Raw genomic sequence first — 71396 nt, 5'->3', positions numbered from 1 at the left:
TGGACTAAAATATTAAATTACAAAATTAACCAAATATCACAAATTCAATTATAAAAATACCATAAAGATCAAATAAAGAAATCACATAATTGTAGGGAGAAAAACCAAATCAAATTGATGAAGGAGATGTGTTCCCAAATTGAGAAATCTAACCATTATCACTTCCTAACTACAACCACCTTCAAAGCTTCTAATACACAATTATATCCGAGTATTTAATTATGAACTCATTAGGAAAAGAAGAAGAAGAAAAGAAGAAGGAAGAAGAAAAAAAACAGAAGATATATACATGCTCATACATGAACCTTCAACTGATATTTAAAAGCTCGAACAAAAGAATTCACCACCTTTATGGCTACCAACAACCGAAACCCATACCAACTAAAATTTCTGACTCAAACGAGAAGAGGGAGAGAGAGAGAGAGAGAGAGAGAGAGAGAATCAAAAGTATAGATCAGTATATATATAACTATCAGAGACGACGCACAGTAAAATGATGTCAGAGTGGTAGCAGTAAGGTAACCACATCTCTCATTGCAGGCCTTTCTCTTTTGGCCTCGTTGGCGCACATACAAGCGATTCTAAAGTATTCATGGACCTTCTCTTCGTCCAAAGTTTCTCTCGCAACCTTGGAGTCAACCATGTCCATATGCCGATTATTGGCCAACATTTTTCTGGCCCACTCCGCCAACCCCACCTCTCTGCCGTCCATTTTGACCGGCCAATTGGGTCTGCGTTGGGTGGCAATCTCCAGCATCAGAATCCCGAAGCTGTAGACGTCGGCCATGAAAGTGGCGGCAGTGTTGCCTTCCCGGTACTCCGGCGGCATGTAGCCCATGGTGCCGGCTACTTGGGTGGAGACGTGGGTGTGGGAATCCTGGATGCATCTGGCGAGGCCGAAGTCAGCGATGTGAACCTCGAAGTTGGAGTCCAAGAGGATATTGCTGGCTTTGATGTCTCTGTGGATTATTGGGGCTTGAAGGCCGTGCAAGTAGGCTAGCCCATTGGCTATTCCTCTCACCACTTTTACCCTCATCTCCCATGACAACGACGACCGCGGGAAGGAGGAGGTTGTGTCGTGAATCCATTGGTCAAGGCTCCCCCTTTCCACGTACTCGTATATAAGGACCCTGTCGGGACCGGAGACGCAGTATCCGAGCATCTTGACGATGTTGGGGTGACGGAGTCGGCCGAGAGTTTCCATCTCGGCGCGGAATTCACGGAAGCCTTGAAAGGCGTCTGGGTCGAGCTTCTTGATGGCGACGGTGACGCCGTTGGAGAGCTGGGCGCGGTAGACGAGGCCGAAGCTGCCGTCGCCGATGATGAGGTCGGAGGAGAAGTTGTTTGTGGCGACAGAAAGCTCTGCCATGGAGATCTGGTGGAGGGAAGGGTCAAAGGAGGCGCTCTCTGAGGTGGAGACGGATCTGAGATCAAGAGATCGGGGCTGGACAGCGCTGTGGCGTTGAGTAGACTTCTTGGGGACCTTCTTGCAGACGAGGAGGAGGAAGAAGAAGACGAGGGTCACGAAGAAGAAGCTCGCGGCGGCAGCGAAGATTGATTGAAGAGTTGCATTCATGGCGTCCTTGGGAGAGGTAAGCCGAGAGAGGGAGGATTAAGAAAGAAGAAGAAGAAGAAGAAGCCGCCATTAACGGGAATTTTGTTCCATCAAAAGGATGGGAAGGGGAGTGGAGTCGTCGGGAGGACGAGTCAACGTTTGGACTTGGAAGGCTTAGAGTGGTAACGTGGCAGAGAATGAGATTTTGGGAGTGTAATGGTGGGGGGGTACTTTTAGTCGTCATTACCAGTCAATACTAGTAGCCTGACCGACTAAATGTTTTTATTTTATTATTATTTTTTTTCTAAAAAAGGGAAAAACTAATCTAATATACCTTAAAATGTCAAAGTCAACTTGGTAAAACTAAAAGCGAGTATAATAAACATTATTAGTATGGCTTTTAATCGCGTTAAAAAGATAGTTTTACCAAAGACAACGAAAATGGTCGAGACAAAAAAAAAAAAAAAGCGCCGCAAAGGACGAAGACAGCAAGTGGATTACCAGGCAATTTTCAGGGGTGGGACCCACACGGCATTGTTGCCCCATGTACCCAACCCCTTGACTCCGACTCTCCATCGCCAACTGTAACTCAGCAACTCAGGCAAACCGCTTCTTTGTTTAACAAAAAACATCGTTCCAATAAATAAACCTGGTTCAAAATTCAAATGGCGAAAATGTCCAACGAGCAAAAAGGACCATATAACATACCAAGCATCGCAATTGGCAACACTGCGTCATACAAAAGCTTACTTGCTTATTCTGTCCCAGGAGGCAAATTGATATTGGTTTATATCATGTGAATCTCATATATCCCTTAACTGCTGACTTAAGTTTTCAGCTACCTTTAAAGTTATATGGGAATTTAGCAGAAATCACGTAACACATGCACACGCAGACAACTCCCGCATTCAAAATCATTTCATCCACGTAAAGCTAAATTACCTACTATGGATTTTAAATCCATAACTATTGCTTAGTTGACCTGAAAGTAGAAGCTCTTCATGGTGCCAGAATCCTTGACTTCTTAATAGAGGTGGGACGAGCACAACAGAGATAATCTGGTACAAATTGGCACTAAAAGTTCAAAATTTTAAACTGTTTTTGAGTTCTATTGGTTTTATGTACAACAGTTCCATATTTCTTGCTCTTTAGTTATTCCTGTAATGGCAGATGGAAAAGTCTCTCTAAGTAGGTTAACCTACCTATCTGAAAGTCAATTGATCGAGGTTTTAGAGATAAAGAAGAAATCTCAAATAAACAGGTTTTGGAACTTACCACTCACACTCCTCATCTTCAATAAATAGAAGTATCATGTTCGCCATTACACGAGACATGGTCTTCAATATTCCAAGTACTTTAGTTCATGGTCATTTTGTCCACAAGTGTTGGCTTTATCTTGCACCTTTATAGGAGTGCAGGCAATATTCTTGATAATAGAGGAGTAAAGATCAAATTCTGTTTTCAGTTTCATACAGCAGGCTTCTATCCACTTCTCAGCTACGCTTGTGGCAACACTGTCTTGGCTATCTCTTTCATGCTCTTCAATGGCAGGTCGAATTTCGTCATACAAGGAAGCAAGATGGGCAGCAGCTTCGTTCTTCATTTCCTGCACAGTAGCTCATAATTAAAAAAAAAAAAAAAATCAAAGGTCTGTGCCTCATCCATTAAGCTCCATCCAAACGTGCAGACAAAGGTTTCAGCCTGGGAAAGCCAGAACAAATTTTGCCTTCAGGCAAGGATAAGATAGGTTATAGTAAACCAAACTCACAACCTGCCAACCTGAATATTTGTTTTATCAAAATATAAACATGTACATAATAACAGTATTATGAATGAAACCCTTGCTTTTGTGATAATTTAACCTCAGCAGACTAGACTCGCTTTATTCAAACCTGTTCTAACTTTTTAAGCAAATTCAGCCAGAAAAACAAAAGAAGTTAGTATAAGATTGACAATTAGTATCAATATACCTCTTGGGTTTGGTTTAGGTAAGTTTATATTTATGGATGATGTGTTTGGCTTAGCTTATATCCCAATCAACAAAACCCAACTCACTTAACTGGTACAGATAATTACATGAATGGAAAATTTGATGTTTTAGGATAAAGGAACATGCAGATATCATCATTGGCTTCCATCAGTTGCATGGGGAAAGCACTACCATAATGTGTTGAAACGCATTTGTCTAGTTAGTTGTATGAAACCACAGGCACCCTGAAAATTACATCATAATATCATGGTTGCTAACGGAAAAATATATACTACCTACAAATATTTTGGAGCATCATTCTCCCTTTACAAGTACAAAGGAAACTGCTTTCCAAGGAAAGCAACCTCTCATTTCCAATTAGAAAGTGGATACCTGGAATCATGCTGTTCTGAAAAGATACTACTCTTACCTCATTTTTGGAGACTTCCTCTTCTGCTTCCTTACATGCTAAGAGTTGAGCAACATATTTGGCATCAACATGTTTTTGTACAAGGTTTTTCGACTTCCTGTTAAACGGCTTTGATCTTTTTTTGGGAATAGGCCCTGATCCAATGTGATAGTTCCGGCATGCACTATTACTTCGGATACGAGATATCATTGCGTTCTTTTGAGGAAAGGCCTGATGTGCATCCTGAGAATAGATTTTCATCTCTTCAGTAGCTTCAGTTTTCACTGTATAAAGAAGAAGCCCATCCACTGGAGGAGCCGAATCAAGTGGCTGGACAACAAGAGCAGTAGAGTCCAACTCATGTTCCGATTGCACACTTGCATCCATTGTCAAAGAGTACTCATTTTTTCCATTTGTATCAGATCCAGGATTTATGTTGTCAACAGTTCTGGGGGCCTTCAATGAGGGTTCATCTTCTGCAGAATCATATAGAGGAATTTTCTCAACTGAATACCTGTAATCAAAGATAGAAAAGAAATCATCTTCCACAGAGTCCTTCCTGTCAGTAACTAACATTATGCAGGTTTCATTTCCTTTTCATGTGGATATGATGGATATGGCAGAGCCTACCCCTGTTACTAGTAAAAGTAAAACTTAAAAGATTAAAATACACGAACACGATTAAAAAGTATGAAATCAGATTTCGAAATAGGGCAACTTCACATAGCAAAAGACCAATGAAATATTCAAGTTAAATAAATACAAAAAAGAAACCAATTCTAAACTATTACCTGTCATCATCATCCTCCCATAGATAAGTATCCTCCTGGAATAACAGTTACACATAAGAAAGGAACTACTAGACAGTATTGACAAAAGCAAAGGGAAAAACAACAAATATTATAAGAAGCCATATCTACACACTAACCAAAGAGTACAATTAACATAAAACCAGTATTACCACTAAGATTATCAAACAAGAACATTGCATTAACTGATAGAAATTGAAAGTTGAAACTATATCTGCCAATACCACACAAGATAGGAAATTGATCTTTCGTAAACAAGCCATTTTCTTGTTAGAATTCACATAAAATATTATTTCTTGTTAGAATTAACATCAAAAATAAAAAAATAAAGAATAACCGTCCATTTGTATGATCATTATCAATGAATTCAGTAATCAACTATTTTAACCGAAACTCCAAATTTCCAGTTTCTCCTAATAAGGATAAAGCTAATTCTGCTATTTTCAGTGTTTCATATTTTTAATTATTTTTTAAGTTCATCTCAACTTTTATAAGCCTCATATAACCTAAAGACTGAATCACCACAGGGGGAAAGTACACACCATTGGAACAAGCCCTTGGGTTTCACCTCCATTGGACCCTAATTTTCAATTATACATCCTTGATGCTTGAATAATACTGATAACAAAAGATTAATTGTAAGTTGTTCATTATCTCTTTTCTGACTGCCTCAGATTCAGAAACCAAATAGTCAAATGAACAGGCTGATGCCTAAAGATTCAAAAAACTAATGTTACGATCTCGAGAAGATCCAGCAGTTGACTGGATAATCTGATTCCAGATCCTGCTTCTTTCTTTTGTTATGATTCTTTGAGCGACCTATTGTAAATAATTTTCAATCTCATCAAAGGGAGTTTGGCACCTTGAACCTCATTAGAGAGAGCTCCGATCTCAGTATTGGTGATTATAATTCAACTTGCTTTCTTTTATTAATTATCAGGTCCTTTAAATAAGACTAGTTTTGTTACAATATAGGAAACCTATAGTTTAGGCTTCTCATAGCATAAATCTAATTAAGAGATAAATTTCGAATTAAAATAAAAATTTCTAACTAAGAGATAAGTTTCCCAAAACAGAATAACCTAACCCTTATCATTCCAGCTAGTTATTTGCTACATCTGCGATAAAATCAACCCACAAAGGAGTCTATAACAACTAATTAATTGGTTCAGTTGATATGACAAGCCTGATCATTGAAGGATATTGATGACAATTAAAATTAATCTTAAGTCATTCATTTTCCTCGCACTAGTAAGATATCTCTCTTCTGACTGCAATGGAAACCCAATAATCAAAGGAACAGGGCGATGCCTAAGGATGCCAAATAATTTTTTTTTTTGAGATACAAGGATTGCAAAATAATTAAAAAGTTCAGTTGCTACATGAGGCTTTACATTAACAAATGTAGCTCCTTTATCTACTCTACTTGCACCCCAAAAACTTTTTCAAGATAATCACATGATCCAAAGATCAATTTTTCACCAAAGCACGAGAATCACCTTTGTTTACTCAATAATTAAACTGCATATAAGAACAAAAAAAAATCCCAGTTGCAACTAAGAATTAATTCAGAACCCCGTGCCTTTAGTAAGTCAATACGTTGAACAGGCGTGATATTTCAATTAACCAACACTAGGGCAAACATTAATTTTCTATCTCAAGTGCAATTGTGCAGGGTGGAAGGATGAACCAAGTGTTCAAATTTCCATGAAAGAATTGACAAGCGAAACACTAAATTGACATCCCAGTATAAAGTAAACTCACGCTTAGACCAGAATCAAAATCTTAACCCTTGTTTCAGTAAGGTTGCACATGACATAATACTATTCCACCTCGTCTGGAATTTACCTGAAAGCCACGAGATTTTGCCCCAAGAAATCCAGAACAGTTGGTTGCACCGCATAGGCAGCGAACTTTGTCACCACCATACCATTCAAAGTTATAATCATATCCCAGTTCACTGCCAACAGAAATATCTCGCCTTGCAAATATTCCAACCCGTATTTCTCCCAGAACAGTCCACTTTCTTGTCTCACAATTTGGTTGACTGTGGACTTAGAGAAAGAATATAGTCAATGTAACTGTGGAAAACTGCTATAGTGCAAGGAACAAAACGTAATATACAACTAAAATGTTTCATTTTTCCTTTGTCCTTGCTAAGGGCTCACCATGAATGATTTATGAACCGAGCAAGGCTTCCTTTTCTAGTGGCATCAATGGACTCAGAGCCATTCAAGGAAATAATAAATGCATCCTTCAGACCTGAACCAAACCACAAAAAATATAGGAAAGAGATCGAGACAAATGTGAAGTAAATCCATTAGGGATAAATTTATACTCTACCCTGTTTTTCATAAGCTTGAGACCTTCGCTTTGCTTCTTTTGATGATATTACTTCTCCGCAATATTCGATAATAAACTGTCCTGTCTGCATTATAATATTTTTTTTATAGAAAATATAAGTAATATTAGGAAAAGAAAGAGAAAGATAAAATCACGAGAAATAAGGTACCCCCACAAAAATCAAAAGAGAATCTAAAAAAAACGAAAGTACACAAATGAAAAGAGGTCATCCTGTGAAGACCAAATAATAGCATCCCAATTCCAATGAATCTTAATGAGAGCACAGTCAGAATTACGTTCATCAGTTTTGACCCACAAAGTAACCAAAAGTGATAATCTGTCAGGGTTATAACATAACCACCCTCAAATAAAATAATAACAAAAAAAAGCAATGACCGATGCTATTTAATGAAACACCAATAAATATTTCATTGCAATATACAATTAGCAGAATTACAAGATTAATTACCTTAGCAAAGAAAGGAACAGCAATAACTGTGTTAAATAAGCCGGCAATAAAATAATACTTTTCATTGCACAGACATCTTAAACCAACACAATATTACAACCAAACTTTTAAGTAACAGAAACTTAAATTGTCAACATTAATAAAAAAATTACGAATATGTTGGCAACCATTACCTTTATCTCTTCGGCAGCCAGCAGCCCCCACCCACGCCCCTCTGTTTTAAACAACTTTGTTTTAGCATATTCACATCTCTGAAATTTCTGTTAGGAGCAAAAAATATTAAATATTAATATGATATTAATTATTTTTAACATAATTTTGTATATTAAACACAGAACTTCTCAAATTCATCCAAATTTCAATTAACGAAAATCATATAGATGCCAAGACAAAAGCTCTTTCAATCATATCTGGTGCAAAATACTTCATTTGCGTCCACAGTATCATAAAGAAATGATTGAAGAAAAACTACTGAAGAATATTGTTATTATAAAAAGCAAATTCCAAGAAAAGACAAATTTTCCTTTATATGAAAACTGAAGTTAGTTCGAAGGGAACAGAGATGATTTACAAGATATGATGTCAAAGGCACCAGTTTATAAATACTTATGCCTTTAAAAGGACAGCTGAAACATGGTAAGAGCGAGAGTAATATGAGACCATAATAATTGTTCACCGAAAAAGATAAAAAGTCAAGGAGTCACTACAGAAGCCACCATCAAATTACCTGATTCTTGCAATAAACGCCACAAGGGCAATATCCAGGAGTGCATTCAGTGCTGGTTAATACATTCAAGCACCTTTCCCCACATGCACTATCAAGATCACCAAAATCAAATTTGCACTCACAGATAGCAATATCTTCTTCCTTCTGCTTCTTGTGTCTAAGAACAAAAATAGAGGCAGCAATAAAACAGGCATTTAGGCATTCCCATTCCATCCCTTAAAAAGAAGTAATGCGTTCCCTAAAACTATTTCATAAAATTATGGGTCTTGCATTAAAACTTAGAAGGTTATTTATATACAGATAAAGTGGTAAAAAAAGCATTCTCAAGAAAGTGTTTTTTAAAAAAAAAATAAAAGTGTGAGATGTATTGATAATAGGCACCAAGGGGATGCCATTCATGTGCAAAAGATTTACAGGCCAATAAGTATATCTACTATAGAACCAAAATCAATGATAGTATCAAGGTTGTAACCAAGTAGAACAAATCTAAAATGATGAAGCCATTTGTCCTTGATAGCGACAAAATTCAATTTATTCCCTCAAATGTTTTACTGTTCCTTTCTTTCCAAACAATCCAAAAAATAACTAGGGATATGATTTTATGATTGGCTTTTCTCCTACAAAGGCCCCTCCCAGGCAGTTAGTTCACCACTGACAGTCCCAGCAGTGACCCAGGATAAATTCATGATGCTGAAAAACAGAGACCAGAGAGAGTGAGAATAGGGGCACCAAAGGAAAAGGTGGTTGCAAGTTTCCAAAGCAGATTTACAAAAATAGCATCTATTGACCACGGTGATACCTCTCCTTTGGAGATTGTCCAGAGTTAGAATGCGTTCTTTAACAGCTTCCCAAGCAAAGAAGGAGATTCTGGGTGGGGCCTTTGATTTCCAAATAATATTTGCCGGAAATTTCCGACTGGCAGAGCTAGTGTGACTACCCAGTCAGAAGTAAAGAGGTTTTACAGAAAAAGCTCCATTTTTACTCAATTTCCAAACTAATTTGTCTCTGTTTAATCTAATGCTTGACAGAATCTGTGCCATAGACAGGTATTCCTCCATCTCCCAATCTTGCAAATTTCTGTTTAAAGCCAAATTCCAGTCGCCAAATGAGTCAGATCCTAGAATACTGTCAATGAGTGTGTTTTTCTCTCTGGCTATAGCAAATATGTTGGGAAATCTGTGCTGAAATGTTTCCTAGCCATTCCAAATGTCTTTCCAAAATCTCACCTTACAACCATTACCAATTAAACACCTCGAGTACTGAATTACAGTAGCCCCAGACTGCTTTATGCTCTTCCACAAGCTAAAACCATGTGGACTATGATCCAATAAATTGGAATTATGTAAATCTTCCTCATACCATTTGTGAATAATAACATTCCTCCAAAGGCTGTTTTTATCGTTCCAAAACCACCAAGTCCATTTACCTAGTAAAGCTTGATTAAGAGTGGTGACAGATCTGATCCCCAATCCACCAAAAACATTAGGGTGCTTGAGATCTTCCCATTTGACAAAGTGGATTTTCCTGTTGTTGACCTCATCTCCACAAAAGGAAGCGATTTTGTAATGGCTACCAATTTCTTAGCAACCTTTTTGAGGATGTGAAGCACAGATAAATAATAGATCGAAAGATTCAATAGAGTGCTTTTTATGAGCGTTAATTTACCCCCCTTGAAGAGAAAATTTCTTTTCCAACCAGCAAATTTGTTTTCCACAGTATCAATGATTGGGTCCCAACTTTTCCGGTCTTCGTATCTAGCACCAAGGGGCACGCCCAAATATTTGATGGGTAATTGAGCAATTTTACAATTTAAAACCCGAGCCAAGGTCTGCCCATTACCAACAGTGCCAAGCTCCACAAGTTCTGATTTATGCAAGTTAACCCTAAGGCCAGATACTGCTTGAAAGCAAAGAAGAATACAACTTAGAGTAAGAAGTGAATTAATATCTGGTTGACAAAACATTAGGGTGTCATCGACAAAAAAAAGATAAGTGATTTCCAACTGTGCTGAAATTTCCCACTTCAATGCCCCTCAATAATTGTAAATTTTTAGCTTTTTCGATGAGTTTGTTTACTTCTTCCATAACAATGATGAATAATAAAGGGGAGAGAAGGTCACCTTGTTTCAAACCCCTCGTAGCCGGAAAAAACGTGGAAGGGTCACCATTTACCATTAGTGCGAAACTTGTTATGGAAATACAAATGCGGATCCATCTTCTCCATTTCTCACCAAAATCCATGCTATCCAACATGTAATCAATAAATTTCCAAGAGACATGATCAAAGGCCTTTTCCATGTCCATAATTTGCATAGGACACCCCTCTTTTTATTTCTGTAAACATCATCCACCATTTCCTTTGCTGTAAGAATGGCATCTGTGATTTGTCTACCTGAAATAAAAACCAATTGGCTTTCCCCAATGATCTTGTAAAAGCAGTTTGAGAGTCTCTTAGCTAGGCTTTAGAAAGGAGCTTGTAAATGCATCCTACAAGGCTTATATGACGAAAGCCTTTGATGTTATTAGCTCCAGTTTTTTTGGGGATCATGACAATAAAATGTAGAATTCAAAGATCTAGCCATGGAGACATTTCTGTAGAAGTCTTCGAAAAATTCTAAAATATCAGCTTTGAGAACCTCCTAATAATGTTGCAGAAATTTAAAATTGAAGTCGTCCGGACCCAGGACTTTATCCTCATTACAATCTTTGAGGCAACCATGGATTTCGTATTCATTAAAGTCAGCTTCGAGTTGCAGTCTGTCCAAGGAGATTTTAAGCATGCAAACTGCAGACCATGTAATTTAGGTCTGTTTTCTAACTCTTCTGTCTACAGCTCTTTGAAATAAGACATGGCACTTTCCCTCATATTTTCATTACCTTTGACGCAGTTTCCATCAACAGTGATCTCTCAAGAAAGTGTTTACAATGAGAATGGGAGTAGAAAGTTCACTAATTCTGCAGGTGCAGCCCATGTACATGATCCTTTGGCAGGATGTTAAGAGTAACCGCACTTTCATCAATACATATATTATATTCTGAATTTATTTCAAATATATATATATATTCATATTCTCAATAGCTCACTCTTTAATGCATTAAAACAATTGAAATACCATAGTTCAATGAGACAATGCAGGAATAGCAATAAAATTAACTTTTCTTGCAAATAGTTTAAAGTAGAGGAGATTTAGGTGAGAAATAGAACAATAAAGATAAAGAAGAGGAAATAAATGTCAACGTCAAGAAAAATACGGAGAAATAGACTAAAACAATAATGAGAAGAACAAATATAGGAACATAACCAGAAAAACGAACACAAAGAGATATAAGGGAATAAAACACTTAAAAAGAAGTTATTAATTCATCATCTTTTGTTCTTTGTTGGTAGCTAATAATAGCCTGCATATAGGCATTAATGACAACGAATATTCAAACTGACAAAAAAGAAAGTCCAAGAGATTTTCATTTCTATAATACTTAATCTACTTAAGTAAGAAACTAAAATATTATAATATCTAAACAAACCTGAATAACCTAAATGACTTAAAAATACAAAATAACAATCATTTTTACAAAAAACCTTCACTCATTGAAAATTTGTTCCAAAATAATATCTTTTCTTTCTGCATCCTAATACATTCCAAGTGAAGAAGCAATTATAGTTGGCTCATATAAACAGTCAGTTGAATAGTCATTGCCAGAAACTTTCTACTCACTGCAATCAATATTTTTAGTCAACAAAAGAAAGTACAGGCAGAATATAGTATGCAACATCCAAGCTTGAAGATTTATCTGCTCATAAACCCAAGATTTATCTCTAGCATTGAGCAAAAGAATGCAGTTTTTCATCTATGTATCCCTTCAGAAATATGATACTCTAGCAATGAACCGTTAAAATAATCAACCTAAACAACATTTTTAATCATCCAAAGTCACGTCAATTGAGATGATGGTGCCATCTTACTCAAAACCTTTCTCAAGTTCAGAAGCAGATAGAGCCACACATTTTGGTGAGTTCATCAAAAGCAGAGCAGCAGTTAGAACTCAGAAGCTGATAATAGCAGGCAGCAGACTGTCGATAATGTACTTAAAATCCCCAGACAATCTTAATTTAAAAAATTTGGCAAAACACTGCTACACGGAAAATCTGATTGGATGGAGAGAAGGCCAATTACAAGGGAAAGAATGCAAGATTTTATAAACTGCTGCAAATAATGTCATTTCATGAAGAACCAGATGCTAGTCCACAGCAGAGTCAAGTGGACGGTACTGAATGGGTACCATATCATAAACAGATAAATAACATTAACTGATGAAGTCAAAGTAGAGCATCCAAATTAGTCCACAGCATAATGTATTACTTCTATGCATAATGTACTTAAACCGTAATTGCTTTTGAAGTCAAAAAGTTGCTTCACAAATTAAAACACAAAGAATATCTTACTTTCGACATGAGAAGTCGTTTTGATATATATGCTCATATTGTGGCAGATCTTCACTCTCTTGATCCTTCAAACAAAAGATTTCCCTCAGTGCCTTATTGATGATATGCATGCCTCACAGGAAAGGCAGATAAAGAAAAACAAACATAGATATAGATCCATATGTGCATATATATACACATATATACATGTACAGGATATATATATATATATGAACATGGCCATTGTATGTGACTAGCTTTTCTGTTCCTTTCCTTTGTCAATCATCTGTATTCCTTGTCTCCTTCCTCTTTTTCCTTTATTAATGTTACTACCCCATGATATTTTGATGACTTCATAGTTGCCTAGATTGCTTAAACCCCCTGCAATCTATGTACTGAAATTTTGTTCGAGATATGGGTTTTGCCTGAGTTTGTTAGTTCTCAACCCAGATCTCTAATATTATGGAACCAGATTTAAGAAGAATCAGAGCAAGTCAAGAAATTGGGTAAAGTAGGATTGCAAAGATTGTAAGAGATAAAAGATAGGAAAAGGGAGTGAAGACTTTAAGTTCTAACAAACTTTCCTTCAAATTGAGTTTAGTCAAGAGTGTGTAGATGTCAAGGTGAAGAACAAAGGTCCATTAGACGAAGTTTTCTTTCTTGAAACTAAAACTAAAACCTAAAAAAGAACATAAATATAGAATTCTTACAAGAATTAGAGATTTATTTCTTTATTTGAATAGTAGGTACAATCGTCGCGACACTCCTATTGTAATATGCCCTTAAGTTTGTTGAAGAGGATGCGATAAGTTATAACCAGAAAATAATGTCATTGAATTATTTAGAAATATTAATAGAGGTAATATCATTTATAGACCAGAGTAGTTGATTAGCTTTTAGAATCAATTAAGACATTTTTTGGGGAATTAAATGCAAATTGGGTCTAGAATATTAGGCCCGCAAAATGTATTTTAGTTAGAGGTGAGTTTTGCCAAACTTTTGTATTTTTATCTACACTTTTGTATATTTTCATCATAATTTTTTTGTTAACTATGATGTCTTTTTAGTATTTTTAGTTCAAATAACGAGATATATATTTTGGAAGGCAAATGAAGCAAGAATAACAGGAAACAAGGTTCAGAGTCAGCATTTGTGCATTGTTGCGAGAAGGCAGAAGCAAAGCAACCAGAGTTATAAAAAATTGCAATGCAATTGGTGAAAATGTGTTGCAATGAGAGAGTCATAAAAAGTTGCATAGTAGCAAATGAAACTGCGTAGAACAACTAGACATTGTTTTGCAATAGTGTAGAAGTCTCAATTTGGTGTTGCAGTGAGAATTCATGGCATTACAATGTGATTATATGGAAAAGACTAATCCTAAGTTTTTCTGGAGCACTAGGTAAGATGCTATATAAAAGATAGGAGAGGGGCTATAAGTATGTATAGAATCCATAAATTTACTTTTAGATCTAGATAACCACTTTTTAGAGTTCTTTTCCTGAAGTTAAAAAGATTTCGTTAAGAAAGAGGTGAAGACCAAAAAATCATGTGCAAGACTCTCCACCAGGACTAAGTTTTTTATCTTTTCTTTGTATTTACAGAAATACTTAAGATTTATTTTCTATTGAATTTATGTACTCAATCAACAGTATGAAGTAGTCGTCTTAGATTTGTTTGCATGATGATTGTGTTTTATCGTATTTAAGGTTTGTTTGCATGATGATTGTGTTTTATCATATTTAAGGCTTAAAATTATTTTATCTATGGAACCTGCATATGATCAGAATGCAAAGTTATGTATGATAAAATAAGTAGGTAATAAAATGTTTATTGGATGGGTAAATTATCAAAATAAACTAAAAAAATAAAACATGAGTTAAATAGAAATAACCAATGGGATCTTAAGATATTCATGTGGCTTATTTAGATTGTAACTAAAGGGAACTTTAACTGTAAGGAATTCAGAAAACTTAATGCATTAAATTGGGATTTAACATAGAGGAGACCTGAAAAAAATAGATAATTGATCGTTAGTTCTTAGTTTGGTAGTTAATTAGTACTATAACTAGGATAACTATATGTCAGCAATTATATCATCACATGAAATATACGACTTTGTCCATGTCACAATGAGAGTGATACGAGGTGAAAGACTGGTAATGTGTCAGCCAAAATAAAATAATAATAATAATAATAATAAAACAAAAAATAATTTAGGCATGCAAATTACACAATTAGTAGCAATGTCCGAAGTTAGGAGCCTAACACATTCCTACATCGTTTTATCTTGACTTTAAACTCTCTAGGATTAGACCGATGGATATTTAGTGTCTGATCCCGCTTTCAATAGGATAGTAGCGACTCTAAATACTTTAAACTTTATATTCTTTTGCGGAGTTTTTGCCCCAAGTCACTGATGTGACAGCTTGACGACTCTACTGGGAACTAATCGAATTTTTCGATCAATGATGATGGATGTATGTTAAGATTAGTGATCATTTGCAAGCTATTTTGAAATTTGATGCATGAGGATCATTGATGGGATTTTGACAGAAACCAAAGGTATTGCATGTTTAGAGTATACCTAGTCTTTCAGATCCAATGTGAGAGCCATGCGCAAGCTCGCATTGGTAGCACATGTGAATTCTCCGCTTCAAGGTGAGTGCAGTATATGTACACTCACATTATGTTATTATATACGGAAATACATGTTACCATCGCTTATTAAACTCGGAATGAACCATAAAAAAGAATTGATTAATCTTTGAGTCGAGAAACGGGTTTTGCATATAAATCAAAAAAGTGTCATTTCGACTCAATTCTTTGATAAACAAATAGGAGTGAAATCATTTTTTGAACAAATTTGCTTCTTGGAGCAATTTTTGTAAAATCGTGAAGAGCAACGTAAAATTTTCTTAATTTATAAACAGCATATGCTTTTGGTAGCATTGTCCCTTAATGCAAATAATGTCATCACTTAGATTCATTGGCTCTATGCATGTTGATTTAAGAAACTCTAAAATTTGTTTGCATATTCATCACTAAAATTGACAACTGTTGATAGGGAGTACTAAGGAATTCAAATTCTTTCTATAGTAAAAATTTATGAGGTCAAGAATCAGAAGAATGATGAAGAACTGAAGTTACATGGGATACATGAAAATGATTTGTAATTTCTGAAATGGTGATTTGTATTGAATATAATATTTATAGAATTTTTATTCTATTGATAGGAAATTCTTATTTTATTAAATTTCTAATTCTATAGTATTAACATTCTCATAGAATCCTAATTATATAATATCAAAAAAATTGAAATAATTAAATAATAAACTATCATAATCAACACCCCATCTCAAGTTGGTGCAGCGATATCACACATGCCCAACTTGCAGATTAAGTTACAAACTGAAACCAAATCTGTCAAACAGCAATTCAGCTCGAGGTCGACTCAAAAATGGCTCGAGATCGACTCAAAAACGGCTCAAACTTACCTCAAAACGGCTTGGTTCGGCTCAAAACAGTTTAGCCCGGTAGCGACTCGACTCAGATATGTCTGGTAGTGGCTCGGCTCGGCAGAGGCTCGGCTCGACTCAGATTTGTTTAGAGTGGTGATAAAAGTAGATTTGGATAAAATGGTACCAACCCAGCATATTATGCTATTTTAGAATTTTAAAAAAATTCTAAAATTAGAACTCTAAAATAGTTTTGTTTAATTCTGATACCATGTTGATTTTTGAATAAAAAATAATAATTTTATTTATCACTCTTTAGGTTATTATACTTAGAGTATTTATAAAATTTTTATTTTACTAATAGGAAAATTCTTATTCTATTATCTTTCTAATTATACAAAATTATTATTTTTATAGAATCCTAATTATATAATATTAAATAAACTAAAATAATTAAATAATAAACTATCATAGTCAACAACAACATAATAAAAATATATTTTTTGTAAAAATATCTGATTTTGAAATGTTGACCAAAAAATGGGTTATTCTTACCAAAATTGGGAGTTTTTTTCTTTAGAAAAAGAAACAAAAACCTAGAAAAACAAAAAAATAAAAATAAAAATAAAATATTTGCAACTCAAATGCATAAGAATATTAGCTCAGCCTAAGGTAGAAGGTAAGTCGAGCAAAGGCATGACAAATTTTCCAGACTTCTAAGTGAGACAATTTTTGCAATCTCAGGATTATGTGCGATATGACAAAGTTTTGGTAGTATTTTTTCCCTAAGATTATCATTTTTTAAAATAAAAATAGAATGATAAGATTCACTCACAAGCACCAACAGGCGCAAACCCAAACACAAAAGTATCTACATATTGATCAATATGTCAATGTTGTCCTCAAAATCCTTCGTAAATGAACAAGATGACCTAGAATAAAAAAACCTAGGGTTTGCCATCTATATTTAACTCTATTAGAGCCATCTTCTACCCCCTCAAATGCTCTCTTGTTTTTCTCTTTCCATACCACCCAAATAATAGCAAGGGAATGAGTATCCCTTCACTCCAATAATACCCTTCCATGCTTTTTAATTTCTTTTCTCACCAAACCAGTCATCACCCAATTGAAGTCCAGCAGTCCATAAGCTAGGGTCCACAATTTATACACAAACGGACACCATAAAATGATGTGATTACATGACTCCACATCTTTTTTGCATAAAAAAGACTCATTCACCAATATTTTTGCCCCCCTAATCAGTATGTCAAGAGTAAGAATATATCATCGACTTGCCTCCTACATAAAGAAAGCAACTCTAAATGTAGTGTTACCCTTCTAGATTTACCAACAAGGAAAACTGGTGGCCATGAGATCACTTTTTTAAAAAAAGTGTAATATGTATCATTAATTATATGCACCGAGAGAGTGTAAACTCATGTATAAAAGAATTTATATATTAGTTCGCGTGTCAATTAGTTCTCATAAATTTTTCATGGAATATAGATATTGATTCATAATCAAAACTCCAAAAGTTTGGAACCTATCAAGACCCTCCACCACCCCTTTAAAAATTCTCCTATTCTTTTCTCACAACCCAAAAAATTGCCAATAGAATGAGCTCCAAATGCTTTTTCCGATTCGTAATGTCCTTCTAAGCCCAAGCCTCCTTTTTAACAATGTCAGTCATGACCCAGTTGTATCACATAATCCCAAAAGCCATACACCATAAACTATATGCGATGCGACACCGGAACAGTATATGATCGTAAATCTCCTTTGTTCTCTTACGTAAACAACACCAATTAACCATGATTTTTCCTTTTCACATTACCTTATCAATAATCAAAATGCACCCACGAACTGCTTCCCAAGCAGAAAAAGCTATCTTTGGGGGTGCATTAACTCTCTATATTTGTCTGAACGGGAAATTGCCCTCGATTTGCTCTTCTTTGGTCAAATTTTAGAAAGTCCTCAAGATGAATCTTCCAATTCTACTATACTGGTTGATCATGATCCTCACTAAGCGAAATTGAAGTTAAAGAGCTCAATAGAAATTCATATTTGTTTATTTCCCAATCATTAAGATTTCATACTATCTCCACATGCCATTGTCTACGATCCTCACCTACAACAAAAGCCTTTTTAACATAAATGTCCTTATACTGCCCAATAGCAAAAATCCATGGAAATCTAACTCTCATAGCCCCTCCATCAAGTCAAATGCCAGACCAGAAACTAATTCTCTCCCTATCTCCAATTCTCCCCTTAATAAATTTTTGAAATTTTTCCTTTCTTGTGCAAATTCTCTTCCACATCCCTTTCTCATATGGTCTTGGCCGACATTCTTGAATACCACCCTCTATCTATTGTACCAAACTTCGCCTCAATAATTCTCCTCCATAAAATGCCCATTTCTTTCATAAAGCACCATATCCACTTCCCTTGTGAGAGACTGATTCATTTCAACAATAGATCTCACTCCCAATCTATCCTGATTAAGTGGTCTTTTGATTCTATCTCAAGCCACCAAATGATACTTCCTTCTCTCCATCAAATCACCTCACAAGAATCTGCACTAAATTATTTCCAATTTCTTGTCAACACTTTTCGGGATTGATAGTAGGGATATAAAGCATATGAGAAGAGTGGACAGTGTGCTTTTGATGAGTATTAACCGACTAGTCTCTCCCACTGCACCACAGCCATGTCATCCCATGTTAGTGTAACCATCACCGCATCACTCTCCACCAAAACCATTAGAAGGATCCAAACGGAACCCTCATCTTCAATCTCGGCCATGTCACGGCAACCATAGATGTGTCATCATCTCTCCCCTTTTCCCTGCCCAATCCTTCATCCTCCAATCACTACTAGTCTACCCCCTCCTCTTTTGTCCTTTCCGCATCAAAATCAGTGTATGCATCCACCTTCACTGCCAATCGAGAGATTTCCTACTAAATCCCCGATACAAGTTGTGGGTTTGTGCGTTTTTTCCGGGACACGGATCTCTAAATCGATTTTAACCCGAGACCTAATTTTCTAATCTCTCCCAGGCTCAGTCTGCTCGATAAATTTCCCCTTCTCGGCCCATTACCATCCCATCATTCTTTTTGTAAATGAACTCTTCCTGTCATGGCTTATTCTGGTTCAAATTTGACACCAAAATGATGTATGACCCCTACGTTTTGTACTACACAAAACGATAGATGTTCCCATGCATTTTGGGCTATTTTTGGCCATATATGTAATTTTCAAACAAAACTACGATAATTCTAGTCTTTACTTGGGCTTTTGTAAAAAGACATACAAACAAAACTAGAGCAGTTATCATGTTAAAATTTTTCTAGCCAAAATAAAATAATAATAATAATAAATAAAATAAAAAATAATTTAGACTTACAAATCACACATTAGTAGGAATGTCCCAAGTTAGGTGCCTTACACTTTCCTATAACATTTCATCTTGACCTTGGAACCTCTAGGATTAGGTAGGTGGACATTTAACATTTGTCCCACTTCCAATAAGATCAGTAGCAACTCCAGATATTTCAAATATCATTTTTTTTGGGGAGTTTTTGCATCATGTCACTGGTATGATAGTAAGTATTGATATCTTGTTTAGAGCTATCAAATAGATTTGAATCCTAAAATTTTTCTAAAGGAAAAGAATATGAACCAATAGATCAAGAATGCATTACTAAGCTATTATGTACCATCAAATTATGAACCTAATAAATGGTTCACTCGAACTTCGAACAAACGGCTATGCCTATCCCCTGAATGAAATAACAAATTTAGAGATGATTTTATGCTGGTCTTAGAAGATGATGAACCTTAACTATGGTTCGAATGATCACATATTTAAGGCCCAACCAAAATTACGCAATGGACATAATTAGCTGTCCATATCTTTGAGATTGAATGGATAGTTATGCCCTTTGAAGTGCTCTTAATGACAGCATAGAGGACTTTGTGGACTGAGATGATGAATAGTTATGCACTCTTATATTTGTCTATACCACGTGTAAAGAACACTAGCATCTCCTGTATACTGACATGTAGCTCTTCCAAGTGATGCTCATAATGCCACTTGCTAGCAAGTGAAAGAATGATCAGTTACTTTCACAGTCACAAATGGAGGAAAAGAAGTTTTGAGAAAAGAAAATCTTAGCTGAACATTAAAGTTGAGAAAAAAAATTCAAGGACTTTCAGCAATGAAGGTCATATTAATCCAATCGCACATCATAAAGAAGTGCATTCTTTCTTCTTTTCGAAATGCATTTTTTTCTTTTCTTCTTTTCCTTCCCTTGTACCCTCCCATCATTCCTAAATAAATCCTTCAATTTTTTTCCGTCAGTTACATGAATAAGTAATAAGTGCATCCATAAACCTAAAGACCACAGATCAAACCAACAGATAAAGCCTGAGAGTAAATAATCATAAACAGAGTTTAGAAAAAAAACTGACTTGTGGGAATTAAACTATCAATATAAACCAAAAATTGAAATAATGCTAGACTGAAATCATACAAGATCAGAAGCAAATTGCATGTTGTTGGCCCACTCTAAGTTAATGCAAAGCTAAAATCCACTTCAGCATCAAAAGCAACAGGCTGAAAAATCTGCCACAACGAAATTAACCAAATAAACTTAGCATTCAATTGCTTCACACAAAAATATGAAGTAAAATATAAAAGGAACTGCAATTTCGCAGATAGTTTACTTCCTTAATCCACAATCACATTCAAAAAATCAATTAACAAATCAATTTATAAGGAAAGAGGGCCTGGTAACAGTGTTTCTCAGGCAAATCTATTGTTTCAAAGAAAATTTATGTGTCAATTAGGAAAGGAAGCCAAATGGAAAACTATAGAATAGGAAACAGAAATTTATGTACAGAGAAATTAGGAAAATAAAAGGTAATAACAGAAGTGGTTAAAACAGTTAGGAAAATCCATATGAATACTTGTACTCTAAAGAGAAAAGACATCGAGAATGAAATGAAATTATGTCTACTTGGATTCTATCTCTCTCTCTACTGTTCTCTCTCTTTCTTTCTCCCTCCCTCTCTTTGCAACAACTCTATGATTGAATGCAAACCTTCTCAGGTTGAATAGCCTACAGTCCACACAAGTTATTCATGTAATGGCGGTATCAGAGCAACTTTCCTAGCAAAAGGTTGTATCCAAGAATACAAGATCCCATGAAAGCAAGAAAATGGAAGAAATTCGAGACAAATGAGCAATTTGGAGAAGAAAATTAGCCTAGAACAAGACTAGATGAATCAAGAATTGAGTGAAATGAAGCAGCTCCTGCTTAGTATAGCTAAGCAATCACCTCCGAATAATAACTCGGAATCAATGCTTCAAGAAAGGTGAAAATTTTGGAGCTCAGTCACATAAACAGAAAGAACTAGAAGTAACGATGCACAAACCCATATTAGATTTTCCAAAATTCGTTGGAGAAAACTTGAACGGGTGGATTAACTGAGCTAGAAGATCTTTAAACTATGAGGGTTCACCAGCAAAATGGAAGGTGAAAGTGGCACCGGCGTATCTGATGAAACATTGGAGTGGCATCAAACCTTTTTGAAGGTGCAAGGAGAATAGGATTGGCCTGTGTGGGAAGAATATGTTCACCTATTGAACATTACGTTTTGAGATAGAGTGTTTTATGAGCCACTCACTAAGCTAATAAGATTGCAGCAAGAAGGGTCCCTGAAGGACTATTTTAAGGTGTTTGACGTTCTGTTGAGCAAGGTAACCCTACCGACCGAATATCAATTTCTTTTGTTCATCTTTGGCCTTTGACCAGACATCCAATATTTAGTTCGTTCTCAAAGACCTGTAAATGTGTATATCATGCTTAACCTGGCTCAGTACAAGGAGAGGTAGTGCATAATCTCTATGAACAATTCAATCAATATTGTTATTACTCTACCCCGAAACCAAGCAAAGAACCTACCTGGTGGACACCAAAATATAAACCAAAGTCAAATTACCTTCCATATAAGCTTCAGTTAGCCACAGATGTACCACCCAACCAACCTACCTTGAATCCTCCCTCAAAGACTGATTTCGCATCAAATCAACCCACTGTTTCCAACAATGTTCCCGCAAATATCGATTTAAAATCCAATCCTAGACCTGGTTTATTGCCTAAGCCAGATACAAGAACCACAAAACCTACCTAGAAGGAGTTGGAAGATAGGAGGTTGAAGGGATTGTGTTATTTCTGTGATAAGAAATATGTGTTGGGACAAAGATGCAGAAATCAGAAGTTGCTTATGATCACAGTGCAAGAAGAAATGGGAGTAGAAGATGTTGAACTAATGGATAAGACGGAGGAGGAACAATTAGAGTAAGACCCCGATCTCTATATTTGCCATAAAAGATTACCAGAAATTCCACTGATATAAGCAGCACCATGAGAGTAACAGGTTTGATATAGAAAAGGCCAATCGACATACTGATTGACTCGAGAAGCAGCCAACAATTTTTTGAATGTGACGGTGGCAAAGGTGCTAGTTGTTCCTGAAGATTTTGAGAGTAGGAAAAAACTCCCCTTTTTTCATCTTACTACATCAATGATTTGTGTCTCATTTTATAGGCAAAACAGAAGGAAAAAACAAATTAACAACCTTTCCTACTAAATTACAGCTAGTATTCTGTTATGGTGTCTGGTTGTCTAACAAAAATAAATAACAGAAAGCAGTAAAAAATTCCCCTTTTTTCATCTTATTACATCAATTATTTGTTTCTCATTTTATAGGCAAAACAGAAGAAAAAAATAAATTAACAACCTTTCCTACTAAATGACAGCTAGTATTCTGTTACGGTGTTTGGTTGTCTAACAAAAATAAATAACAGAAAGTAGTAACAGTAAATATAACTTATTCCTAATATTTCTACACTCCCCCTCAATCTAGGTTACGTAAATGTTGGGTAAGTCTAGATTGGATATCAATTCGTTGAAAGGTCCTTTGGGAAGTGCATTTGTTAAAATATCTGCAGTTTGCTGACTAATAATAACATGATGTATTGTAATAGTTTGATCTTCAATCTTCTCTCTGATGAAGTGTCGATCTATCTCCACATGTTTAGTTCGATCATAATTTACAGAATTTTTAGCTATGGTGATTGTTGATTGATTATCGCACCATACTTTCATGGGAGTAGTAACCGAGAATTTTATTTCTATTAGAATCCTTTTTAACCAAACCCCCTTATATATTCCATGAGCAAGTGACCGAAGTTCAGCTTTTGCATTACTTCGTAACACAACAGATTGTTTCTTACTCTACTAAGTGACTAAGTTCTCAAAATATAAGTACAATATCCAGATGTAGATCTTCTGTCAGTTACAGAACCCGCCCAGTCGACATCTGTGTAGATTTCAATATTTTTGTTCATTGTTTTCTGGAAAAATAGTTCTTGTCCTAGAGTCTTCTTAAGGTACCTTAGGATCCAATACACTATATTCATATGATCATCAGTAGGTTTGTTCATGAATTGACTTGCAATACTAACAGCAAAACTGATGTCAGGTCTAGTATGAGCGAGATAAATAAGTTTGTCCACAAATTTCTGATATCTTTCTTTATTAACTGGCTTGCCATTGGTTTTAAATCCAACTTTTGTAGTCGTGTCCATGGGTGTTTCTGCTGATTTACACCCAAGTATCCCTATTTCTTTCAGTAGGTCAAGAACATATTTTCGTTGTGACACCTATATTCTCTTTTTAGAACGATCAAATTCCATTCCCAGAAAATACTTGAGTGCTCCAAAATCTTTTATCTCAAACTCCGTGGCAAGAAATATTTTGAGTTTCTGAATTTCCTCTATGTTATCATTTGTAAAAATAATATCGTCAACATAAACAATTAGAATCGCTTACTTACCATAGGCATTGTTCTTAACAAACAAAGTATGATCAAACTGACACTGCTCATAGCCCATATATTTGACAGCTTTGGTGAATCTGTCAAACCAAGCTCTCGGAGATTGTTTTATACCATAGAGTGTCTTTCTCAATTTGCACACCTTATGAGATTTATATGTCATCTCAAGGCTCGGAGGGACTTCCATATATTTCTCTTCTTCTAAATCACCATTGAGAAATGCATTCTTTACATCAAATTAACAGAGAGACCAATCAAGATTAGAAGCAAGAGAAAGTAATACCCGAATAGTGTTGTGCTTAGCCACTGGGGCGAATGTCTTCTGATAGTCTACCCCGTAGAACTGAGTGAAGCCTTTAGCCACTAGACAAGCTTTATACCAATTCACACTTCCATCTGGATTGTGTTTTGTAGCGAAAACTCATTTGCACTCCACTTTATGTTTTCTAGGTGGAAGTTTTGTCAGTTCCCAAGTATTGTTCTTTTCTAGAGCCCTGATCTCTTCTTGAATAGCACCTCTCTACTCTGGTAGTGCAAGGGCTTCATGAATTGTTTTAAATTCAGTGGAGCTGCCATCAAGCTTACTTACATATGCATGATACTTTGAAGACAGATTGCTGAATGAAACATAATCCTGTATAGGGTGTCTAGTACAAGATCGAGTTCTTTTTCGCAAGGCAATAGATAACTCAATATCATGGTCTGTAATGGTAATAGTATCAGAAATTGTGTGTAAAAACTCATTACCTGATGTGTCCTTACTGCTCGGAACTAGAATAGACTCATGGCAATGTGTAGTTGGTTCAGAATCTTTATCAGCTGGAGTTTTGTTTCTCCTAATATAGACACGTAACTCTTTGTTGATAGCAGCAGGTACAGGTTTAGGTTCAGACTCTTTGATACTAGTTTATAGGAAATTTGATGAGAACTCGAAAATTGTGTGGGGAAGAGAGGTGAGAAGTGGTATACTTATATTCCATACTTGATATTCCTGATTAATATTGTCCCCCCTGAATATCAGTAGTAGAATAAAATGACTGATTTTCAAAGAAAGTAACATCCATAGTGTTGTAGAAACGACGGGTCCTGAGACAAAAACATTTGTATCTTTTTTATTTGGTGAATATCAAACAAAAACACATTTAATGGCCCTTGGGTCAAGTTTACCTCTGAGGTGAGTACGAACATGGATATAGGTTGAATAATCGAAAACTTTGTAGGGAAGGGTATGAAGGATATGAGATTGTGGAAAGGCCTTTAAGAGTGTATCATATAGGGTGTTCGAAATGCGAGAGTTCGGGATGGCATGTGGTTTATCAAGTATGCAGCGATGAGAACAGCCTCTCCCCAAAAAAAAATTGGAATGTGGGTAGTAAGCATGATTGATTACTTCAAGAATGCGTCTATTTTTTCGTTCAGCTATGCCATTTTATTGTGGGGTATTAACACAGGAATTTTGATGAATAATACCGTGGTCAGAAAAATATTGTCTCAAAATAGTTTTAAAGTATTCACACCTATTATCTGATCTCAATACTTGAATTTTAGTGTGAAATTGATTTTGAATCATAGTGTGAAATTTTTGAAAAATTTGGCCAACTTCAGATTTTTCTTTCATGAGAAATATTCAAGTGATTCTAGAGTGGTCATCAACAAAAAATACATACCATTTTGTCCCGGTTATATTAGTAACTCGAGAGAGACCCTATAGATCACTATGAATTAATGAAAAATATTTTGTGAGTTTGTAAACTGAATTAGGAAATAAATTTCGAATATGTTTGGACAATTGACATACTTCACATTGAAAGGAAATTGGATTTTTATTTCGAAACAAAGTAGGAAATAGCTTTTTCAAATACAAGAAATTAAAATGTTCTAAACGGTAATGCCATAACATGATGGGGCATTTCCTATTTAAATTGTTTACAGATTCAGAATTAGTACATACTGCATGATGAGTTTGTCTACTAAGAGAAGAGTTGTCAACTCACAGTAGATAAAGACCTGAATCCATACTAGCATCGTCAATCGTCTTTCCTGAGTTCAAGTCCTAAAATTCATACAGTTTAAAGTTAAATATAGCTACACAATTCAAATCTTGTGATAGTGACAGGAGATTACAATCCAAATTTGGAATGTATAGCACAGAATACAAAATTAACTTGGGTGACAGTGCAACTATTTCTATTCCTTCGACTTGGGAACTGGAGACATTAGCAATTTTAACTGAGAATTTACCTCTGCACTTATTATACTCCTTAAATAGTGAGATATCTCCGGTCATATGGTCGAAAACATCCGAATCAATAATCTACATGCCCCTTTTTGAGGAATAAGTTGAGAGACCAGAAAAATTACCTTTGTGAGCTGCGGAAGCATTACCAAGAACCATATTGGGAGAAAACATTTTCTGGATAAGGCTGATCTGTTCAGGACTAAATAAAGGACTTTCAGTAAGAAAGGCTGCACAGCTGATTCCTCCTCAATTGAGACAAAATTGCCCCGATGAGTCTCCTGCTTTGGTGTCTTCTTTTCAGCTGGATTCCCGTAAAGCTTTCAGCATCTTCCACGAATGTGCCCAGGTCTTTTACAGTATTCGCACCATGGTCGTCCCTTCCGCTCAGTCACCCGATTTGTGAGAGCTACACCAGTCTCGGGTGAGAGAGAACTATTTTTAGCAAGGTTAGGGCTGAGTTGCGATTCACCCATCATCACCTTCTTCCTGCTTTCTTCGCGTCGCACCTCAGAGAACACCTCTCTGATGTTCGGGAGAGGTTTGTTCCAAGAATGCGTCCTCTTACCTCGTTGAGGTATTTATTCAATCCGAAGAGAAATTTGACTATTCGTTTCTGTTACACGATGCTTCGGAATCTCCTATCATCCTCGGGACAGCTCCAAGCATGTTCCTCAAAAGCATCAAGCTGCTGCCATTTTCGGATAAGAAAATTGTAATATTGACTTACTGTCTTTTCTCCTTGGCGCAGGTCGTGAAGACTTGCTTCAACTTCGAAGATGGCGAAAGTGTTGTCACGAGTGGAGTAAAACTCACGGGCTGCGACTTAGATATCGTGCGCAGTCTCATAAAGGAGAAAATTTTCTCCAATCTCGATGGTCATTGAGTTCACCAACCAAGACATAACAAGATTGTTCTCTACTTTCCATGTCCGAGCATTTGTATCATTCGCGGGAGGTGGTGAAAACTCTTCAGTGAGATATTCATCCCGGCCTTTCCCTCGAATGAACATTAACACTAAGGACGACCATTGTAGATAGTTACTACCATTTAGTCGATGGTCAGTAACAAAAGAAGGAACCGGATCAATGAGAGCATGGCTATCAGGCACCGGAAGATAGGAGCCCAAAAGGACTTCAGGAGGAGAAGAAGTTTGTTCATCCATTGCCTACTGAATGCAAGAGGGATGCTGAAGAATTTGGATCAGCTATGCTCTAATAACATGAAGATTTTGAGAGTAGGAAAAAACTCTCTTTTTTTCATCTTATTACATCAATGATTTGTGTCTCATTTTATAAGCAAAACAGAAGGAAAAAACAAATTAACAACCTTCCCTACTAAATAACAGCTAGCATTCTGTTACGGTACCTGGTTGTCTAACAAAAATAAATAACAGAAAGCAATAACAATAAATATAACTTATTCCAAATATTTCTACAGTTCCATTATCTAACACAAGTCAAAGTGGAGGTAACAGGTGCTCACACATTGGATTGCTCGCAATCCTGTGAGAACTTGAGTTGGTCCATGTAAGGAGAATCATTCCAAGCCTCATTTCTAGTAATTTCATTGGGAGGAACGGAGGCTGTTCTAAGAATCAAATGGCTTGCAGAATTTGAAGATATAGTTTGGAATTTCAAGCACTTGACAATATTATTCAGAAAGAAAGAAAGATTAGTGTAGTTACAAGGAGAAACAGAAGGAATAGTTAAAGAAGTGTCCCTAATAAAGATGATGAAATTGCTAAGAAGAAGCCAAACAGATCAGTTTTGATCTATATGCAAGCATGAACCTGTTCCAGACCAGTAATTAGTAACAAAGGAAGACAACTTTGCAAGTCAATTGCAGCCAGTACTTGACCAATTCGAAGATGTTTTGGGAGATCTAAAGACATTGCTACAGGGAAAAAGAAAGTCATGATCATAGAATAATTTTGTCAAACCCCACAAAAACAGTAAACATCAAACTCTACAAGTAGTCCAAAGAGCAGAAAGATGAAGTTCAGAATATGATAGCTGAACCTATTGGAAGCAGGGGTGATATGGAATAGCCACATCCCTTTTTCTTCGTCCATTGTTCTAGTAAAGAAGAAAGATGGCTCTTGGAGAATGTGTGGAGGCTATGGAGAGACTACTAAGTGGACTATCAAAGATAAATTCCTCATTCCAATCATGAAAGAGTTACTAAATGAGTTTAGAGGTTCAATAGTGTTTTCTACCTTTCCAATCATAGATAAGTTGCTAGATGAGTTGGGAGGCTAAATAGTGTTTTCTAAGCTATGCCTAAAGTCAGATTACCATCCAATTAGAATGGTGGAAAAAGATATATAGAAGGCAGCATTTCAAACTCATGAAGGGCATTATGAATTTTTAGTCCATGTCCTTGGGGCTGACAAATGCGCCCTCAACTTTCCAAGCCCATATGACTGATATTTAAACCTTTTCTCTGCAAATTTTTAATACTATTCTTAGATGACATCATGGTATATACTCATTTTACATCAGATGATAAAAATCACTGGTATCAAACATTGTTGCAGCTTAAGAAGAATCAACTAAAACCAAGTGAAGCAAATGTATTTTTGGTACAACTAAGGTGGAGTATCTCAGACGCATAATCACCAAAGGAGTGTCCACTGATCCAAAGAAGATTGCAGCAGTAGAGGATTGGCCTCAGCCCACCAACCCGAAGCACCTGAGAGGTTTTCCGAGACTCCACGACTGTTAGAAAAGATTTATCCGAGATTATGGATCCACTGCAAGGCTACTGACTAACATGCTTAAGGAGTGACAATTTTGGTGATCTAAAGAAGCTCAACGAGTATTTGTCAAGCTAGAAAAGCACTAGTTACAGCTCCAGTGTTGGCACTACCAAACTTTGAGGAACTATTTGTGGTGGAGATGGATGCTTCTGAAGAATGATTAGGAACAGCTTGATGCAAAAAAAGACACCCTATTGCATTCATTAGTCAAATGTTTTCCCCTAGAAATCAATTCCTACCTATTTATGAAAAAGAACTAATGGTCTTGCAGTCAACAAATGGCAGCATTACCACCTAGGGAGAAAATTCATTATCAAAACCAACCACCACAACATTAAGTATCTCCTAGAGCAAGAATGGCCATGAACAGTCAACTCAAGTGGTTACTTAAGCTCATGGGATTTAACTAGGAGATTCAATACAAAAAAACCAATGGAGAATTCAACAGCAGATGCCCTCTCAAGGCAGCCAACCACCACATTAATGCTTATGGCAGTCTCTATAATAACACCAATGCGGCTGGAAGAAGTTAAACAAAACTGGGACCAAGATATTAACTTCAGAGAACAACCTCTAGAAGATCCCACCGGAGATACCCCTTTCACTTAGAACCAAGGATTATTGAAAAGAAAAGGAAATTTGGTTGTAGGAGCTAAGGCTGATTTAAGAGCAAGAATTCCCAAGGAAACATATGAAGGACCTGCAGGACATTCAGAGGTTCAAGCCACTAACAAAAATTTATCCCTTCTCTTTTCTTGGAAATGAACGGAAAAAGATGTGAGAAACTCTTTATGTGGCTGCCATGTTTTTCAACAATGCAAGGGAGATCTAGCTGCATATCCACACTTGTTGCAGCCCTTACCTATTTCACGCACAACTTTGACAAGTATTTAGATGGATTTTATCGAAGGGCTGCCTAAGTCGCAAGGAAGAGGTATCATTTGGGTAGTCATCAATCGCCTAACAAAGTATTTCCATTTTCAGGCACTATCTCATCCATTTACAGCTCAAACAATTGCGTTTTACGGACTACATGGTCTTCCAGAGACCATTGTGAGTGATTGAGATCCTCTCTTCTTTAGTACCTTCTGGCTACAGCTTTTTCAATTTCAGGGAGACTCACTATAAGCTTTCCCTCAAACAGATAGTCAAACAGAAGCTATAAACAAGTGCGTTGACACATATCTAAGTTGCATGTGCCACGACTCTCCCTCCCACTGGTTGAAGTGGCTTCCATTGGCTAAATTTTGGTATAAAACCAATTTTCATTCAGCCATTCAGATGTCCTCTTTTGAAGCATTATATGGTTATCCACCCTCCATTTATATTACATATATTCCTGGTGATTCTAAGATTCCAGCTTTAGATCAATTCTTAACATAAAGGAAGGACAATCTCAGACTCTCAAAATTTCATCTAGAAAGGGCTCAAAACCGAATGAAACAACTTGCAGATTCCAACATTCAGAAAGATCTTTTCAGGTTGGAGATCATGTTTAGTTCGATTTCGACCATAAGACAAACTTCAGTATCGGTCAGAGGCAAGCAGAAGCTCGATACCTCATACAAGCGTCCCTTTGCAATACTCCAAAAGGTCAGACAAGTTGCTTACAAATTACAACTCCCTGCTGGCAGCAAAGTTCTCTCCACCTTTCACGTCTCTCAGCTTCAAGAAAACACCTGTTCAGATTACATTGCAGATGCACCCTATTCAGAAGATTTCTCAATGCATCTTTGACATACAACTCGTCAAACAACACAATAAGCCTATTATTCAGCTTCTAGTTCAATGGGAAGACGAGAGACCATTCCCAAGCTACATGGGAAAATGCTTCTGACTTCCAATGCAACTTTCCAGATTTTTCCTTTGAGGACAGAGGATCTTGGGGGGTGGACGGGAGGGTGGAATTAAATGAAATTCTGTCCAGTTGAACTCTCTCTCTCTCTCTCTCTCTCTCTCTCTCTCTCTCTCTCTCTCTCTCTCTCTCTCTCTCTCTCTCTCTCTCTCTCTCTCTCTCCTTTCTCTCTGATTCTCTCTCCTTCTTTTTCCATCCCTCCCTTTAAAACAACTCTACGATTGAATGCGACCCTTCTCAGTTGAAATAGCCCACAGTCCACACAAGTTACTCACGTATCAGAAGAACAACCAAACAAAAACTAAACAGGCATTAACTAAGCTCCATTAATCTCCAACAACAAAACAAAACACGTACAATATAATATGATTTATTCGTCAAACCATTCGTATAGTTACAAGGAGAAATTAAAAATTTGCATCAGGTTTTGGGACTGAAGAATTTGATAATTCCAAATTTCAGATCTGCAGAACCCTCAAAATTGAACGTAAAATATATATATATAGAGAGAGAGAGAGAACAAAAAAAGAGGTGTATACGTATGTGTAATGCTTACAAATTCAAACAAGATCAGAAATCAGTTTCCCTTGGTATGTGTGGCAGAGCCGCCGTATACGATTCACCAGTGCTGATAGGAACTCCGGTGGTCGCTCACGGTCACGGAGGACGACAGCGTAAAAGAGACGCAGGTGAAAAGAGTAATGCAAACGACACCGTTGAGTGAAGTCTGCTCTCAGCGTAAAAGAGACGCAGGTGAAAAAGTCATGCAAACGACACCGTTGAGTGAAGTCTGCTCTTTATACTCTTCGTGTTGATAATATACGACCAAAACGACATCGGTTTGTTTTGGCGTCCAACGGGCACTAGACTACTGGAGTGTATAATTTTAGGCCCGCGATCACTTAATTAAATATATTATTTTAAAATATATAGTCTATTTATGTATTTAATATAAATATTTCAAAATTATTAACTTTGAAAAAAATTAAGTATAATAATTTCACTACTCTTTATGTGCAGAAGTGCATAGATATCTTTTTTCTTTTTGTTAAGTGTACTTATTAATATTAATTAAAATATAAATTCAATATAGTTATTATTTTTATTTCAATTAATATTTTATATTAATAATTATTTTAAAAACATACATTGTTTGAAAAAAAATAAAATATATAGTTATATATAAAGATAATATCAAACAATGCTACGTAACCTTTTTTATTTTTTAACATAAAAAATAAAAATAGTATGTTAAATATTAATTATAAACTTATATTATGTAAATATAAAATATCATCCGCTTAAATTTTAAAATATAAAAATAATATTAAATTATGAAATCTAGTTACTCTTGGTACGTGAATTTTAACTTTAAATTAAAATTACAGATAATTTATTTTAACTTATTTATAATAAATACATTAATAAATAATAAAAAATATCATAATTTATAATTTAAAAAAAAACGTTATCACATTAATATTTATAATTTTAAAATTTTTAAGAGATTTGACAAGAAAAAGGAAGTAATTTAAATTTTGATATTGTCTGCAATAACATTTTTAAGAGAGAGCTAATAAAAATGAACCACAATCCCAATCGACCTTCATCCATAATCTAAGTTTCAATATTTATGTATGGACCATAATATTAAATTAATTATTATACTATTTAAATATTTATATTATTTTTTTTTATTTTTAGTTGTCATAATTTAAAAGATTTTATGATTTAATTTTATGATCATTAGTATTTAACATGTACTATCTTTTAGTTAAGTTATTATCTTAATCAAATATCATTATATAATGATGTAAAATATGACATATAAAATATTAATTTTTAAATTATTATGATAAAAATTAAAAACATAAAACAAAAAATACTTAACATATAAAAAACAGCTTGGACAACAACAATGTCATAAGTCAAGCCAAATACATTGTCTATGAGTTAAATATATTTTTTATGTCTCAAGTTTTTTAATTTTTATAAAAATATTAAATGATATTTTATATCATGTTATTTAACTCATATCATTTAATATATATATTAATTAAATTAAAATGAAAATATATGTCTAATATAGATTTATATGATATGTTCACTAATAATGTTAATATGTATTAACGAGTACGTATTTAAATTATAAATATTTTAAAAGTATAAATATTCAATGTATAAAGAAAAAAATAATAATGTTTTGATCAATTTAAATATTTTAAAATAATAAAAAATTAAATTAGTATTTTGATTATTTTATACGAATTTAAATAATTCATCTTTTCTATTATTTTTAAATAAATTCATATATTAGTTAATTATATAATATATAAATATTAATCACAATACAATATAAATAATTTATATGATAACATGTGAAAGTATAGTTTAATTCAAAATTATAATTTTATGTAGATAAATTAGTATATCAAATATTTAAATACGTGAATTATTTATAATTTTATGTATCTTGTATAAATTTAGATATTATTCAACTAAAAAATAACAAAATTTCCGTAACAAGCATACAAAATTTGTGATTTTTTCCAAAGTCAAAAAAAAAAATGAAAACAAATACACTGTGTAACACCCTATTTTTTTTATATTGGACATATTTAACAAACAACCAATTCTATAACAAAACGGTCATGCACAAAGAACCACTAATATAATCCATTATCCAATGATCAAGAAAGCCCTACAATCATGGGCAAAACCTCGCACACAATACAACCATACTCAATATCTATACTACCATCAATTTTACATATTCCATTCAGTCAAAACAAAACGAAACTCTTTATCCTGTACTCTACACACTAGGTTCGGAATCAAACAACTTCAATCCAGACTCCGTCCCTACATCATCTGTAAAAAGAGAAATAGTGAGTTCATTTAACTAAGTACGGTAAAACTCAAAATACATGCGTGAGGTGCAACAATATAAAACCCTATGCCTCTACTAATAGTCCACTACTGAACTCCAATTTTCCCTCCTGCACCTACAACTCTACCTACCCTAGGTGTCCGTTCCCTGACAGCACTCTAGGCGTACCAGTGGTACCATTCACTGCCAAGATTTGGCCACCATTAACACCTATCGACCCCTAATAGCCACGCACGCACATGAGTTTCAATCATTTTCGTCATCTCACGACCTATACCAGGCCACTCACACACACCCGATTTTCCTTTACTTGCGTCACCAACACCGGCGACCGTTAGCCATCTCTCGACCTATACCAGGCCACTCACACACACTCTGACCATTCTCTATCGTCACCGATATCAACGACCACTAACCATCTCTCGACCTATACCAGGCCACGCACGCACACTATTTTCATTCATTTGATTTTCGTCACCAACATCGGCGACCGTTAGCCATCTCTCGACCCATACCAGGCCACTCACACACACTCTGATCATTCCCTCTTATCACTGATATCGGCGACCACTAACCATCTCTCGACCTAAACCAGGCCACGCACACACACCATTTTCATTCACTTGCATCGCCAACCATCGTCTACCTATCGACCCCCGTCGGCCACACACACACACCACTCCTTCTCGTCCACTATCTCTCTCTCCGCCCGTTGTCTAGGACATGTCCTAATTGCCCCCACTCACCCCGTCATTCTTCCCCCAAGGCTCCAGCTACCCCACTCCATTTTCCCAAGCATCTCACTCACCTGACAGATCCTTCTCTTCTCCAACATTCACTCTCTATCTCTCCCTAACTCTCTCTCGGGCTACAACCTCCCGCCACACCATCACGCCACACCATTCTTCTCACCTACCTCACCCCGCGGGTTCTACCCTTCCCCAGCGTTTCCCCACTGCCTCTACCTATCTCTCTCTCATACTACGTCCTCACACCACAATATCTCCCTATCTCCTTCCGCATTGCTCACACAGTCCGCTCTCTCCCACACCGTTTTTCCGCCCGTACCGTCACCTTCTATCTCTCTCTTCCCGCGATTCTCACGCGGTCACTTCCTTCGTTCGCACACCTCTTTTCTCTCTCCCGACCTCCACTCACTTCGCACTCCTATCTCTCTCCTGGCCTCTGTCTGTACTGTCACCTTCTCCCTCTCTCCTCCTGCGATCCTCACTCGGTCCGCTTCCTTCCACCCGCCTCACCACATACCCTCACCCAACCTCTTCCGTATACCCCTACCTCCGTAAGCCGTGGCCACGTACGCCACACATCAAATCATTTCACAATCAAATCAACACACACATTTAGAGTTTGGTACCGTACCTCCCATTTCCATTTTTCCCTCTTTCGGCCGAATCTGCTATCACCGTTCGTGATCTCCTATTCTCTCCGCTCTGCTTCCTTTCTCCCTCCTTTTGGAACCTTCATTCCTCTTTTCTCTCTCTCTCCCGCTCCCCTTCTTCCTCTACTCTCTTTCTTCCTTTGCTCTCTTTCTTCCTTTTTTTTTCGTTTCTTTTCTCCTCTCCTCTCTTCCTTCCCCGCCTCCTACTTAAATCATCCCAGTTTTTTCTCAAAACGGCGTCGTTTTCCCCATTGCAAAACGACGTCGTTTTTCATTTTCCAAAACGGCGCCGTTTTCTCCCCTCTGCAAAACGACGTCGTTTTTCCCTTCCTTCTCCCTCTTTTTTTTTTTTTTCTATTTTTTCAGTTATTACACACTGTTTTAATAATTCTGAAATGTATTATTTTAATTTTTTTTAATTGTCCTATATGTAAAATGCTTGAGCTCCATTTTTTTGTGTTTGATTTATTACAAAATTTATACTTAGTAAAAAAAAATCGTTCATAAGAATTAAAGTTATATCCTGTAAATATAAATTAGAACTAGATCTAATTAAATTGAATTTTTTAAATTCATTCAATCGGAACATAACATGTTTGGATTTGTCATTTCAAAATTTCATAGAATTTAGTGCAAGACTTTATATATATCAGAAAGTATTATATAATTCAAATTTTTATTTAAAAATAAAAAATGTATAAATAAATACTTAAAATATAACCCATAGAAGCTAAACATGGAATTGGGTGATTTTGGGATAGTGTATTTTATAATTAGACATGTTTGACTTTAATAAAATTCGATTTGAACCTAGTTAAGAAACTTGAATTAAAATATATAAAAAAGTGATTTTAAAATTGTATTAATTAGTTTTAATATATATTTAAATGTATATAGTATTGTTAAATAAATAAAATATACAAAAATATATATGTAAGAACAAAAGCAAAATGCTTAATAAAATGTGAATATAGATGTTGGTGTCTACTTTATAATTTTAACACGACAATTATAATATTTAGTTAATGTATGCTTTTTTATTATCCAATATTCATCGAATCACGAGATTTTACAAATTATTTTTATAAGAAAACACTTGAAATAATAAAATCAACATATTAAATTAATCTCCTAACCAAATTAAACATTAAATTAATTATATCTATCGATCACATGTCAATGCATCATTGAGTGTGCAATGTCAATAATTTGTTGCTATTTCAAATATTATTAATTGATGTAATGCGTAAAACATAATTATTTTGATATAAATTAATAAATTAATTAGACTATAATATTAATTTAGTTAATCACAAGATAATTTCGTCATATAATGTAATTATAATGAGGGTGGAGATTTAAAAATTAATATGTCTTTAGCGGCTAATAGAAAAATTAATTATCATCATATTTTAAAATTAAAATAAGCTAAAATTATCATAAAATTAAAATTCAAATAGCAAATGCAAAAAAAAGAGGGGGGGGGGACAAAGATAGGAGGAGGAGAAGAATATTTGCTTCTTGAAAGAAAGGAGAGTGGATGTGAAGAGGATCTGACGACCGACGGTCAAAGGCGCCAGGCTGGCTTCATTACTTTTTGTCACATGCTTATTCAGTTACTTAAATTTAAAAAAAAGCCTAAAGGGGAGAATCCCATTAAAATAGTCACCTATAAAAAAATAATTAATTTAAAATAATAATTCCAGCTTACTAATTTTTTAAACAATTAATTAATTAATTTCATAATATTTAAAAATTTTATAGTAAATTTACATTTATCACTCTAATTTAGATTAAAAACTAAAAAATAATTCTCTAATTAAAAATACATACTTTAAATTTATTGTACTTTTTTTTTGGATTTATTTAAAATAGAATAAAAAAATCTAAGTTGTTGCACGTGATTAGCACCTCACTGCGTAGAGCCAAGAGTGTTGCTGACGTGGGAAAGCAACTACCCAGGATGGATGGTCAGGCAGCGCAGGGATGAATTAGTAAATTCCTTTATATATTTAAAAAGATTTATTTTGATAACATATTTAAAAAAATTAGCAATTTAATACATCTGAATTATGACGCACTGTAAGTTGGAATTAAAATTAAAAAATAAAAGTTCACAAAAAAAAAAAAAACAAAATTCGAAATTCCTAAATACCCGTGCACGCAGGGCAATAGAGAAAAAATATTTTTCCCCTACGAAACATTCCATTCCTCGCGAGCTCAGCAACAAACTGCCATCTCTGAGATCACACAATCACGTACATACACACACAGAAATACACTTTCTTTCTGTGTTGTTAACCGAGCATACATTTATCTATCGGATTTGCTGGTTGAGTCCGCGACTGGATTTGAGTGTATTTTACTGGAATTTTCTTCTCTCTTCTTCTTCTGAGGAGGGTGTATTGGGGTTTGGGGTGGGAGGTGGGGGCTGAGGGTTTACGAATTTTCAAATGAAATGAACAGGCACAAGAAATTTAATGTGTTCGACTCAGTCCCTGCATAGTGAATAAAGGAGCGTGCGGTTTCTTTTTCTTCTTCTTCTTCGTCTAATGGCAAAGCGCGTGTACGAAGTCTGGAAAGGAAGCAATGTAAGCTTTTCTTTATTTCCATTTCCTGATTTTGGATTTTTTTTTCTGTTCATTTCAAATCTAACTGCTTGGGTTTTGACACCTTGGTGCGCTTTCGAATTTTTTGTGTGAAAAGAGTTAGTGGGTTTTTTTTGTTGATCCAATGGGTTGTTTGGTGTATTTCCCGAATTGGGTTTGAAATGAGTTTTTGCTTCTTTGGAGATAAACTAGGAAATGAAAGAAGAGTGAGCTCAAAAATTGAAGTTTTGGGAAATTTTCTTCTTGTCTGCTGCTTACTGCTTTTCTTGATGACAAATGAAGGAAGTTGATGTGCTCGGGCAAATAGTTCTACTGAATTTCACTCTGTTGTTACTTTTGTTTCATATTATGTGCATATATATGAGCGTACGTAGGTTTATGTGTGTATCCACGTCGTGTAAACAACCTAAAGGAGCGTGTGTTTGGCTTTTGAGGAAGTGGACATTACCATCCGTAGATAGTGTTTGAGGAATCTCTCCTTTGAAGAAAAGCATTAGATGAATTGGTTGAATATGATATTTTTCAAAGATGCTTTTCCTTGTGGGGTTTGTTGCTTGATGTTTTTTTTACCCTTAGGAATTGGAACAGGAAGTAGATGCTTTCTTGAGAATACTTTGTCATGTAGACGAGATCCTGTTAAATTTTATGTGCCAACTGTTAGCAAATAGGTTTTAACTTAAAGAAGGAATTGGTAGAAAAACATTGTTTCAAAAGTGAATGATGTGGTGCTAGAGAAACAGTGTGTTAGACTAGTGAAACTTGGAAAGTGATGTGGTGCTAGAGAAGTAATATTGTTGACTGCTGACACTTGGTGCTTGAAAGTGACGTGGTCTTTTGTACTTTTGGGGGAGGCATTCTGAGTTGCTACTTGATTATTTCTTATTGTGACTGAAGGAGCCCGGAGCTTGTTACTGTCATCAAGAATATAAGAAGGGAGGGTGTTGTGAATGTGAATTCCCGAATATAAAATTCTCAACTGCCTGTTTCTTTCCCTCAGAAGAGGATGGATAGAAATTTCCGACAGTAAAATTGAGAAATTATAGTGCTAAAGCATTCCAATTGTTTAATTTTTAATGAAATTTAGGCAGTTAGAAAAAAAGGTTCAAAGCTTTTGTGAAATTTCCTTCTTGAATTTTGATGTTCTTGTACGTTACATTGTTGTTTCTTTATTTTATTCTTTATTATCGCTATGTTTGCTCTGAAGACTTCCTGTATACTTTACATTGTGCCATGTGTTAAATTTATTGAACAGAGAGCAAAAAATAAATAATAAAAAAATTGGAATGAATCATGGTCGACTTTTTAAGGGCTTTTGACGAGTTTGATGTTACTTGGGGGCTAAGTACCTGTTGAAAATGTTTTGTTAGGAAAGCCTACTGGTATGAGGTAAAATGACAAACATGAGGTTTTCGTTGCTTGTCAGTCTTAAGCAAGTATGGGGTTACTAGCAACAAGAACAGTATCTATATAGGTTTAGTTTATAGAACTTAATAGTTCTATAGTGGTCCGGTCCCCGGAAAAAGATAAAGATCATAAAGAAGATCCTTTATTCCATCCTGCTGTTTCATACAATTATTGAGGATTCGTCTATGTTGTGGTACAAGCAGTAACTTTTGCTAGGTCCTTCTCCCCATCAATCAGACTCAAAATGGGTAAACTGCTGTCATTAACATCTGTTATTTAATTTTTACCTTTCTGTTAGCCATTATGGTAATAAATGGCAATGAGTGATCTTACAAAAAAAAAGGTGATGTGTGATAATAACTTTGATGGATGTCGATGCGCAGTAGATGAGGTGATCAAGCAGCCCTTCCTGCACCAACATACATCCAATGGCATTGAGTGATGCACCTGTAATAGCCTATGTGTTCCAAAAAAGAAAGCCCTACACCTGACCCCCCTATGCAGTGGCTGAATTAGAATGACAGGGCTTCGTTGTATTCACATTCAGTGCATAGCTTCTCTGAATGTCCCTCCGTTTGATTACTACATGTAGGGACGGGACTGATTCCTGAAGAGTGATCTGTTTTTCTGGTTATGAAATTGCTTAGATTGAAAAGCAAGTCAATAGACAAAAATGATTGTAACGAAAATTGGGTCAAGTTTTCCCTATAGGTGTGCTGGTTAAGTCAGCATGAAGAATAGCTATAGGTTATACCAGAGTATGGCAAATTGTGGTGACAGTGATAATGGGAAGATGGATTTTGTGGTAATCTTGATGGTGAAAACTGAAAACAAATTGTTTTCGAAGTGCAGAGGTTGTAATTACATTACTAAATGTCAGCTCCTGGAAAACATTGATACACACAATGTAGTTGCCATTCTCTTAAAGGTGCCATTGAAGTATTGAAACTAACAAGGGTATATAGTACCTGCACATCTGTGTCTACCCCCCTTCTCCCCAATCTTTGTTTCCAAATAATTGATTACCCAACATGTTAAATGACCTAGGCTCAATATTCTTAGCCAGGATTTTGTATTGTGCAATTCTTGTTCCTTTCTTTCAGTCAATCAAAGATATGACCAATAAAATAGTTTTGGCTTATTTTTTCATACTAGCTCCCTGTGAAGATCCTCTAAGTGGCACATTATATACAAACTTTTTCTAAGCATGAAGGCAGTTATTTATTTTTCCCTTTTGATTTTCACCAGTCCCTATATTCTACAGTAGAATTGTTCAAGGGCTATAGAACTTTATGTTTGTTTCTTGTTCTGTTGACCACTTACTCTGATTTTTCAGGGAGATTTGCATCTAATTCCTTTTTTATGAAAAAAAAATGTGTTGCTCTTTTGCAGAAGTTCATCCTTGGTGGGAGGTTGATATTTGGGCCAGATGCTAGGTCATTGCTTGTCACATTATTGCTGATCACTGTTCCAGTTATTATTTTTTGTGTATTTGTTGCAAGGCATCTTCGCCATGAGTTCTCTCCACATAATGCAGGATATGCTATTCTGGTGGTAGCAATTGTCTTCACTATCTATGTTAGTTCTTTCAAATCTCTTATTTTATATTTGACATTTTATAATCTTGTAATGAATTTATGCAACATGTTATGAGTTTGAGTATGCCACTTTGTGGATGCATGACAGAGCATCTGCGCTGTTGTCAACCAATGTCAGAAACTGAGGTTTGCACTCTAAGCAATGGGTGAAGTTATAAAGTGATCCTTTTTTGTTGGGATTTACTGATGATCACTATTTTGCTTTGGTTTTCCTACTCAGTAATTTGCAAGGCCAGGAAATATCAGTCTTTATTCGTTGTAGTAACTGTCGTAATCATTTTCTCGAATAAATTTTAATTGTTGGAATGAAATAGTAGGGAACTGGAAGATCATTTGATTTTCCTGTTGCAATGAAATTGTGTCTGTTTTGCAGTGTTTTTGTGTGGGATGCATGTTACTGGACTTCGGTCTATTACTGGTGAATATTCATTGGTTGATGTTCTCTTACTAGTTCAGGATTTTATGGTTTTCTATGGTGGCATTTATTTTTACTAGTTGGTTTTATTAGGTATTGGTTCTTCTTTTCCTCACATCTGCAAGAGACCCGGGTATCATTCCCCGCAATTCACATCCTCCAGAGGAGGAATTCCGGTATGATGCTTCTGTGTCAGCTGATATTGGTGGGAGACAAACGCCCACCCTTCAATTCCCCCGAACAAAGGAAGTTATGGTTAATGGCATTCCTGTGCGTGTAAAGTATTGTGATACATGCATGCTTTATCGACCTCCGCGTTGCTCCCATTGTTCAATTTGCAACAATTGTGTTGAACGGTTCGATCATCACTGTCCTTGGGTGGGCCAATGCATAGGACTGGTAATCTGATTTCTAAATATGCCATTTGAAATAAACCGAATTGTATTCATTTTGTGTGTGTTCTCATCACTATGGTAACTGAAATGCTTTCTGGTTGCAGAGAAATTACCGCTACTTCTTTATGTTCGTTTCTTCATCAACTCTTCTTTGCATCTATGTGTTTTCCATGTCAGCTTTGTACATTAAGGTTCTGATGGATGATCATGGGGGCAAACTGTTAAAAGCAATGAAAGAATCTCCTCCATCTGTCATACTAATGGCGTATTGTTTCATTTCCCTGTGGTTTGTTGGAGGGCTTACAGGGTTCCATTTATACCTCATAGGCTCAAACCAGGTTAGTCAATCTCTTCCAGTTAAAACTGTTAGATTTATAAGGAAATTACTCTTTTCTTCTCTGTAGTTATTGTAGAAGGATGAACTTGATTTCCAGACTATGGTTGACTGTGGTTTCTACCACTAACCTTTTACAGCACATTGGATGACAGCTACGTTTGTTCCAGACTGTGAAGGAATGCAGATATTGTATGAATAGTTTGTGTTTGAAAATGAAGTCAATGAAAATGGTCAAAGTTTTAGGACTGGAGTAATAACCAATCATTGTTTACACTTTATCTCAGGAGTACTATTTTTTTTTTTTTTTGAAAAACTGAGGAATACTATTTTAGTTATCTTGATGATGCATTGCAGTTGTAGAAGCAGCTTTTTGTTTTAATATAAATAAATTTATAGAAAAAGAGCTGTATTATATAGATAAAGTACCAAAGAGTGCCACCCATTTAGAAAAAGAGAAAGCCAATTATTTCAAACTCTAGTATGGTCTGTGCATTTATTTTCGGACAAAAGATGACCATTGCCAAAAAATGTCTTGTTTTTTTTTTGTATAAATAAATTTATAGAAAATGGAGGTGTAATGTATGCCCATTTAGAAAAAGAGAGCCAATTCTGTACAATTCAAAATCTAAGTAAGGCCCAAGGCTTTTTTTGGATCAAGAAGACCATAGGCCCGCAAATTTTTTGTGACCAATTATCCTGTACTCTTGGGAAGACAGGAGCCTCTCCTTCAAAGATTCTGGTTTCTTTCTCCCCAAACTGTTTGGGAAACTGGAGGTAGGATGGGGGATAAAAAATTTTCCATTTTTGTTTAGGAGCAGCCATGCCCAACCGCACGCAAACAGAAGCATAGCTGGGGCATTATTTCTTTGGTGTTATGTATCCAGGAAGTCGGAAGCAACATAGTCTTTTAATTTTTTTTTGGGGCATTCTATGTTGCTTTTAATTTTTTTTGCCTCTGTTTCCTCTACAACCATGAGCAATAGTCACCCTCTTAAATTACTCTATCAACTGTTGGTATTTCATGTTTGGTTATCAGATAAGGAATTTGGAAACTCGGGGAAAGGGTCAGAGGAATCCTGCACATGACATGATTCATGTCTTACTTGATGATTCCGGAACTTGAGAACAAATTATGAAAAATGAAATACTTGTCTGTTAATAGTTTGGCAGTTCAGATTGATGTTACCACCCATCTAATTGTGGTACCTTTAGACCTTTGCAACCTCATGGTTCATAAAGCAAGCATCCTTCTTTTTTAGCATCAGTCAATGTCATTGTTGATAATCATTGTATTTGTTTTTTAAAATGAGATCATCATTGTTAATCATCATTGTATTATTATTCATGGGTTGATATTAACTGAGCTTCTATTAAACCTGGAGTTTTCTGTTGGTTAAACTAATATAAAAGCATGTCTTTCAGACTACCTACGAAAATTTCCGGTATAGAGCAGACAACAGGGTAAATGTTTACAGCCAGGGTTGTGTGAATAATTTTCTTGAAGTGTTCTGTACAAAGATAAAGCCCTCAAGGAATAACTTTCGGGCTATTTTTCAAGAGGAGCCCCCAAGGCCCCCTCCTCTGCCAGTCACCCGGGAAGTAGAAGCAGAAGACTTGGGTGGAGATCCACGTTCGAAGGTAGAGGATGATCTAGAGATTGGTGAAGACCTATTGAAGATCTCCCAGCGCCGCAACATTGAAGAAATAGATGAGGACATACGGAGTAGAGGGAGTAGTGGACTACCCCATAATAGTGCAGAGATAGACTCTGTTCTGAATGCGGATCGAGCTCCCACCATTAGAGCAGAAACAAGGCATTCAAGTTGGGGAAGGAGAAGTGGGAGCTGGGAAATTGCACCGGATGTTCTTGCCAACTCCACGGTGACTGAAAGCAGAAGCTATGTAGCTCCCAAGGAAGCAAGGCAATGATGTGGTAGTTTCTAACTTTAGCTGCGGACAATATAGAATTATGGGATGACATGGGTGGAGAGCAATTTTCTTGGATTCATTTTTTTAGCTATTATTGTCTGTGGTGTGGTCTCAAATGGAGTTGCCATTGATTTGAGAACTTGCAACCATCAAATGGGAGTCAAGAATTTACTCCCCCTCCCCCCCCCGTGAGTCACAGAAGCTTGTATTTACATTTTTCTTTAAAAGGGAATTTCTAGCTTTTTGTGATTATCTTTTGGGAGGCAATTGAAGGATGTGTTGTTGTAATCTGAGAGAAGAAAAAGGGGGATTGCTGTCTTTCTGCCTTTGTTTATACTGTTAAAACATCTACTTCCTAGATTGATTGTCCAGTGCTGGCTTTATTCTTTGTGCAGATTAGCTAGCTATTCTCGATTTGAAATTTATTTTAATTTTAAATATTGTGTTTAATTTCTTTCCTCCTTTGCTCTCTCTATTGTATTTACCATGGGATTTATCATTAAACTTAACAATTTATTTCCAGTTAAAAATGATGACCGCCTTGACAGAAACTACTGAAATACTTAAATATCTTTTTTGGGGCTACAAGTAGGAACCAAGTCTATTATTATATAATGTGGGGAGACTTATAGTGTACGTACAGCATCAAAATAATTCAAATGGAGATAGGGTTGAGGATTTCAGGAGCAAATATTACAAGACAAAACATAATTATTTATCATTTGATGTGGAACCATCCACTGATTAATAATATGCACATTGTTTTTACTTCACAAGCCTTCTAACTTTTAACTGGATATATTAATAAGAATTATATTTAGGAAACTTATAACTACAATACCTAGATTAAATCTTCTACAATAAATTATGGTCATGAAAAGTAGAAAATTTTAACTGTCTTAAAATACTTAAAACATGGATTAAATCAAGTACTTGATTAGTTTTCAAACACACACACATATATATTGGATAAATATAACATTAACCAGTTAGATTTGATTAAATTCATGCGATGTTTCCAAAAATTTAGATAAAAGAAAAAAAAGAAAAGAAAAACCGCGTATGAACAATTAAAACAAGTTGTTAATCTCTAAAAATTAGAAAAAACAGAAACCGCGTGTGACTAATTAAAAGGAATTGTTAATTTGATGTTTAGATTTACATGATGCATAAAGTTGTTAACAAAGTATCGGTATTTTTGTTACATCTTGCTTAAAATAGATCATCTTCTACCACTATAAAAACATGCACAAATGAACACCATGATCATGGTTCATTCAATATCCAAGTAAAATAACCAAAGGCATCAATGGCTTTTCCAAACAACTTGTTAGCAGCTTCTTCCACAACAATTCTCTTCTTCTTCCTCGTCTTCTCTTCATCATTAGAGGCAGTTCCTCTACCTCCAAACTCTAAATTAACAAAGCTGAAAGAACGTGCATGCCATGCAACGAATAGTTACACGTTTTGCATGAAGAGACTCAATCGCAATCCTCAAGCCATTTCAGCAAAAACTGATTTGGATCTTCAAAAGGCCATTCTTGAAATGGGCAAGACCAAGGCTCTCAGGATTCAAACTGTCATTTATAAGATGCGAGTTAGTAAGGACCCAAGGTTCGTGGCGGTGAAGCCGGCTCTTGCCGTCTGTGCAAATTCGTACATTAGCATTGTTGGGTCGTTCCAGGCAGTGGCGGAGCTGGAGCTAGAGGAGGATTTATTGTCTGCTAATTATGATATAATGGTGTTATTTGATTATATTGGGTACTGCGAAGATGCATTGGCGAAAGCAACTGCTCGTCTTCCAGATATGGCGATTGCAAACAGAGCCATGAAGTATTTCATTTCCATGGCAGCTACTGCAACAAATGGTTTGGAGTAGAGAAAGGGTTTTAATAAGTTTCTTGTTTAGTGCTATTTTTTTATTATGGTATTTTGTTTCCCTTCTCAGGGCGTTCATATTGACCCATAGTTTTATAGGGTTAATAAAACAAAATGCTCTTGTAATTTTAATTTCTTCAACAAAAAGAGAAAAAAAAAAGGCAATAAATTAGCTCTTAATCAAACTATCTCACCCACATTTGCATACTAATCCGAGAACACATGAAAAATATTTCACCTTAAATTAAACTCACTATCTTTTTTTTAAATATTAGAGATGCAACCGAGCCAACCTAGCAAGTTAACTGGGTCGAGCCTGGCCAAACATAATCAGTGGGTCGATTGGATTGGCCCTGTTTGGTCCACTTATGAAGCCAGGCCGAGCTCGACCTGGGAAATTGCGTCAAGCTGCAACGGACGGCCTATGAATCTAAACCGTCCGAAACAAGTTCCATATTTAAAATCTAATCTACATCAATTGCTGTATTAGTTTAATTTGTTTTAGTACATTAAACATTAGTGAACCAAATTTGATTAAACTAACGCAGATTTCGCATGAGAAAAAAGTTATGTTACAAAATTACATGATCTACCCATGTTGTTGTTTTGCCTTATTTAACAAAATTTTTGTTTCATTTCTCTACATCTTGCTTAAAATAGACTTTCTGAATCGCTATAAAGAACACGGAAAAAAACAATCAAGAGAGTTGGATCTTTTCTCTGAAATATTCCAACATCAATGGCATCCCCAAGAAATCTCTTAGCATATTCTGCAAAAATTCTCTTCTTCTTCCTTATCTTTTCCTCCTCATCATTACATGCAACTCTAGATCTGATACCTCTAGGATCTCAATTAACAAAAATCAAGGAACGTGCATGCCATGCAACAGATAGTTACAGGTTCTGCATGAAGAGGCTGAACCGTAATCCTGAAACCAGCTCGGCCTCGACTGTCTTGTCTCTCGAAAAGGCTATTCTCCAAATGGGTGAGGCCAAGGCTGTTAAAATTCAAAACTCCATTAACGAGATGCACGAGGATCCCACGTTGGTTGCAGTAAAGCAGGCTCTTGACGTGTGTTCAGCTTCGTATCAGAGTATTGTTGAGACATTTGAAAAGGTGGCGGAATTGGAGCTGGAAGAGGATTTGTTGTCTGCAAATTATGATATAATGGTGTTGTTTGATGAGATTGGGTACTGTGAAGATGCATTGGCGAAAGCAACTGCTCGTCTTCCGTCTATGGCCATTGCAAATAGAGCCATGAAGCATTTTATTTCCATGGCAGCTGCTGCAACAAATGGTTTGCAGTAGAGAAAGTAGGTTTATGATTTTCTTCTAGTTTCTTGTCGTTTGCCCTTTTAGGGTTCATTATTAACTTGCCCATATAACTTTATAAGGGTTGATAAAATATAACTATTGTGAATATTCTTGTGCTGTTTAATCTCTAGTTTCATTAAAAAAAAAAATGACACATTTGTTTATTTTGCAAAATATGAATTCTTATACTCTCTAAATTTTAGAAAATAAATATGAATTTAGTATTTAAAATATAAATTTGCTAAATATTACAAAAATATACATAAATAAATTGACAAATTTTATACATCTCAAAAGATTTTAGATTTTATTTTCATAAGTACCTTTCAATTAATAAAGAATTTGAAGTGAAGGGAGAATGAGTCCAAGTTTACGCTTTTCACCCTCTCTCACTAAATGTAGCAAATTTTGGTCATTCTGAAGCTATATATGTAACTGAACGAATATGATTGTCGGATTATTTTGACATTTTATGGTCGTTTTGTATTCGTTATTTTAATCATAACTGACGTTTTTAATTATATATTTTAAAAATAAAATATTTAAAATAATATAGTTACATTATGTTTATAGAATCTATTCATTTTAATATTCAATCAATATTAAAACAACATTAGCTTTTCTCTATTTGTATTAGAGAAACAACATTAAAACCAACTTATTAAATCAAGCTATGTCTAAATTATAAAATTATGATCTTAATTCAAACAACTTATTGGACTGTCAAACATATTTTATTAAATTTATATAAATTTAATATCACAATATAACATCATTTTTCATAAAGTAATATCGTATAAACAAATCAACAAACTTGTTAATGTGTTATTTTATTTATAAATACCATGATAATGTTACTATGCTTTCTTTAATAAATTAACATGATTTTTTTTATATTAACTTCATTTTTTTTAAAATAGACTTTCTCTGTCACTCATGAAAAAAGAAATTTATATTATAAGACATAATAATCAAGTGAATTACATACAGATTCCCTCGTAAAAGTAAGTGGCTTAATTTCTTCAGCAATTATTGTCTTCTTTTTCTTTTCTTCTCTTCATCATTAGATGAAAAAATCTCAGTTGATAAAACTGAAGGAATGTGCATGTCATGCAACAAATAGCTGTATTTTACATTAAGATCCTCAACTGCATTCCTCAAGCTTCCTCAGCTTCAGATATCTTGTCTCTCGAAAAGGTCATTCTTGAAATGGCCAAGATCAAGGCCTTTTAGATGTAAAACACTATCAACATTATGTATATATAAGCAAAAGCTCAAAATTTGTGGTAATAAAAGAAATTTTTAGATTTTTACGAGAAAACAACTTGTAAACTCATATGATTTTAAAATTTTTTTAATGAAGTTTAGTGTCTCTCTTTTTTTTTCATCGAAATGCTAGAATAAACTTCTTTATCCAAATTTTTGTAAGAGTTTACAAAATAATATACTCTTATACTTTCTTATTATTATGATTTTATGAAGCTAAATTTATGATTAAAATAGTTATCTATGAACTAGTTATATGAGATAATAAAATATTTATGCGAATATTATATGTTAAATTAATTTTAATAATATGGTCAAGAATGTCATACGTAATTATTCTTGAATCAATTTGTTTGACGAGCTATATGCATCAAATTACCATGAGAAATTTAAATACGATTTTAATTGAGAAATTTAAGTTACATCTATTTTTAAACAAAACTAAATTAGATGAAGCTTCTCGTGGATCTAATTAATTTTCTTAAAATAGCTCCACCCTGATCCTCCGCATGCTATAAAAACCAGGGGTTGGCAAAAACCGTAATCACAAAACTCGAGGATCATTAAATCAATCCTCTCCAATGGCTTCTCCAAATCATGGCTTAACTTTTGCACTAATCGCCACCTTCTTTGTCATCTTCTACCCTTCGCCATTGCATGCAGTTTTGACTCCTCATGAAATGATTCAAAGTGTCTGCAGAGCAACGAACAACAATCCCTTCTGCCTTCAAACCTTGAAATCCGACCCGCAGGCTCTGCTCTGCAAAAAACAACTCGACCTCGTAAAAGAAGTCATGAGACTGGGCAAGGCCAGCGCAGAGAAGACCCAGAATGAAATCAACTCGATCCGAACCAAAAAAGACATCGAGCCCTCTCTGATGGCGGCGCTCGATGTCTGCTCAAAGTCGTATCGCTTCATGGTTGAATCGTTGGACACTGAGTTGAAGCCCATCGAGGAGAGCGATTTGATGACCTTGAACTATGATATTATGGTTTTGTTTGATGAAGTCCGGTATTGCAACACGGCGCTGACTCAGGCCAAAGCGGAGGTTCCGGAGGTTTCCAGTGGGAATGAGTCGATGAAGTATTATATTTCAATGGCAGCTGCAGCGACGAGCAAATTGAAATAGAGCTATAGGAAGGAGTAGGTGTTCTCTAATGATCCGAACGACGTCGTAACGAGAAAGCATGGCCTCATTTGTAATATATTAAGGTTGTCTAATAACGTGCTTTTTTGCTCCTTTTACAAATTGGATGGCATCTAATTCTATTAATTAAAAGTTGAAAAAGAAAATACTTTGATTATTAGTTAAAAGATACGAAGAAATAGAATAAATTTTTAAAAAATGTTAATACAAATATATATATATATATATATATAATTTTGAGTTTGATAGTGCAACATTTTCTCAAATTAAGTAGAAGTTATATATATCTATAATATATATATATACACAAAAAATCTATTCCAACAAAATTAAATATCAGACTTTCTTGGTTCAATTCTTTTTCATTGATTTTCTGATTTCGATATGAATAACTTATTTTGGTTGGATTAATAATGTAACGCCCCCTTTTTTTTTTTTTTCTTTTCACGTTGGTCGTAATTAACCAAGCAACCAATTTCATAGTCAATCGGTCAAGCACAAGAAAATACTATCACAATCCCTTATTCAATGATCAAGGTAAATTTACAATCATGTACAAAACATCGCACACAATATAATCGTACTCGATGTCTATGCTACCATCAATTTACACATTCTATTCGGTCAAAAGAAACGAAAATCTTTATCCTGTTACTCTACACACTAGGTTCGGACACTAACAACTTTGATCCGAACTCCGTCCCTACATCATCTATAAAGAGGAAAGAGTGAGTCTATTTAACTCAGTATGGTAGAAATCAAAATACAGGTGTGAGATGCAATAATATAAAACCCCAAGTTCCTACTAACAGTTCACTACTGAACCCCAGTCCCCCCCTGTATTCCCACAATCCCACCTACCCAGGGTTTCCGTCCCCCGAGGGCACCCCAGGCATGCTAGTGATACCACCCACCACCAAGATCGGCAACCATTAACCACTTATCGATCCCTACTGGGCTACGCACGCACACTATTTTCCTTTATTTTCGTCACCAACATCGGCGACCATCATCTACCTACCGACCCTTATCGGGCCACACACACACACTCTAATCATTCTCTCCCGTCACCAACATCGGCGACCATTAGCCACCTCTCGACCTATACCAAGCCACACACACACACACTCTGATCATTCTCTCCCGTCACCAGCATCGGCGACCATTAGCCACCTCTTGACCTATACCAGGCCACACACACACACACTGATCATTCTCTCCCGTCACCAACATTGGCGACCATTAGCCACCTCTCGACCTCTACCAGGCCACACACACACACACTCTGATCATTCTCTCCCGTCACCAGCATCGACGACCATTAACCACCTCTCGACCTATACCAAGTCACGCACACACACTCTGATTATTCTTTCCTGTCACCGACATCGGCGACCATTAGCCACCTCTCGACTTATACCAGGCCACGCACGCACACCATTTTCATTCACTTTCGTCACCAACATCGGCGACCTTCGTCCACCTATCGACCCCTATCGGCCACACACACACACACACTACTCATTCTCTCCCACTGCCCCTCTTCGCCCACTACCTGCGACATACTCTAAGTGTCCCTACTGCACCGTCTTTCCCCCGCCGCCACGAACTCTACTCACGCTGCCTACACTTTCTCTCTTTTTTTTTTTCCCCCGGTCCCACTCTCTCCCAAAGCTCCAGCAACCCCACTCCACTTCCTCAAGCACCTCATTCACCCCATGAATCCTTCCCTTCCCCGGCGTTCACTTACTTCATCTCCCTATCTCTCCCTCGGACCACATCCTCACCGCCACAACATATTTCTCTCTCCTCCCGTGTTGCTCACACAACCCGTTCCCTCTCACACAGCTCACTAACCTCACACATCTTCCTCTCTCCTCCCGCGTTGCTCACACAACCTGCTCCTTCTCACACAGTTCACACACATCTTCCTCTCTCCTCCCGTGTTGCTCACACGACCCGCTCCTTCTCACACAGTTCACACACATCTTCTTCTCTCCCGGCCTCCACTCACCCCACACCCCTATCTCTCTCTCGGCCTCCGCTCGCGCCACCCACCTCACTCACTCATCCGACCTCCACTCACTCCACACTCCGTACTTCACTCTCGGAGTCCACTCACTCTGCCAACCGTTTTTTTCTTTCTCGACCTCCACTCACTCCGCCAATCGCTTTTTCTTTCTCGACTTCCACTCACTCCGCCAATCGCTTTCTCTCTCTTGGCCTCCACTCACTCCCCGCCCCTACATCTCCCTCAAACCTCGCCCGTATCGTCACCTTCTCCCTCTCTCTTCTCGCGGTTCTCACGCGGCTAACTTCCTTCTACACGCCTTATTGCACACACTCACCCTACACGGCCTCCTCCGTACACCGCTACTTCCGTAAGCAATCACAACGCACACCACACCTCCAAAATTCCCATACACATTTTAAATCTCAAATTAACACACGTATTTGAAATATGTTACCGTACCTCCCATTTTCATCTTTCTTCTTTCGGCCGATCGCACTATCACCGTCCGCGGTCTCCTCTTCTCTTCGCTCCGCTTCCTTTCTCTCTCCTTCTGGAACCTTCCTTCTTCTCCTCTTTCTCTTTCCCGCTCCCCTTCTTCCTCTGTTCTTTCTCCTTTTTTTTCCTTCTTTTTCTTTCCTTTTTCCTTCCTTCCCCCTGCCCCCTATTTATATCACCCCACTTTTCTCAAAACGGCGTAGTTTTTTCCTTTTCAAAACGACATCGTTTTCTCCCCTCTGCAAAACGACGTTGTTTTTCCCTCTTTCAAACGGCGTCGTTTCCCTCGCCTCTCTCTTTTTTTTTTCCAATCATTACAAATAATGACTAAATTTCTCTAACACTTAAATTAATAATTATTTAATTAAATAATTTATACGTTTATTTTAATATCAATACTTGCAATGGAGAATTAAAAATAATTATAAAATCGTGGCAACAAAAAAATTAACATTTAAAAATAACAAAGAATTTTTTTATGTTTTATTTAATATATTTTTTTTGTTCATATTTACTATTCTATAAACACACATTGCCGTACATAATTTTTTAAAAAAAATAAAAAAAAAATATTTTTCTTATAACAAATGGAACCGAAGTATAGATCTAATGTTTGCCGGCATGATGTTCAAGCAAATAGATTGTTTTTTTTTCCTCTTCGAAATCCTAATAAGATATTTAATTATTATAAGAGTTTAATGTAATTCAATTATTAAACATTATAAATTTATAAATAGAATTCTATCAAATTTTCTAGATTTATCATATTACAACATATTGTATAAATAGAACCTAAAATACTTGAGATTATAAGGCCAACATTTGGGCCCCTAAGGTAGTTTTCAGGTTTTATATTAAGAATTTTTTTCCCATCAAATTTTAATAATTAGTATATTTTATTTGAATAAATTTATACTTTTTAAAATTAGATTATGTATATATTAATTATAAAATAGTAGAAATAATATGAGAGTATAACCTAAACTTAATGAACGATTTTTTACAGTAAAAAAAAAATACGTATTAATTAGTTAATTAACTAGTAATTTAATGAATGACAAATATTTTTTCTTGTATCGATCCTATTTTAATGGAAACTTAATGAGTTGATCTGCCTATACATCTTGCTTTTATTGCTATATCGGGAGTTACTCTACGTATTGCTTGATGTAAAATATATAGTGGGTTTTTTATTCTGTTTTTTTTTTCAAAGATTCAATAAAAAATTTGATAAATTAATTATTATTTTTTTTATATTTCAAAGTACGATTAACTAACATGTTAATCAATTAATTACGATAAATCTGATTGAATTTTATCTTCTTTTTTTTTTACAGTACTTCGACGTTATATGAGCGTGAAAATGGTTCAAGAATCAATTTTTTTTTTTTAATAAAGACTAAAATTATTTCATCTTAAACTTATACTCCTACATAAATATTTTTTTGTTGATTAAATTCATGTAATAAATGTCTATTAAAATTTAACTGCATCAATTAATCTAATTGGTAAAGTTTTAAAAGAATTATTATTTTCCATAAAAAATTAAAAATACACGTAACGATGTTATGGTTGTTTTGTAAGTATTATGGTTGTTTATAATTCACGTTTAACCATCCATTTTTAACAAATTAAAAAGATTAGTTCCCGTAAATACAGAAATTGTTCGCCATGCACTGCCATCACTATGAAACAACTTAAACAACAGTATGTTTTACACGTAAAATGAGATATATATTTCCTAATATAGCTTTATGTTCTTACATTACATATAACCCGTAATTTACAATCAACCACTGCCAACTTCATCGCCATTAAATCTTCCTACTAAAAAGAAAGAAATCAGAAAAAAAAATGGGTTACAAACTTTCAGCTCTCACAATCACAGTCATCTCCTTCATCTCCATCGTCTTCCCTTCTCCATTACATGCCGCTCCAAAGAATTTAGCTTTGTTCCATAAAGCATGCAGTTTCCACGGGGATTCTAAGCCTTGCATCGACTTCCTATGCTCGAACAAGAATGCTCTAAAGGCGAAAAAATTGGTGGTGCTCACGAAAATTGTTATGGACTTGGGAGAAGCCATTGCGCTAAAAGCTTCGAACGACCTCAGTGTTATAAAAAAAAGTACAGGGATAAGTAATAGTTTACTAAGCTCGGCTCTTGAGAGGTGTGAACGTTCGTATGCAGCGTTGGTTCAGGGACTTGAGGCGTCGAGATTAGAGGAGCATTGGAATGAAGATTTGATTACTTTGAATTACGATATTAGGGTTTTGACTGATCACACTAATTCCTGCCAAGATGCATTGCTAAAGCTCCCTCTTACCATTGCTAAGCAGTTTCCTAAGTTGGGATCCGTTTTGGCTGCAAATAAGTCTTTGAACTTTTATATTCTAATGGCTGCTGGAGCCACAAATTAATATTTGCATCAACATTATTTATATAAAAGAAAAAATATATTTAATATATATAAGTTTGTCTTATCTTTTACTTCTTTTTTATTTTATTTTTTTAATTTGGCTTCTTTTTATTATTATTATTTATTTATTTTTATCATGCACAATTCTCATGCATACGTTAAACGGCACTTCATTGCCCCGTTTCATTTGATCAATCTATCAGACTGCTTTGGGCCGAGCCCATCAATTTCTTATTTTGACTCAGGCCAGACCGAGCAAGAAAATGGGATAACAATCCAAAATTTCTACTCTTTGTTTTTTGTTTTTTCTTGTCTCTTCTTTTATTATGTTTCTTTTTAAAAAAAATATATATTTTATATGTGATATTGCATTTAAAATTTGTTGAATTGTATTATGTAAATATTAAGAGTACACCGTAATTATAAAAACTAGAGATTACCCCACTAATATATTCAATTAATTAAGCCTAAATTCCTAATTCATTAGGACCAAGATGAGGAAAGCTAGTTTTGGGACCATTAGATTGATTTTGAAGAAGTAGGGCAGGCAAGCAGTGAGCCATATTTGGACACGTCATTTTCCTATGTATCTACGAAATAAAACAAAGTTTGGTTTGGGTCATTTCCATTTCTGTATCATATACCATTACCTGATTTATGTTTCGTTTTGCTGGAAACGTAGCGAACATTTTACTCTCTTTTGCCAAACTCCTTTTGTCTTTCTTCTTCCTAATTTAAGTTGTTTCATGTCTCTTATTAATATATATTATAATGAGTTTAATTTAATAACAGCATCTCCTTTCTCTTTACCCAAAATGGTAGGTAACCAAACCCATAACCTCCACACACACAAAAAGAAAGAAAGAAAACCCATCACTTCCATTTCAATGACATTTATGAAAATATTAATTTAGATTAAATATATTTAAAATAATTTAATAAATTATTCATAAATTTATATATAGTTTCAATAGTGCGAGTGATAATTAATTATGATAGTCTGCCACGAAAAATAATATTTTTAAAAAGAAAAATTACATTTATGGAAATTCTTTAATCTTTGTTTTTCTTTTAATTTGTGTGTAGTGTAAAACAGAACAAAGATAAAAGCAAAACAAGGTGGGAACTAAAATAATTGGATCACGTGCCCAAAATGATGGGTCACCGAACTTGGGGTCACCGGTATGTACACGTATCAGTTCTCCCCCAAAGTCTGCACGAACATCGATGTGGACACGGTTCTCCATTATCCATGAAATTACGTCATTACCCACGTTTGAATTTGGCCACATGTCCCCGACCCTTGGTTTTTCATCTTTATCCGTTGCCAGTTTTATCTCCTCTCACGTGCGCACCACCTTCCTCTTTTTAATTAATCGGATTAATTTCAGTTAATTTAAAAAAAATAGTTAAGAGAACTAATCTATTATTAATTAACCCAAAATTCAACTCTTACTTAATTAACAATTATCACAGTCTAAGAAATATTTACTTTAAAGAAAATTAATAGAGAATTATTACTTAATCTTGTTTGAGACGTAATCTTTAATTACAAGCAATTCCACAAACTTACAAAAGAAAAAGTTAAAAGGATATATAATTAAATTGATATTATTCACCCAAAGAAAAAGTATACATGTTGTTTTTTGACCATTAATCAATTTCCGTACTTGCCCACTTGTTTCCCAACAATGATTAAAAAAATAAATTATTCATTTAATTATTATTATTTTTTAAAAAAATATTATATTAAATTTTTAACTCTTTATAATTAATCTAATTAAAAAAATTTAAATATAATATAATATTTAATCACTTGTCAAGATTTTAATGAATTAATTATTAAATTTATTAAATTAAACATTATGAATTGATCATTACCAATTTATATTATAAGTGTAAAATGATAAACTCTAAATTGTTTAAATTTTAAGCATAATACAAGAAATTTAATTAATAAATTAACATGTTGTTGGTTCTCTATGATTATAGCTAACATTTAATTACAATATAGGTATGATTAATTATATTATTGAAACTTGGTCCTACCATGCACGTATCTTGACTACATGTATACGTATGTAGTTATTATATATATGTACTTCGTGGGTTAATATTCTTGATATATTCCTCGTTTTCGTTCGTATAAAAATATAAAAAAGAATACCAAAAAAGTATGGAGCATCAAGAGATTCCTAAGTGTGAGAATGTATTTAAAAACAAATAAGAAAAACATATGATACCAAAACAAAAATGTTTTACACGCTTCTAGATTTCTAAAACCCCCTTAAAAATATGAAATTCAAAGAATAAATTATATTGGCAAACCAGAAAATTGTGGTACATTTTCTAATTTATGCCAAAAATAAATTGTATTGACAAACCAAATGTATTACTACTAAGAGTAACAAATATTTTATAGATAATGCATTGTTATTTTGTAAATTTATAAAAACATCTATTGAGTTTTAAAAATACATGTTTGAAATGGATATCATATTAAAATATGTAATGAGAAAAATATTTTATACTTTTACATTATAAATAATATGATTAGTAGAAAGCAATTTCTTCAGGTTTGTTTGCTATAAATATTTATGCAATTGAAATAAATGTCGTATAATAGAAGTTCGACTAATTCAAATTTTTTTAGAATTTTACTTTGACTGGGTAGGACATCTTGGTTCAATAATGATGCATAGAATAATTAAAAATTTATTCTTAAATTAAGTGAATTCTTTTGTACTACTTATTTTTGAGGCAAATTAATTATGAAGCTATCACTAACGAAAATTAAGACATAATTCTCGACATTTTTGAAAATAATACAATGAGATATATATGTGCCCATAAATATGTCATGTGGATCATTTAGAGATTTTATGGTTTTAATAGATGAATATACAAGATGGTCACATGTGTGTTTATTATTAAATTGCAATCTAATGTTTGCGAAGTTACTTACTCTGATAATTCGATTATGAGCACAATTTTCATAGTATACAGTAAACAAAATTTATCTTGATAATGCATGTGAATTTATATTTGAAGTTTTTAATAATTATTGTATGATTGTTAATATAATTATTAAATATTTTATTATTCATGATCATACATAACATAATTTGATTGAATCATTAATTAAACGCCTCCAATTAATAGCTAGATTTTTACTTATGAGAACAAAACTCCCTACTTCTATTTGATGACATGCTATTTTATATGCATAATACTTGTATGCATAAGGGTAACTAGTCTAGGGTTAGGAGCCAAATATTGCCCATATTAGAATTTTTGGGTGCTCAATATCGCGTCTTGATCATCGAAGAAATCAATGTGAACAAAAAATTCAAATAATAACTTATTTACAAAATGTACAAATTAGTTATCAGATACATTCACTAATCTTAAAAGAATAACAAATCATATATAACAGTTGTAATTATACCACCTACTGTTTATGTCTCTATAAGATAATATGTTAAAATTACAAATGAGTCTAAGACGTGCATAAGATATGATAAACCAATTAGTTTCAAAAAATAAAAAGTATTGATAAAAAAAATTAACAATCAAGAATTCAAACTAAGGAGGTAGATGCTTTCAAAGAATTCAGTAATATAATTGATTATAAAATTTTAGAAAAAGTTTCAAGTACCTAAAAATGATAATAATAAGATCTCAATAAATTATATTACTATAAAAATACTCTATAAATGTAAAAATATTGTTTACTTTCTCATACGCTTTTTTTATTTTATTTTTTTATTATATCATTGACACATTCTTTTTTTATGTGATTGAATTTTTTTTGGCCGAATAGTCATAATTTATTATTTTCTTAAAGAGTGGGAGTTTATGATTTTGTGCACCTTGTATGTGTTACCACACGGCAACTTGCTTTTAATTTTGTTCGGAGGCGAAACATTGCATGTCAATGGTATTAATTATACTATATATTTTAATTTGTCCAATTCAAAATTTCATGTATGGATAAGTTTTGACTACTACCATAAATAAATTTATTGCTTAGAAAATGTCAAACAATGACTTCCATCATCACCCACATCACCTAACTCCTACCTTTGACTCATAAACCCGCTAAAATTTATTTTTCATCTAACGAAAATCCACTCATCCATATATATATATATATATATATATACATATATGTGCACATTTGTCTGTTTATGCATATACATACATATATATATATATATTATAGAGAGAGAGAAGACAATTTTCATGGACAAACCCCTCTTTAATTTTAGTGGGTTTATCTACTCTTAAAGCCCATAGATAATTAGGTGTTTAGTACATTTGTTTTTATATCCCAATTCAAGGAAGAGAGGATGGGATACGCACTATAAATGAATTTAATTCTTACGGGATTATGAAGATAATCATCACCATAGAGTAAGATTAGAAAAATATATAAACAAATAAAAGAAATAAGTAATTGAATAATTATTTGATTTCTAATTACTTTTTGTGTGGTGTGTGTGTCTATATACACATATATATATATGTATATGTATATGTATGTCTTCATGATTGACAAGACGTGTACATTAAAATTAAGAACCTTAATGACAACGAACCATGCCTAAAATAAATTATTATGTACTCTATTTGGATAACGATTGTAGTTTACAAGAATCAAATGTTAAAAACAAAACAAAAAATTTGTACATAAATTCTCTTAAAATTATATTATATAGTTTATACTTTCTTGTTTAATTATAAAAAAATTAACACTTCTAATTAGGCAAATAAAATTAAAATTCTTGCATAAAATCCATGACGTAAAGTTAAAAAGGAGCACAAAGAAGGACATCCACGTCAAACTAAGCCCCTGAACATTGTTAAAATCCTCTTTGTTTTTCCACTCTAAATAAATTATATATAAATAAAATTATTGTTCCTATATATATATATATATATGTTTTTTTTCTATTTTTTACAACGTCGATAATTAGAACCAAACCTAACTTCATATTCAGAATACAAACGAAATCACTATTGGAAATATTCAAAAAAATATAAATAAAAACACCATACTCAAAAATTCAGAAATTTCTGCAATGAATATTATCAACCGGAGGAGGAAGGGTAGTGACTGGAACCTGACCATGGCGGCATTGGGAAGTCTGACCCACTGGCCTGAGTTTGATTCCCCGGTGGCCGGAAAGTCCCCATTTGCCGCTGCTGGGAAAAAAGCAGAGGATACGAAGCAGAGGATGGCGACGGTGAAGAACCGCCAATTGAAGACGACAAAGAAGACGACAACAATGAGGGTTGCACAGAAGACATCTGCGGACGCTGCAGATTCTGCTCCAATAAACTCGTAGCTTCATGCGGTGGTTGTTGTGTTGGCTGCAAATGGAAGTCGCCGGAGCTCTGTAGAAACTGAGTGTACTGCCAGTAGTCACCCAAGATATTAGCAGCAGAGCCTTGAAAACCTTGCGATTGGAAGATTGACGGCATTGGTGTAGACGGAGAAGCTTGTGGCGCAAAATGGGTAGTGAGGGAACCAGAGATTGGCGTTCGGCTAGCAGGAAAATTCTGGATCTGAGTTGGCACCAGACTGACATTTTCCGGGAAATTTAACTTGGCCCTGTTTCCCCTGAATCTCAATGCGGCTTCATCGTACGCTCTGGCGGCAGCCTCTGCTGTATCGAACGTGCCAAGCCAGACCCTGGCAGCCTTATGCGGATCACGAATCTCCGCCGCCCATTTTCCCCATGGTCTCTGCCTCACCCCTCTGTATCTTCTCCTCCTCTCGCCAGTTTCTTCATATGACAAAGCCGCCTCTGTGCTTGATGGCGTTAATGGCGGTGCTGTTGTGCCCATCGCCTGTGTTACAGTGTTCGCAGATTCTTCTGCAAATGTTAATGGAAAAGAAAGGAAGATTTAACTATGGACCAAGAAAAATTATCCGAATTTTTATGGACAAATCTTTCCCTTATTGAAGATAATTGAGTTCGATGTGAGTTGGTGATTTCCTGTTCTATTGCTTTTTCTATCTGTTTTATTTTTTTTTTAAAAAAAGCTTGAGTAATTGAGGTTTGTAATTTTAAGTTCATGTAAAAATAACCAAGGGGAAAATAAACAGTGTTATTATGTAAATTATTTTTACAAACTTAAGACTATTATTAGATAAAAATTCTACCCAGAATATAAAGGGTTTTATTTTCAGTGATTAGAAAATATCAATTGCTGAATCATGGGTATGAAAGAAAATTATATTATTGAGTAATAATAGTAAAATCAGAGAAGATTTTTATGGTCTAACATATTGAATATGTAGATAAAAGGCATATACACTAACCAGTTGCACCAGAGGAAGAAGAGTCGGCATGTGAAACTGTAAAATCATGATGAACAAAGGGACCGCCTCTATAAACCCTTGGCGCCGAAGATTCCAACTGAGGAGGTGGTGGTGCTGCCTCTTCCTCTCTGCCTCTCTTCTGCCCAATCCAGAGACCAGAACCAGACGGAGAAGGAGACCCAGAAGATGAATACCCAGAAGGAGAATAAACAACAGAAGGTGAAGAAGAAGATATTGAAGAAACCGAACAGCCGCCGCCGCCGCCATAGCCCACAAAGCTCTGTTGACCAGACACCACGTGCGTCAGTGCTGACACCATTTCAGACATCTCCGTGCTGCTGTACGCCATGAACATAGGCGCAGAGGTAATTGCCTCTTCCGCTTCATGAATCCGAAAAGGAAAATGAGTCGGCGCAACCACGTGCGACGACTCTAATCCCTGCGTGTAAGTAGTAGCTCCCTGCTCTTCACTTTCCCCGGCGCCGCCATCTGTAGGAGCAGGGAAGCTGACGTACTCGTTGGACCTTCTCTGGTTCGCCACCTTCAGTAAGCACATAGAGAAACCGAAAATAAAGACGACACCAGAAAGAAAAAAATAATAAACAGAAAAAAAAAAAGAAGAAAAAAGCAATGTCTGGTTTTCTAGGCTTTTCCGAGATGCGGTGCGTTTTCGTAAATACAAAACCAGACTCTTCCAATCTTAAGCCCAACACACACCGTCTTTTATATATAACGGCCGTTACAGGCCGTCATTCTAATAGTTCTCATTACTTTGAAATAATCTCCATATTTTTTTGGGGGTTTCAAAAGTTTTTATTATTAAAAAAAAAAAAAAAGTATGTCCAAAAAAATATAAAATAAAAATATATTACACATGTCAACTATGTCTACTGGATACGTTTTGTGTTCACACTTGATATATTATTTATATTTGACTGATAATAACAGCTTTTTAAAGCAATTTTGAATAATATTTGGGTTTTGTTTTGTCTTTTTTTTTTTAAAAAAAATATAGAGTTTTTGTTCGAATTGATTTCTCTCTCTCTCTCTCTCTCTATATATATATATATATTATTAATTTATAATTTACGTTATTTTTGTTAATACCGACATATAATGAAAATAAGGGGGAATTAACCTTGTTGATTTAGGTAAACTTTAAAAAAAAAAAAAAAAGTCCTAATGATTTGGCCATCATTAAAAGATAAATGCAACTCCTAAAGTTGATATGTGTGTAGATGTTTACGTAATTCTAATTTTTGTATATATTAAAATTTAGTACACTAAAATTAATTTGTTATATAACTTTAAATTATATGAAGCTGTTTAATTGTTATATTGGATGTTCAAAGTTGAGGTGCTAACTTGTTTGCATTTATCACTACAATTGTCTAAAATCCTAAATCAGGAAATTTCTTGCTTGCACGGTTGCTTTTCTCTTCCATTCTATATTGGTCGTAAATAATAATTATCACTTAATTATGCTAAAATCTTAATAAAATATGAACGAAATATATAAAATAATTTAATTTTATATAATCGAAACTTTCTTTCTTTTTTTTTTTCTAGACAAATCGATTGCAGATTGAATTAATTTTTTTATTTCACAATTTTTTTTAATAAAATTTCATTGCAAAATTTACATTGATTCTATATGTTTAATAAGACAAAACCCTAAATCGGTAGCTTGCGAAATTTTTAGAAATTTCTCTTTCTTTCCCACCCTTAACTACCTACTCTTCGTCTCGGTATTAATTTCTGAGAACTGTCAAACATAGCCTTAGATAATTCTAGCACCATGCAATAAGGCAAGTAACCTAGTTGTGTTGAGAAAATTATAAATCTTCTTCAAGACATTTTCTTCCATGGATTTATTAATTTATCATTTATGGGTTTATCAACTTTATTCCCTCAGAAAACTTTATTCCACCCACCAGGCGGCAACAAATCTACTTTTCTATATTAATTTGTTTGTGAGATTTTTATAAGTAATCTTTGAACATTTGTATTTATATGTATTTTTAAGACACTGCAACTCGAATTTTCTGTTGGGGAAGAAGATGGCAAAACTATATAAATACATTAGTTTTATTAAAGAGAGATTGATGATATTTTATTTAATTATGAAATAAATATTATTTTATTTTATTTTATTTACAAGAAAAAGAAAAAAAAAAAAACATGGGTGTGCATGCATGTATAAAATATTTGAGCTGTGAATGTAAGCGCTAAATTTTATATGTTGATTTAATTTTTACAACTAATACAAACCTAACTATTTCTCCAATATAAACGTTATTTAATTTGTTTTTTTTTTAAAAAAAAATTCTTAAACGTGTATGTATAGTATGTACATACACATATAAATAATAGCATATAATACATATAAAGAATATACAGCATATATGATAGATTTTAGAAAATATAAATTTTGAGTTTTGTAAATATGACATTTTAAATTTTTTATATAAGATCATCAAAGGTTCGTATGTAAATATTATTATATCCAGGCTGAAAAACATTGAGTTCATTTTAATAAAATATTATAAATAAATTTCATAAAAATTCTGAATATGTTTTAAATAAATTATAAAATTATCAAGTCAAGTGTATAAAAATTAACCTAACTAATGTCAAAATACATGTCCAAACAATCCGAAAGGAAGCCAAGTTAGGAGGTTTCAAAATCTCATTTGAAACCTGAGTTATGTATGTATATATATGTGTGTGTATGTACATGCATATTTTATGGTAGAAGAAACATTAAAGTGCATTAGAGGAGTTATGTGCCTTTTTTTTTAACATATATAAACTTCACTTTGTCTTTCGAAAAGAGAAAGATTTAAAACAAAAAATAAGACTTTATTAGGGTTTTTCTCTCCACTCTCTCTCTATCTTCCTTCTTTTCTTTCTTATTGTTGCTTCTTTTATTTGTTTGTGTCTGAATTTTATCTTGTAGGTCACCATTTAGCTTGATCCATAATGTTAATGAAAATTTTTTTTGTGGTATCAAAAGCTATTCGTGGAAAACGAAAATTTAAATTAAACAATAAACTCAACATCTCATCAAAATACTATTTCTTCGAGTGAAAATCTTTTCAATCATTCTCATCCAAACAATTTATATTAGACTGGAGCTAATAAGAACTCAAACGTGTTGCTGGTAACACAATTGCTAACTATGAGTAACTATGATACTTAGACGAGATCTATAAAGCATGTACTGAGAATAAAAAATAAGTTAGAGTTTATTGATGAAAGCCTCAAAAAACCAATAAATTCAAGTAGTCCACTCATAAAATATTGTCTATGTTACGATAATATTGTCATTACGTAGATACAAAATATTTTGTCAGTTGACATCGAGTATAATACATTCTACATATATACGACTCTCAAGCTGTAGGTTAAGCTAGAGCAAAAACATGTGCCACAAAATGCTTCTATAATTTATAAGGTAAAATATAGTATAGCTAAACTCATGCATAATCAATGATTTGTAAGTGTTTACTTTTTAAAACTTAAAATCCTATTTGATGAACTATTAAGTTATGAATCAATCTCAAATTGCACATGCAGAGGGTTGAAAGTTGTAGTCAAATATCAATTAAAAAATTGAGTGGTAAAATTTTTCATATGGTTAAATAAGTCGTACGAGACAATAAAATCACATATATTATTAATCAAGTATTTTTTTGACCTAAACAAAAATGTATTCAATTGTCCGATAAAAATTAAAAAATGTATGTTCAATTTAAATTTTAAGATATATTTGAAATAAGTTTAAATATAATATGTGTTTATATAAATTTAAAATACATTGTTTAAATTATATATTTTTTAACTATAGTTTATAAATATTTTAACTTAAAAAGTACATACATTTATAGATAAAACTTATGGAATTGTATTAATTATATTTTATATTGTTTAAGACAAGAATTATGTTAAAAAATATAGGACTAATAATCCTAAAATTTTAATAAAATGTCTTAAATTAACCTCGTAATTATTGAATTATTGAATTCAAATCGATCATCAAATTCCCAATCATCCAAAAATTTTAATAATATATCTTAATTTAACCTCATAATTATTGAATTTAAATTGAGTTATTGGATATCGAGTTCCAAAACTGACGGTTGTGCAGCGGTATTCTACCGAATCGTCTGCCACTAATTTGAATATATATATATATATAAACACAGACACACACAGAAACACATGCACATATATAAATTTTTATCATCTGAAGTTGCAGTCTTTTAAGCATATGTAGAAGTCGTCCACCTTGTATTATTAGTTGAATTGATATTTTTGTTTCTGGAAAAGAACCAACATGTATAATTGTAAGGGAATAATGCTACGTTATTATCATTGTTAATTGACTTTGTATATTTCTTTGAAATAGTGTAATATTATATAATTATATATGTATATATATACACACACACACACACTTGTGCAAGAAATTTCAGTTTAACATGCTAGAACTCTGAAATTTATGAGAAATGTATGCGGTCAATACACGTTTCCACTCTGACATGCCATCAACACCAACAATCCCAATTGAGATTGTGAATTTTTTTTTATAAAAATAAAAATGTCATATATATATATATATATTTATTTATTTAAAAGTAAAAATAAAATTCTAAATTAGTGGAAAAGGCGAAAACCAGAATCGACGGTGCGTCGTGACACGTCGGTGGAGGTTGTCCGTATCCGTGATTTGAGGGGAAGAGGGGGAGGGGTTAGTGACGTGGGCGTTTTCGTTTCGAATAAAATAATGTCAACGTGGTCTCCGGTCAACTCTTTTGACCGCACGTGGAATTAAACATAGCTTCTAGCTTACTACACCTTATAAGATTATATCTTCTTTTTCTTATTATTTTTTTTTAAAAAATTACTAGATAATTATAAGTGAAAATATTTTTGTTTAAAATATAAAATTCATTAATGTATAGAGCACCTAAGGAAATGACGAGGAGGACGATAACAGTCACTTTTTGAAAGGTGTTTTTCAGATGATATTTCCACGTGTCCCTGACTATAATAATGCTGAAAGGACTAGAAAATCGTAGTTTATTGCAAATTCTTTAGTATTATTCAATTTTAGTGACCCCTCAAAAAAAAACTATTACTTAAAATTACTAACCCGGTTTGAGCACCGGAAAGTTCTTAGTTTGTTGGCTATTAAATTAATTAATTAATTAATTAATTATGATTATGAGTTTAATTAATTAAACTCCCCGTTCAAATCTTGTAACCCAAGACCTGCGTTATCTTTATTGTAAAAATATTCCATACGGCGTCGTTAATTAATTTTCCAGATACACCACCTGCGCTATTCACATTATATATATATATATATACATGAAATTAAATCACATGTTCTTTTTTTTTTTTTTTTTTAAAAAAAGAAGTATGAATCTTGATGTATCGCTCCCACATTTCAATATTATAAATGATCTATAGTTTTCACGTGCAAATCAAGCCAATTATTTATAAGTAGGTAAAATCATGACAAATGAGAGAGAAATATATTATATATAATGTAAGAATGATTTAATCATTTAAATAATAATAATAGCAATAATAACAAATTATTATTATTATTATTTTTAAAAAATGTGAAGGTAAAAACAAAAAGTTTAAGAAGGCAGGTGAGAAAAGTAAGATATGTCAACTGTAGCAGTCCCGAAAATTTAAATGAAATATATGTATTAAAAATGTCAAATGCGGAAGCGTAATAAAAATTTTGATTAACATCTCTTACACAATAACCAAAACGTACTCAAAACATGAAGGAACAAACTAATTAAGAAAGATACTCGAAATAAAAACTATAAATATAACTATAAAGTCTTTAGGCGTCCCCTTCGCCGTCTTCCTGCGGAACGGGGTCGAGAACAACGTCTTCCTGATATGAAATGTTTAAATAAGGGATGAACTACACCAGCCGAGTAAAGACATCATACTATCTCACCGCCACGGAAGTAAAGGTGGGTAGAAAATAAAAATGACCAATGGAGCATAATTTATGACGAATTCATTTATCAATAATAAAATCCTTTACTGTCCACTTACCTCGGCGAGATTCATTAAAACAACAAATGAAAACAATAATCTTATAATATCATGAAATCATACACACTTTATAACATAACATATATCACACATTTACATTTCAATCATCAGAAAATAGATTCCCTCTTTTACCAGCCTACTAATATCCCTGGGGATCCATAGGGGGTCCCCTCTACACGTGAACCATTAACATTTACAACATGATTCCATGGCCGTCCTCATACCCCATCCGGTATGGGCGCCAAAACCATGAACCTCAATACCCCGTCCGGTATGAGGGTGAAACGGGCCGTCCCCATACCCCGTCCGGTATGGGCACCAAAACACATAAGGTCTCTATACCCTGTTCGGTATGAGAAACCACGTTCCCAGTAGGGTTCCCTACGGACCTGGTCCGTCCACCGTCTCTCAGGATATCTAATCAGACTATCCACATTTTTTACTTATCAATTCATATAACTTTTTTGCCATTTTTTTGGTCTCAATCATCCAATCATACACAAATATGTAAACCAGTCATCGACACCAAACAAGACAACACAGTATCGGGTTAAACATAATACCAACCATAATAAAAGAAACCATGATTCATGCACACGAGACCATAATATAATTACATCAAACATCATGCTGCATTTAATACTGAAAATTAAATCAAACAATAACAGACCAACACAATATCAGACTCGGGCTCCATTGGCAACCTTAATCGATTATACATCTATAAAGTCACATAGTACAGTTTAATTATTTATTTAGCTTTAATACCGTAATAGGAAATAGGGTGAGGGGTCCTTACCTATTTCGGGGTTTGAATTCGACTCTACAGTGCGCTTACAGGCTGTCCCTAATTTTTCTGAATTTTTTTTTCGGGAAACTGAAACGCACTACCGGTACCTGCACGTGCCCCAAAAATTCCAAATCAGACCTAGGGCCCCTTTCGGCCAATATCACAATTCCGGCACGGCGGCTCCGCCGTGCTCTGGTGACAGCACCGCCGCTTGCAGCGGAGATTTGCCTCGGGTTTGTCATTTTCGACCATTTTCGACCGAATTCGGCCACACTTGCATCGGTCCTTGCAATAAAACAACCATAGGGCCCTCGGTGGGCCAAAAAATCACGAAAAACTGAAACTTACCGGCGGCGGTGCTCTCGGGTGCGGCGGCTCCTCCGGCGTGAGTCGTGTTTTGATGTTTGGCTCCGATCAACCTGTAGAGAAAAGAACGGTGATCACAGTGGTATAAAATTTGCATCGAACGGAGGCCGTTTGGCCGGTAGTTTGGCTCTGGTTTGGCCATAGGCGGACTCAGCATCGAAAAACGAGTAAGGGGGAGAAAATTTACCTTGATCGGTGGTCGGAAACTTCCCCGGTGCGGCGGCGGGTGGCGGCGGCCGGCTCCTCCGGCGTCTGGTTCTTCTTCTCTGGCGAGGGTTTTTGTGGTCAGGTGTGGGTGGGGTTATTTATACCATTTGTTTTTTAATCTCAACCGTCCATCAATATTAAATCTGAACCGTTCGATCGCGATTTAATTGAGATTAAATCTGGCCGTCTATCGCGATGCAATCTGAGCCGTCCGTGCCTGATTGAATCTGGACCGTTTGTGCGCGTGAATCTGGGCCGTCCGATCGCGCGCACGCGGATTGCCCACGTGGCCCGTCCCCTGGTCAGCGTTTCCTTGCCACGCAGCGCGTCCTAGTTAGCCCGGGTTGCTGACCGGGCCGCTGACGTGGTGCTGACGTGGCACAACTTTTCTAAATTACGTTTTGATTTCCGGTTTCCGATTTTCTTTTAAAAAATACTCACAGAATCCAAATTTTCACCCATTTTTTTTAAAATCAATTTCAATTAAATCCAAATAATATTTTTACCAAATTTTATCATTATTATTATTTTTATTTTCATGAAATTAGATTAAATTAAATCAAATTAAATTAATTAAAAATAAAAAATTTAAATAATTACAAAATAAAATTAAAAAAAAAAAAATAATAATAATAATAACAACTTGGGGTGTTACAAAGGTAAAAACAAAAAGTTTAAGAAGGCAGGTGAGAAAAGTAAGATATGTCCACAGTCACACCCATTTCCTTTTTAATGGATTGAAATTGACTTCACATGCATAATTCATCATATATATATATATATATACATACACACACACATAAGTGTTTATACATGTATTCTATTTGTATAATTAAATAAAAAAATTATGTCAAAAAGAGTTCAAAGATGGAGGGCACCGATTCTCGAGAGTAAATGATCAAAGCCAACTTGTAACCTAACTCCTGTCTATTAGAATATTTTCTCTAATTCTAAAGCAAATGATTTACCTTAATGACGAAATTAATCTATGATTCGTAAATATTTTAACTGTTATAAGAACAAAAAAAAAAAAAAAATGAATAGAGTGAATTGTAGAATTAATTAGCTAATAAAAATTAATTAGTCAAATTAGAGATTATTAGTGAATCAATATTTCTTTAGATAGAATGTGAAATGTAAAAAGGAATTTTGCATGTGGGATATGGAAATTGAGGTCAGGTTCAAAGTCTTTAGTGGAATATTTATTTATTTAAATTAATAAATAAATAAATTCGACTGAAAAATGGTACAAAAATTAATTACTTTATGGATAGGACTAGACGTGGATATATGCATTCAATCGCGTCCAAAAGATGTATGGGATTGCTTTTTAGCATGTTGCGAACCCTAAATAAACCTTTTACACGTACTTATGTTCTCATTATAATCCTTACATAGGATTTATGATTTGACTACATTATACACACACACACACACATATATGTGGATATTAAATTAAAAAATTATTTGTTTATATATTTTTTTTTATATAAAATAACCTGGAGAGAATATGTTTAAATTAAGAGATGCAATTTTCAAAAAATTAAGCTCATATATTTAGTTATTTGGTGCTACCCGTAAGCATGAGGAAAATATTCTGTAACGACTCTAAAAATTTAAAAGAAAATGCATATAATAATTTGAATGTAGAAGTGAAATAAAAATTAAAGTTAACATTTATTATACGATAACTTAAAATTATTAAACAAACATCACGGAATAAATTCTATAAAAAGAAATACGAGAAATGGAAAAAATAAAGGAAACTATAAAGCATCTACCATCTACTCGCAGCATTCTTCCGGATCAGGCTCGAGAACCAGGTTCTCCTGATCTGAAATGGTTAAATAAGGAGTGAACTACAATAATCCAGTAAGAACATCACACTATGTCGCCGGCACAGAAATAAAGATTGTTAAAAAACTAAAAATAACCAATAGAGTACTAAATTTAAATAAATTCGTTTATCATAAATAAAATCATTTACAGTTCACTTACCAGTGTGGAGTTTATGAAAACAATCTATAAAGATAATAACATCATGCAGATCATAACTTCATGTATAATCAGTAATATAAAACATATCATAAATTTATATTCATTTACAATAACTAATCATCATCGTTCTTCGTTTCACCAGCCTACTAGTATCCATGGGGATCCATAGGAGTGTACCCATTACACGTGAACCATTTCCTATGACAAGCTTAATTTCAGGGCCGTCCCTATAGCCCGTCCGATATGAGCACCAAGGCATTAAACCTCAATACTCCGTCCGGTATGAGGGTGAAGTGGGTCCTCCCCATACTCCGTCCGGTATGAGCGTCAAATGATTAAGTCTTCATACCATATCCGGTATGAGACAACATTCACGGTAGGGTTCCCTATGAACCCAGTCCGTCCACCATATCTCAGGATATTGAGTGAGACTGTCACGTTATCTGTTTATTAGATCACATCCCTTTCCTGTTTATCCTTAATCTCCATTACTAAATTAAACACAACCACATAAACAATAAACATGCACCTGGTAATACAATCATATCTTAAATTCTAAAATTATACAGTGGTCAAGTAGTACATTAATACATGCATTTAAAACTTTAAAACCAGATATCATCATACCTTTAAACTGTAAAATAAATCAACAAGAATTAACAAAGAACAATGTCCGATTTCAGGCTCCATTACCAATCCGTAATTAATTATGCATATTTATCTAATTTATACAAAAGACCGTATTATTATTTATTCAAACTTTACATATATAATAGAAAATAGGTTGATGGGTCTTTATCTGATTTAACGTCGAAAACTAAATGGTTACTGCGCCTATGGGTGGTCCCTAGGTTCCCTGAATTTTTCTTCGAGAACTGGAACGGGCTTACAGTACCTACAAATGTCCTAAATAAACCTAAAATCAGTCCCAGGGCCTACTCGGCCAATTTCAGAAATCCGGAACAGCGGCTCTGCTGTGCTCTGGCGACCTGCCTCGGGTTGGCTGTTTTCGACCGAATTCAGTCAAACTTGCATCGGTTCTTGCGAGAAAATACACTTAGAGCCATCGGTGAGAAAAAATGTAGAAAACCGAAACTCACTAACGGTGGGGTTCTCCGATGCGGCGGCTCCTCTGGCTCACGCTGCGGTTGAGTGTTTTACTTCGATTAACTTGTAGAGAAGGAAACAGTGAT

At 34.5% G+C, this 71396-nt stretch overlaps 7 protein-coding genes and 1 long non-coding RNA gene across 15 annotated transcripts; 4 read left to right on the top strand and 4 right to left on the bottom strand.

Annotated features, from left to right (window-relative positions):
* Positions 1-296: 296 nt before the first annotated feature.
* Positions 297-1752, bottom strand: LOC110815273 (Protein kinase superfamily protein). The gene has a single exon (XM_022042977.2). It carries the CDS (start codon positions 1574-1576, stop codon positions 500-502), a length of 1077 nt encoding a protein of 358 aa, XP_021898669.1. The 5' UTR covers positions 1577-1752; the 3' UTR covers positions 297-499.
* Positions 1753-2237: 485 nt separating this feature from the next.
* ASHH1 (SET domain group 26) lies at positions 2238-31686 on the bottom strand. Of its 7 annotated transcripts, none has more exons than XR_015821793.1 (12): positions 31469-31685; positions 20691-20782; positions 12725-12789; positions 8282-8438; positions 7728-7814; positions 7086-7170; positions 6911-7004; positions 6591-6789; positions 4725-4759; positions 3955-4447; positions 2831-3161; positions 2238-2613 (listed from the first exon to the last, which is right to left on the bottom strand). XR_015821793.1 is itself a non-coding variant. In XM_088223317.1 (12 exons), exons 3-12 carry the CDS (start codon positions 20709-20711, stop codon positions 2895-2897), a joined length of 1503 nt encoding a protein of 500 aa, XP_088079443.1. In that variant the 5' UTR covers positions 20712-20782; positions 30617-30736; positions 31469-31685; the 3' UTR covers positions 2624-2894. The 7 variants fall into 7 exon arrangements, 3 of the variants coding, with proteins under 3 accessions (XP_088079443.1, XP_088079438.1, XP_088079445.1); XR_015821792.1 differs by lacking the exon at positions 2238-2613 and adding an exon at positions 2624-2713; XM_088223317.1 differs by lacking the exon at positions 2238-2613 and adding an exon at positions 30617-30736 and having other exon boundaries at positions 2624-3161.
* A 5684-nt stretch (positions 31687-37370) lies between these two features.
* LOC110815208 (DHHC-type zinc finger family protein) lies at positions 37371-44259 on the top strand. 2 transcript variants are annotated; one of them, XM_088223306.1, is made up of 6 exons: positions 37371-37792; positions 40607-40792; positions 41186-41230; positions 41321-41626; positions 41727-41960; positions 43382-44259. In XM_088223306.1, the coding sequence occupies exons 1-6, from the start codon at positions 37754-37756 to the stop codon at positions 43886-43888; spliced, it is 1317 nt and encodes a 438-aa protein (XP_088079432.1). In that variant the 5' UTR covers positions 37371-37753; the 3' UTR covers positions 43889-44259. The 2 variants fall into 2 exon arrangements, with proteins under 2 accessions (XP_088079432.1, XP_021898576.1); XM_022042884.2 differs by lacking the exon at positions 41186-41230 and having other exon boundaries at positions 37372-37792.
* A 710-nt stretch (positions 44260-44969) lies between these two features.
* LOC110815163 (uncharacterized) lies at positions 44970-45923 on the top strand. The gene has a single exon (XM_022042826.2). It carries the CDS (start codon positions 45198-45200, stop codon positions 45765-45767), a length of 570 nt encoding a protein of 189 aa, XP_021898518.1. The 5' UTR covers positions 44970-45197; the 3' UTR covers positions 45768-45923.
* A 534-nt stretch (positions 45924-46457) lies between these two features.
* Positions 46458-47187, top strand: LOC110815164 (uncharacterized). Its single transcript, XM_022042828.2, has one exon. It carries the CDS (start codon positions 46506-46508, stop codon positions 47073-47075), a length of 570 nt encoding a protein of 189 aa, XP_021898520.1. The 5' UTR covers positions 46458-46505; the 3' UTR covers positions 47076-47187.
* A 1741-nt stretch (positions 47188-48928) lies between these two features.
* On the top strand, positions 48929-49477 carry LOC110815165 (uncharacterized). The gene has a single exon (XM_022042829.1). It carries the CDS (start codon positions 48929-48931, stop codon positions 49475-49477), a length of 549 nt encoding a protein of 182 aa, XP_021898521.1.
* Positions 49478-59320: 9843 nt separating this feature from the next.
* On the bottom strand, positions 59321-61452 carry LOC110815271 (uncharacterized). The gene is made up of 2 exons (XM_022042971.2): positions 60753-61452; positions 59321-60303 (listed from the first exon to the last, which is right to left on the bottom strand). Exons 1-2 carry the CDS (start codon positions 61306-61308, stop codon positions 59516-59518), a joined length of 1344 nt encoding a protein of 447 aa, XP_021898663.1. The 5' UTR covers positions 61309-61452; the 3' UTR covers positions 59321-59515.
* A 6058-nt stretch (positions 61453-67510) lies between these two features.
* LOC148270481 (uncharacterized) lies at positions 67511-68572 on the bottom strand. Its single transcript, XR_015821796.1, has 3 exons — positions 68186-68572; positions 67981-68051; positions 67511-67739 (listed from the first exon to the last, which is right to left on the bottom strand). It is a non-coding gene; the product is annotated as an uncharacterized LOC148270481 (long non-coding RNA).
* Positions 68573-71396: the final 2824 nt, after the last annotated feature.

Source organism: Carica papaya, chromosome 1 (assembly GCF_054855325.1).
Source record: "Carica papaya isolate Zhongbai chromosome 1, ASM5485532v1, whole genome shotgun sequence".
In the NCBI taxonomy this organism is placed as follows: domain Eukaryota; kingdom Viridiplantae; phylum Streptophyta; class Magnoliopsida; order Brassicales; family Caricaceae; genus Carica; species Carica papaya.
Note: the sequence above shows the minus strand (reverse complement) of the source record. Positions and strands in the feature narration are given on the sequence as shown.

Bases quoted from the DNA above. Each gene is read 5' to 3' on its own strand.
- LOC110815165 (XM_022042829.1), top strand. From the start codon at position 48,929: ATGGCTTCTCCAAATCATGGCTTAACTTTTGCACTAATCGCCACCTTC.
- LOC110815208 (XM_088223306.1), top strand. From the start codon at position 37,754: ATGGCAAAGCGCGTGTACGAAGTCTGGAAAGGAAGCAAT. The intron at 37,793-40,606 runs GTAAGCTTTTCT...GCTCTTTTGCAG, and splicing joins AAGTCTGGAAAGGAAGCAAT to AAGTTCATCCTTGGTGGGAG. The intron at 41,961-43,381 runs GTTAGTCAATCT...CATGTCTTTCAG, and splicing joins ACCTCATAGGCTCAAACCAG to ACTACCTACGAAAATTTCCG.
- LOC110815273 (XM_022042977.2), bottom strand. From the start codon at position 1,576: ATGAATGCAACTCTTCAATCAATCTTCGCTGCCGCCGCGAGCTTCTTC.
- LOC110815164 (XM_022042828.2), top strand. From the start codon at position 46,506: ATGGCATCCCCAAGAAATCTCTTAGCATATTCTGCAAAAATTCTCTTC.
- LOC110815163 (XM_022042826.2), top strand. From the start codon at position 45,198: ATGGCTTTTCCAAACAACTTGTTAGCAGCTTCTTCCACAACAATTCTC.
- ASHH1 (XM_088223317.1), bottom strand. From the start codon at position 20,711: ATGCAATTTGCTTCTGATCTT. The intron at 7,815-8,281 runs GTAATTTGATGG...TGCTCCTAACAG, and splicing joins GCGTTTATTGCAAGAATCAG to AAATTTCAGAGATGTGAATA. The intron at 7,171-7,727 runs GTAATGGTTGCC...ATTATAATGCAG, and splicing joins TGGCTGCCGAAGAGATAAAG to ACAGGACAGTTTATTATCGA.
- LOC110815271 (XM_022042971.2), bottom strand. From the start codon at position 61,308: ATGTGCTTACTGAAGGTGGCGAACCAGAGAAGGTCCAACGAGTACGTC. The intron at 60,304-60,752 runs GTTAGTGTATAT...TAACATTTGCAG, and splicing joins TTCTTCCTCTGGTGCAACTG to AAGAATCTGCGAACACTGTA.